Genomic DNA, 72,089 nt, shown 5'->3' with positions numbered 1-72,089 from the left:
ACCTCCCACAGCTGGTGCCTCCTTGACTTGCTGGATTTGGGCCGAGAGGGCAGCCCGATCACCTGCACCATGGTGGGAGGAAACGTAGTAAGCAGAAGCCTCCTCCTGGAAGTCTTCGGCGATGGACGCTTGTTCCCCTGTGTTCCTCGCCTTAGCAGAATCCTGGGGCAGACACATCACATGAAACAGAGGTGTCTAACATTAGCCTGAATGTAGGGTCTTCAATTGAAGCAGCTTATATTTTCTATATACTAATCTAATCAAATATGGGACCTCTCCTACTAATATAGATAAAATCTCACCATTTCTTTTAGGGACGACTGGCAGGGCTCTGAGTAGCTGTCCATGTCAGTGGTGTAGTGGGCAGAGGCCTCATCCTCTATGTCCTCAGCTATAGAGGCCTGCTCCTTGATGTCCTCAACAATGGACGCCTCAGAATCGTCTTCCTGCTCCTTATCAGAGTCCTGGGCATTAGTATGTAGCCAGTGTTTTCAACTAAAGCAGCTTCAGATTATTATTATTTATTTTTTAAATCTGATCTAATACCTCTCTTAGAACATGCACTGTATTAACTAGAGTGGATAATATCTCACCGTTTTTTTTAGGAAGGACTTGTCCTCAGCTCTCTGGCTTGGCTCAGGGTAGCTGTCCATAGTGTATTGGGCAGGTCCTCTATGTCCTCGGCTATAGAGGCCTGTTCCTCGATGTCCTCAACAATGGACGCCTCTTCTCCCTGCTCCTTATCAGAATCCTTGGGCAGAAACAATCAATCACATGTATTGTGCTTTTCAAAACACAATTGTCTCAGTGAATGAATGAATGAATGATGATGATTTACAATAAGAAGAATACAAACAACATAAACAATAAATACAATACAAACAATATGAACTGTTTAAAGTATCTTCGATAGTCTAGTCTAATCTAGTATGGGACATGTAATTCCTGCCAGATTGGGTGAAATCTCACCAGTTTTTGAGGGATGACTTGTCCTCGGCTCTCTGGCTTGGCTCAGAGTAGAAGTCCGTGCTGCAGCATACAGAGGGCTCGTCCTGTATGTCCTCAGCTACAGAGGCCTGCTCTTCCATCTCCTCAGTGATGGACGAGGCCTCAGAATTCAGTTTTTGACCCTTAGCAGAATCCTGGAGTAGAAACATCACACAAAACAGGTATCTCACTTACAAATGAGATGTATACAAATGCATGATTTGACAGAAAATAAAGTGTGTAATCTAATCTGATAACAACCCCATCTTCTCTGAGAGAATCTTTACCCACAACTAAATGAAACAGAGGTCAGTCTAAAATGAACACTTGTAAGATTAAATCTTACCACTTTGCTGAAGGATGGCTTGGAGGACTTGTCACCAGCAGAGTAGTTCACTGTGTCGCTGCTGTAATTATAGGACTTAGATGGCTCGTCCTCAACCTCGGCAGCAACAGAGGGCTGCTCCTCGATGTCCTCAATGATTGAGGAAGCAGACTTGTCCTCCTTCTTCTTATCACAGTCCTGTGGAAGAGGCATCTACATTAGTTTGTCACCTCTGCAAGAGCAGCACACATGGAGGAGTCAGACTTCTGTCTCTTGTCCTGAGAAAGAGGTATCTTATATTTGCATGGGGCCACTAATCTTTAAGTTTCAAAATTGTGAATGCTTTGATGTAACTCAACTATCCCTTTAAGGTTGCATCTTGACAGAATCACTATAAATCCAGAGGACTAGCCAAAATCTCACAATTTTTTTGCGGGAGATCTTTCCACTGTGCAATTCAGAGCGCCGGTCCTCACTGACTTCCGAAATGGCGGACGCTGCAGACCTCTTGATCTCCTCTGAGATGGAGGATGTAGAGGAATATCCCTTATCCTCTGAGGGTGCGTCTTGAATCTCCTCAGCTATTGAGGAGGCAGAGCTCACGTCCTCAATCCTCCTCAGCAATGGAGGAGGCAGAGCTCACATCCTCAAACTCCTCATAGCATTTTTTTATACTGCTCTGCTATCAATATGTTTTATTTTGTTGTTGTGTACTGATCTAGGATGAATAACGATGGATGGATGGCTTTTATTTAACTTTGGATATGCTCTTGTCTCAAAAGAATCGTGAAGGTCATTGCCCAGTTGTTTTACAACTCTGTCCAGCATTGTCCACTGGTCGGGTTGATACTGGATGTAACTGGTTGTTATTCTGACTCATGAGTCACCGCTGTCACACAGACCAATATGGGTCACTATGAGAAAGTTCAGGTAAAAAAATAAACTTTCCTGATGAATCCCAGAAATGTCTGTGACATGATACCGTTATAAATACCGGTACAACAATTTGTTCACATGATGTTATCTTCATCATGCGGGAGGGGGGGGTAGAAAAGTGTCGATAATATAATGTCAGTAATATCATAGGTTACATCATAATGATAAAAAAAAATCATAAAACGTCAACATATCTGGAGTAGAAGGCAGGTTACGTGACGATAAAACAGAAGACAGCAGCGCCACCATGACGCTTCATGTGTGTAGTTACACAGTAAGGTCACATGGTGGCAGCAGTATACTATACATTGTATACCTTTTAATTACGCCATACTTTCTAAGTGTATTTAAGCTGTGATGAGACAACCATAACTACAAGTATGTGCTTATACTGTATAGCATGCTCAAATGTGTTGTCATGTCAATCTCATGTGGGCCTAGAAGATGTGCTTTGTCTGTTCCCTGCTTGACACTCCCTCAGAGGGATGGATCCCGGCAGGAGGCTTGGCCCCTCCTCCCTTTCCCAGCCTGCAGAATGGTGGGAACTTGGTAAGGGACAGCCCATAATTGTGCACTACACGAGCCACTTGCATGAATTACAGTAGGCAGTGCGGCTCACATGCCTGTAATAACTCTGCATAACCAGTAGGTAATGTGCGTACGATCGTTTCCACGGTCAAATTGATTCACGTTGAAATTGTATAAATCACTATGTTGACGTGGTTTTCTACGTACGACACGGGTAGGATCAAATTTGATCCAAGGTAGGCTACTTTCTATAAATGAGGCACCTGGAGTTCATTTTGCAATATTTATAGCAACTTTAATACAATACGTTTTTGAAGGATTGTAAAAGCAATGTGGAGGATTCTATGAAGCAGCACAAGTGTGTTCTGCGCGTTCAGACCATGGGGAAAGACATGGCAGAGTAGTTGAGCTCCGAGGTGATGAGCTCTCTGTAACGAGAATAGATGTCCTCCAGCTTTTGGTCCTCATGCTGTGTGTCGTAGTTGTTGTTGTTGTAGATCCTCACCTGGAACACACGTACACCGTTTATAAACCACCCTGAACTGGTCACATTATTGCACGTATGAATTTTATGAACCACACTGGACTGTTCAACTTCACATTGTTACAAATGCGTTTTATAAACCACACTGAGGTCAGTTTCACAAGTAGTACAAAACCATAATAAGAGAGTAACAATTGCAGGTCAATCTTCTGTGCGTAAACCAACGAAATGGATTAAATTAACAACTCTGGTCTAGGAGAGAAGTGGCTCTGGATTGTCAAAAGAGATAAAGTACTACTTTAGGAAGCTGACTCCTGGGCTGGTTACATTAATACACATGCAGTGTATAAACCATGGCAGACGTTGCTCAATAAAACATATTCCAAACACATCAAATGTCCTCAGTTGTTTTAACCCACAGTGACATTCTGCAATGATTCAGATCACGTTTGAGTTTGCCTGTTTTTACATTAAAGGGGCAATCAGGGATTGGTACAACAAATGTTAGACTTTTAGATTAATTATATATAGCTATTGATTAAGAATATAACTTATAACAGCTTATGATGGCATTCCTGGCTGGGTGTTCAGGGCGGACGCTAGACCACTGACCCTGGTCTCGCCAGACTCATCAAAAATAAGCCTGGATTTTCCTTTAGCGACGTTGGTGGAATACCCCCCAGGCCAAGCTGCGGTCTGACCCACCTTGATGGTTCTGAGTATGGTCTTCTTGTCCAGGCGTTTCTGCAGCAGCTGGTCCAGGAAGCTGATGTCTAGGAAAGCCCAGACCTTGAGGTAGGTGAGCTTGGAGCACATCAGAACCAGCGCCAGCAGCTCCTCGTCCACCGACTCATGGCTGTTGTTCAGGTCCAGGGTCAGCTTCTGAAGGGAGGGAAAACAACCACATCAAGGACACCACTACATTAAATAGATTTCTAGGACCCCTAGGAGCCTGAACAGGAAAGGGACATCAGGGGAGGCTAGTGGAGGTAGAAATCGGGCTCATTGTAATGCAGGGAAGAAAATGAGTAATGGTATCAAACACCAGTCCTCATTCCATTCCATGAATTACAATGAATGGTATACAACCCATGTTCCTCATTACAATGAGCTCACATATTCAATAACACCCCTATAGCATTATCAACACTCCACTGCTGACTGCTACTGTGTATATTGACAGAGCAGAGCATACCATATAGTACAAGAAACATCCTCATTCAAATAAACATTCCATGGTGGGTGTAGTGGCGGCCATCTTGTGGTCATCATTTGGAAGTTTTATCTCACAGCCTTATTAACAACCAACTAAACTCAACTGACATCGGAATGTTCAGTAAAATTACGCTTGCTATTAGTCCCGCCTCTGAATTAACTTCTCTCTGTGTTCTACACCTGCAGCAATAATGGTTACCCTAGCAACTATATATAACAATGCCTTGTCGGTTTGAGGGACCATGTCCATTCTAAGAATAATAATAATGCTTATAATTGATTACATTTATAAAGCGCTTTTAAAAAAAATAAAATAAACAACAACAACAAAAGCAAAACAAATACATAAAACCATGTCATAAAAGCAGCAATCAAAGTCTAACAAAGTCTAGCAGTATTATCATTATGAGTATTCTACTCATTCTATTTCTATGGAGCCCTTCCCAATCCCCTTACCTGTAGACAGTTGCTGTACCAGGGCACCAAGCTGCTCAGAGCTGGCTTAGCGCTCCAGTTCTGTTGACTGAAGTAGCCACTGGTGAGACTCAGTGACCTCAGAGGGATCTCTCTGAGCAGGATCCCACCCAGAGGGCCCAGGTTCAGGATCCGTTCCACAGAGATCTGGACCTGCATGTCTGGGCAGCGCCGGGCCAGGTGAGACCAGGAGTCGCCCCAGATCACCTGGAAGTGCGGCTCGTTGATGTGGCAGCGCAAGGTGAAGGAGCGGAGGGAGCCGCCGCCGCAGAGGCTACGACACGGCCAGGCCGGCGAGGAGCTCGTTGGACAGACAGATGTAGCTGAGGGTGAGGGTGGAGAGGCCCAGGAACCTGGTCAAAATCAAATCAAGGTGCGTTTTAAAGTATGTGTGTGTTTGCAGGCACATATGCACAGTTGCACACACACAAGCCAAAAAAGAGTAGCTTATAAACAAGAGTATGTAGGAGCCACTCAAACAAACACACACACACACACACACACACACACACACACTGAAAAATATAGATATAAAACTTGACTGGTGGATAGTCCAAATCACTGTGGGTAGTCCAGTTAGAACTATGATGTCCCTTTATGCGTAGATACAATAACCAGGCCAGGTTACTATCAAAGGTTTAATGAATGCGTGAACTTGTGGTTCTGCAAAGACAACAGAATACAACTGTAAGAACATTACACAGACTCCACTGAACATACATATATACACATATACTTATGCCACATGCTATCTACCCTATAACACATATACATATATACAGCACATCAAACATACACCTAGCATACGTACAGCATATGGGCAGTAGTGCGCACGCGCCAGTCATAACATCATGCAATTGTTATGACACGGGGGCGAGGGGGCTCAAGGACACGACAACAGAGGCAGGATACTGTGAAGCCCCGTAGGGTATTTATTTACAGTGTAGGGGAGGGGGAAAAAAGGGGATGATGAGTCCGGGGGTTTCAGCCTGGCGGGCTGGGGGTAGTGGCTGGCGTGGGCTGTAGAGGAACAGAGAAAGCGGGTAAGTCTCAATGGTAGGCTAGGACAAAGGTATGTGCACAATAAAAAGGCACAAGGGAATTTGTATACGGGAGAATACAAATTGCAAAAATAGTATTACGAGCAAAGTACACAACTGGAATCAGATAATACTTGCCAGGCCATTCTTAGGGAAGAACTGACGATGAGTGAGTAGAAATCCAGGGTAGATGTAGACAGAGGGTTGATTGGGAGTGGAGACAGGTGTGCAGGTTTGGCTGAAGATCTAATTAGGGGGACAAGCCTCAGCTGCGGCGGAGAGCACGCTGTGCTCGAGCTGTGGGGGCGGGGGAGGGCGTGTGTGAAGGCCCAGCCGTAACAGGACCCCCCCCCCGAGGGGGAGCCTCCTGGCGACCGGCCCGGAGCATCCGGGTGGGCCCGATAGAAGTCCCTGAGGAGGGCTGGGGACATGATCTGGGACCGGGGAATCCAGCTCCGTTCCTCTGGGCCATATCCTTCCCAGTCCACCAGGTACTGGAAACCCCGGCCACAGCGACGAACCCTAAGGAGTTTCCTTACCGCCCACTGGGGGTGGCCATCCACCAACTGAGGAGGGGGCGGTGCAGGGGCTGGTGGCATCAGGTCGCTGGCGACATGGGGCTTAACCCGGGAGACGTGGAACACCGGGTGGATCCGACGGAGGGAGTGAGGGAGGACCAGTCGGATGGCAGCGGGGTTAATGACCCGGTCGATGGCGTAGGGGCCGATGTATCTCGACGCCAACTTCCGGGAGGGGACATTGAGGGGGAGATCCGCCGTGGAGAGCCAGACCCTCTGGCCCACCTGGTACACAGGAGCTGGAGTGCGACGACGGTTGGCGCTTCGGGTGGTTCGGGCGGTGGCCCGAAGCAAGGCCGAGCGTACGGAGGTCCAGACCCGACGACAGCGAAGGAGGTGTGCCTGGACCGATGGTACCGACGCTTCGCCCTCCTGGGTAGAAAGCAGGGGTGGCTGGTACCCCAAGGAGCACTCGAAGGGGGACCGGCCGGTGGCTTCATTTACCATGGCGTTTAGAGAGTACTCCACCCAGGGTAGGTCCTTGCTCCAGGAGGATGGATGGAGGGAGGACATGCACCGGAGTGCCGACTCCAGGCTCTGGTTGGCTCTCTCCGCCTGCCCATTGGTCTGGGGATGGTAGCCGGAGGAGAGGCTGGTCGTGGCCCCAATCCCAGAACAGAAGGCCTGCCACACCTTGGACGTGAACTGGGGACCACGGTCGGAAACCACATCCTGAGGAAGCCCGTAAAGGCGGAAGACGTGGGTGGTGAGTAGCTCCGCCGTCTCCGCCGAGGTCGGTAGCTTTGCCAGAGCTACCAACCGCACGGACTTGGAGAAGCGGTCCACAATGGTAAGGATGACTGTGTTGCCTAGAGACGGGGGAAGGCCGGTCACGAAGTCCATGGCGAGGTGGGACCACGGTCGACCGGGCACGGGTAGAGGCCGCAGCAGTGTAGCCAGTGTAGGCCGCTATACGATGTATAGCGTGGCGTCAACCTCTCTCCTCATCTCCTCAGGGGTCTGGGAGTGCGAGGAGTCTTCCTCTCCTGAAGACGTCACTGGGGAGGGCTCAGGTGAGGATCCAGAGGGCAGTCTGGCTCTGTCAGAACGGAGTTTGACCTGGAAGACGCCGACCAAAGGCCTGTGGTCTGAGGTCTTAATCGCTGTACAACTCTTGTACTAGGTGGCCATGCACTGAGTCCTGAATAATCATATATAGCCTTATAATAGGACTTCCAGGATCAGGCACAGAGGAGGAGTGGGGTGAGGAGGGCTCTTGTGCTTTCAAGACCTCTTCACCCCCACAGCTCACTGGCAATCTGGCAGAGTACATCCACGCTACGCTAGGAATCTCATTACCAAGCGAAATGGCTGCACTTAGTACAGATTCAAGAGTGCTCACCACCACTACTAAGACAAATCAGTACAAAAAAATGAAGGAGAATTATATATTTTTTAAATTAAATGTTAAGATACAAGTACCGAACAGCAAGGTAAAAATAAACATGCTTGAAAGCTCCTAAACACTCTGATCAACTTAAAAAGACATACAAAACGTACATTTTGTTGTACAACTCTTGTACTAGGTGGCCATGCACTGAGTCCTGAATAATCATATATAGCCTTATATAGGACTTCCAGGATCAGGCACAGAGGAGGAGTGGGGTGAGGAGGGCTCTTGTGCTTTCAAGACCTCTTCACCCCCACAGCTCACTGTGTCTGTGTCCACCATACATGCCTGTCTCCACTACATTCTTCTGGGATTCAACAAGGAACGCTGAAATCAGCTTCGGACAGTGAAGGTTTTCCTCAGGCTCCCATGTGTTATCCGTATCTGTAAATCCTTTCCATTTGAGAAAGAATTCAACCTTCCCTGCCCTATTCAGGCCCCCAAAGTTTGTGTTTGTATTATCTGCAGAGAATGCCACCACTTTGTTCTGAAGAGTGTATTTCTCTATGACAACAAAGATCTCACTATCTCACTCCATGTTTTTCCCAGGAAATCAATAGGACACATGCTGTATTTCTCGACTACATCAATATGCTATTATATGTGTCCACATCCGTGCCAGTATTGGGAAACAAGCTTTGATATTTAAGGCTATCTGATATTTTCATTCGTAGGCTAGTGGCCACAATATTATTCAGTGTGTAGCTGGAAAACAAAGTGTCCTGTCCTCCATAAGTATGGGAAAGAGGAACATGTTATCTTCTTTTAGCTCTACACTCCAACAGTTACTATGGAGTCAAAGTAGAGATTCTCAGCCTTAATTCAATGTTGTTGCTTTCAGATTGGTTCCACCATTTAGAAAGACCATTTAAAAAAAAAAAAAAAAACATGCTCCTGTAGTTGTTGGTTTGAGGGATATGAAGAAGGACTAGGAGCACATGGTTAATGTGTAAACAAGAGCTGTGTTTATTGCACACTCTGCATTCACTTCCTCATTCACACTTCCTGGTCGCCTTAAATACACCTCATCACCCTGCTAAGGCACCTGGGTAATGTAGTGAATTCGCCCTGATCACTCAGTGGGTGTCTAGTCACCACACAGGTCCCCCCCAGAATTCACAAACACTGACTTCCCATAACGTGCCGGAGCTCGGAGGACTCGTCCAAAGCGATTACGGGACTCCGGAACTTGGGCTGGACGGAAATCTCTTGGCTGCTGACAGCCTGGCCCGGAACCACTGGGAGGTTTTTTTGTTGTGCTTGTAGGAGGGCGGCCACGACGTGGTGGACGGGCCACCTCCACAGCCCGTTCTCCATCTAGATGAGCTGTCTTCAGGCGGTCCACTGAGATATGCTCCATACTTCCCCCTATGTCAATGATAAAGGTCTTGTCGCCTGTCTCCACAACTCTGTAGGGGCCATCGTAAGGCGGCTGTAGAGGGTTCCTATGTGCGTCGTGGCGGATGAACACATATCTTGCTGATTGGAGATCCAGAGGGACATGGATACGTGGCAGGCTGTGATTTGAAGTAGGGGTCGGCATAAAGGCACTTGCCTTGTCCCATAGATTACGAAGTTGTTCTGGTGCAGACCAGGGAACGTTAACAGAGGGGAAAAAATCACCCGGTACTCTAAGGGCCTGGCCATAAACAAGCTCTGCCGAAGAAGAGAGGAGGTCCTCCTTAGGTACAGTACGAAGTCCCAGCATCACCCAGGGTAGCCTGTCGATCCAGCTATTGCCCTGGAGGTCCACTTTCAGGGCTGCTTTCATGGAACGGTGAAATCGCTCACACAGGCCATTGGCCTGGGGATGATATGCTGCAGTCCGATGGAGTGAAATACCCAACTGTTGGGTGATAGAGGTCCACAATTGTGAGGTGAATTGTGGTCCCCGGTCTGAGGAGAGGTCAGAGGGAACCCCGAACCGGGCGATCCAAGTACCAATGAATCCGCGGGCCACCTCAGCTGTCGTTGTTCCCGACAGTGGAACCACCTCTGGCCACCGTGTCGTTCTGTCCACCATTGTCAAGAGATGGGTGAACCCTCCAGAAGGAGGAAGAGGTCCAACTAAATCCACGTTGATGTGGTCAAAGCGCCTTTCTGGGACTGTGAACTGCTCCAATGGTGCCTTCACATGTCGATGGACTTTTGTGAGCTGGCATGCGATGCATGTTTTGACCCAGTCGCGAATGTCCTTCTTCATGCCATGCCAGACAAATTTTTCTGTCACCAGACGCTGTGATGGCTTCCGGCCTGGGTGTGACAAGCCATGTATGACATCGAAAACCTTCCGTCTCCACATCTTGGGTGCCAGAGGACGGGGCTGGCCAGTAGAGACATCGCATAGCAGTGTCGTACCCTTATCGTCAAAAGGGACATCCACCAACCGAAGCCCTGTAGTCGCCGTCCGAAAGGCCTGAATGTCAGGGTCTGCATCTTGGTCCACAGCCATGCGGGCATAATCGATGCCGAGGTGGACGGTGCTTGTGAAGGTGCGAGAAAGGCAGTCAGCCACGACGTTCTGCTTTCCTGCTACATGTTGTATGTCTGTAGTAAATTCAGAAACGTAGGAGAGATGACGCTGTTGCCTGGCTGACCATGGCTCCGACAGTTTAGACATGACAAAAGTTAAAGGCTTGTGGTCTACAAAAGCAGTGAATGGTCGAGCCTCTAGGAGGAAACGGAAATGTCTGACTGCCAGGTAAAGGGCTAGTAGCTCACGGTCGAACGTGCTGTATTTCTGCTCACTAGCCCGGAGCTGCCGGCTAAAAAAAGCGAGAGGCTGCCAAACCCCGTCAATCTGCTGCTCTAAAACAGCACCAACTGCGCGGTCTGAGGCATCAGATGTCAAGGCAATGGGGGCATCTGGCACTGGATGTGCTAGCATGGTTGCATTTGCAAGAGCTTCCTTGGTGGCAGAGAATGATCCTGACATTTCACTGGACCAGTCAACAATGTGCTTGGGAGGCTTGCCCTTGAGGGCCCCATACAGGGGTCGCATGAGGCAGGCTGCTTGTGGAATAAAGCGATGATAAAAATTCACCATACCCAGGAACTCCTGTAGGGCCTTCACTGTTGTGGGGCGTGGGAACTGCAGCACCGCCTTCACCTTTAAGGGCAGTGGGGTTGCACCGGCAGAAGTGATGTGATGGCCGAGAAAATCAATGGAGGGCACCCCAAACTGGCATTTTGCTGGATTGACAATCAAGCCGTGCTGCTGCAATTGAGCAAAAAGGAGGCGGAGGTGTGACATGTGTTCTGCCTTGGATGTACTGGCCACCAGGATATCATCAAGGTAAACAAAAAGAAAAGGCAGATCACGCAACACTGAGTCCATCAACCGCTGAAAGGTTTGGGCGGCATTCTTCAGGCCGAAAGGCATTCGTAAATATTCAAAGAGGCCAAACGGTGTGATGACTGCCGTTTTGGTGATGTCTTGAGGATGGACTGGCACTTGGTGATATCCTCGAATGAGATCCACCTTTGAAAAAATAACTGCTCCTGCCAGGTGGGCTGAGAAATCCTGAATGTAGGGAACTGGATACCGGTCAGGCGTAGTGGCATCATTAAGCCGCCGGTAATCACCACACGGGCGCCAGCCTCCATTGGCCTTGGGAACCAGGTGCAAAGGCGAGGCCCAGGGACTGTCAGACCTACGAATGATGCCCAGTCTCTCCATGGAGCTGAACTCCTCCTTTGCTATCGCCAACTTTTGTGGGTCCAGCCGGCGGGCTCGAGCATGCACAGGCGGACCACTGGTAGGTATGAAGTGTGTCACATTGTGTTTTATGGAGCCAGCCAAAAACGTTGGCGTTGTGATGTCTGAAAACTCCAGCAGGAGTTGGGCGACATCATCAGCCGGTGAAAGGAGAGCGGCCAGTCTTGTCGATGTAGCGGTGGTGTGCTCACAAGCCAGTGAGCAGAAGGTCTCAGCGTTGACAAGCTGACGGTTACCCACATCCACCAGCAGCCCATTAGCACAAAGAAAATCAGCACCCAGGAGCGGGGTGGACACCTTCGCCAACACAAAGTCCCAAGAGAAACGTTGTCCAGCAAAGCACAGTGTTAAGGGGCGTGTGCCAAACGTGGGGATGGGGGTGCCATTAGCTGCTTCAAGGTTGGGGCCCAGTTTGGCTGCTCGGATATCCAAGGCTGACGCCGGCAGAATGCTGACCTGAGCTCCAGTGTCACAAAGAAATCTGCGGCCCGATATAGAGTCAGTAATGAACAGCAATCCGCTGGAAGGGCCGACACTCAGGGCTGCTAACGAGTGGCGGCCAACGCGTTTCCCGACCAGCTACAAGGTGGCAGGCACTTCTTTGCTTTGTTGCCGAACTTGCCGTGATAGAAGCAGAGACTTGACTTCTCACGGCGGGCCACAGCGCTGGCGGAGACAGAGTGTGTGTGCGGTTGATGCATGCATTCCTCCCAGGCAGTGCTGGTGTTGGTAAGGGGCGTGACTGAAACAGTCTTTCTCCCAGCTGAAAAAAAAACATCATTTTCTTTAGCCAATTCACGAAGGTTTGCCTTTACAGAACTGGCTAAAGGCAAACGAATCTGGTCTGGGAGTTGCTGCAAAAAAAGCTCTTTAAAAAGGAAACATGGTTGATGATTGCCAAGCAGAGCCAGCATATGGTCCATTAACTCAGAGGGCTTTGAGTCTCCAAGCCCAGGGAGAGATAGGAGCTGCCGGGCTCTTTCTGGTTCTGACAATCCAAAAATTCCTTTCAGGTGCCCTTTAAGAGTGGTATATTTGTCCCTGGCTGGTGGGTTTTCTATCAGGTTTATCACCCGTGCGGCAGTTGAACCCTTCAGAGATGCCACCACATAGTAATACTTTGTGTCTTCTGCAGTTATATCCCTGATGGCAAACTGAGCTTCAGCTTGCACAAACCAAGCACTAACATTTTGCTCCCAAAACTCAGGCAATTTGAGAGCAACTGCATTAGCCATGTTCAAAAAAGTTTCAGAAAAACGTCCAAAAAACTCACTTGTCGGGGTCACCAATGTAGTTGTTGGTTTGAGGGATATGAAGAAGGACTAGGAGCACATGGTTAATGTGTAAACAAGAGCTGTGTTTATTGCACACTCTGCATTCACTTCCTCATTCACACTTCCTGGTCGCCTTAAATACACCTCATCACCCTGCTAAGGCACCTGGGTAATGTAGTGAATTCGCCCTGATCACTCAGTGGGTGTCTAGTCACCACACTCCCCCTTTTTCAGGGCTTCAAAAGTACTGAAAAAAGTCTAAATAAAGCTCTCATGTTCAGTATTTTGGTCGTCAGTGATCCTTGTTGTTGGCCAGTTGACGACTGTGGTTACACGTCTTCATCTTGAATATCGTCAAGGCAACCCAGTTGGTCAGCCCTTCAACATGTGTTAGAGTGTTTTTCTAGGGGGTGGGGGGCGTGTGTGTGTGTGTGTGTGGGGGGGGCAAATTAGAACCCATTCTCCAAGTCCCGGACCAAATGGAGCAATTATCTGGCCTAGCGGGTAGATCATTCCCTCCCATTCATCTCTCACTGTCAGGGTACCCCCCCTCCCCCCTGCCGACAATGACCCCCTCCACCATACACTCACGTTCACACTCACGCTCGCACACACACACACACACACCTACACACACACGCAGACACACACACGCACACACACACACAACACACCTACACACACACACCCTCTAACACTCCCCCAACGGTCTCCTATAGCAACGGCCAACACGGTGGGATCACCTGGTTGATAAGTTCTTCCGTGGCTGTCACATACCGATGAGAAAGTCCAGAACAACGGCCGCTCCGTCTCAAAATGCCGCCGCCATTACCGAAACGGCAAAGGAAAAGGACAACTGACAAATGTTAATTTAAAATCATTTGGGCAGCAGAGTACAATTGAGGATATCATATTTGATGGAGAAATTGATAAGAATTTGATAGGTAAAATTTATAGAACTCTACAGAAGACCTATGTAGCTGAAAAACTGTTAGAAAGTAGGATTGAGATGTGGAATCGAGAACTAGGAAGAACAGATATAGGTTTAAAATGGAAAGAGTGTTGGAATACTACAAATGACATGACAGTTAATGAAAATCTACGTTTAATCCAATATAAAATAATGTATAGAGTCTACCACACGCGAGATAAAATCCATAAGTATTATAGTAATGTATCAGATAACTGTTTAAAGTGTGGAAAAAAAGACTCACTAATACACGCATTCTGGGAGTGTCCCAGAGTACAGAAAACCTGGGTTGACATAGAACATTGGCTCTCAGGGGTACATAAGGAAAGATTCAAATTTGATCCTTCAATCTGTCTTTTCCAGGATGTAGCCACAGTAAGATACCCTAGGGTGGATAATTATGTACTCATCAATTATATTTAAAAAGCTAATACTTGGAAGTTGGAAATCAAGTAAACCTCCAACACTACAACAATGGAAAAACGAAATTCTTTATTATACCAATATAGAGAAGAATTTAGCCATAGACAATAATAAGAAAGATCAGTTTGAAAAGATATGGGGAGAGATAGTGAAGGCCTTAGCTAAGACGTAAAGATAGTGCAAGAAACATAGTACTAAGAGATTAATTTGATTATGCATTAGAATTATTAGTATAGGGGGTAAACTGGGATAAACTTTAGACGGTTTAAAAAAAAAAAGTGGGGCTTTGGGATGTTAGGATGTGTTGTGATGTTTGTCAAGGTGTGATGTCCCTGATTTGGAAAGAAGATATATCTCAATCTCACATGAACCATGACTTAGACATTTTAAGTTAGTGATATAACTGTGTGAGATGGTGCCTCTTAGCCTCCTCCATCACGGCCAGGCGCTTCGTCATGGTGTCCATGTATGGCGGGACCGAATAGCCCTTGTCTCTCTATTGGAGCATTCAGTAGGGCCGTCCGGTCCGCCCCGGTCATGGTGGTGAGAGACAGCCACATCTGCACCACCGCGTTTGGCCACCAGGCGACCCCCGCAGACCGCGACGCCCTGGGCCAGGTACATCAGGCGACCCCCGCAGACCGCGACGCCCTGGGCCAGGTACATCAGGAGAGAGAGACGCCTCTCCTGTCTGGCCCTCAGACATCCTACACACACTCTCTAAGATAAAACACTTTAAGATAAAACACTTTAAAACACTTTAAAACTTTAAAACACTTTAAAACACTTTGTGTCTGCTGGTTCAGGCTGGGTCTGTCATCCATCCGCCAGGAATACAAATAAATACAAATCACATACAAAATATGGTACAAAAATATACTACAACAGCTGAGTAGAAACAAAACTTCTTGGTAAAGCACCAAAAATGTCTCCTGGTCGAGACCAACATGGAGGTGTTGTAGGAAATCTGACACAGCATAAGTAGAATGATCTTCCTACAATTCTGTTGTATACCAGTTCCAGATACGTACGCTGACTGCACTCCATCATATACTGTTTGCGAAGAGTTTGATGTTTTGTAAGTCATAGACTGATTACCAAGTCAGGGTGAGAGACAGCCACATCTGCCGCTCGCTGCTGCACCACCGCGTTTGCCAGCTATACAATACAAGTGTCTTTGACAGCAAAGCTCCCTACAAACATGTCATTCTTCGTAAGTAACATTTATTTATATAGCACACATTTACAACCACAAACAGCCGCCCAAAGTGCTGAACAGATAAAAAGAGAAAACACTGGTAAAACAAGCAGTGGTAAAACAACAGTTAAAATAGATAAAATACACTAAAAAACGTTAAAATTATTAACCATTTGTTAAAATCTGCTGATTATTATGCTACCTAGTTCTCCAAGGCCTATGATGCCCATGTGCTCCCTTTTTGCCGCCTCAGAGCGGGGCAGGTTACCGACTGAAAAGTACATTCCGTTAGTGGAATGGTACTTCCTCCTGTACAGCCCAAATCCATCAAAATATAAATGGATGTAGAGTGGCAGAACTGGTACCCCTTTAACGAAACAATTTTATGGCAACCATTACTTCATGCATGTTCTTGTTCAGCTTACTCACAGCAACCTATCATATTTGATAAGCCATGAAACTATGACTTAACAGTGCCAATGAAAAGCAGTAGTGCAATATCATGGTAAGCTTTTTAGCCTACCTGTGGGTAGTTCTCTTTCTGGCTGCCCTTCACTACAATGAGCAGGGAGAGTTGCTACATCTTTGATGTATCTGCTGCTTGGCTCTTCAAATGCAGTGGCAGAGTGGTTGCTGTATATGTAGTAGCCAGTGAACTGTGGAATCTGAGGTATTTTCTGAACCACAGTATCCACTTTGATGGACTTAAATGCATCAGATATAAATAGTTGTTCTCTAACAGGTGTTAGACTGTGGAACTGTTGATGATTCCTCATCTCAAGGCCACGGAAAAGTATTCTGCACCTGAGCACTAGATCCTGGATGGAGCTGTCAAATGCTATGGACTCCACTCTTGCAAGACGCGATCTGCGGTCGATGTTGATTTTGATTATGTCACGGGCAGTTACCTTGAAATATGAAAAATGAATCAAGTTACACAAACTGATGACATGCATCTTTTTGGGTGGGCGCTATTTACCACATTTAAGGGCAGTTACCTTCCCTACATTGGTGCCAATACATTGTATTCCAAAGAGTTTGCTCTCATGAAATAGCCTGGAGTTACAGGCGTCTCTATGGCAGTCGGTCACTGGCACAAAAGTCATTTTTGCCATATGCTTGTTGTTCTCCAAAGTTTTTGCCACTGTTTTCTCCATGTCAAAATAATAAAAAGAAGAATCTTCTCCATGCACACTAATAGTGGGCTTCTCCAGCACGTCAGTGAGCCTAGACTGGTTTCCAGAGTGTATCTGCTTCTTCATGGCGGAGAGGTATGAGTCTTCCACCCCCAGTGAGGTCAGAGTGAAGCACATCATCGTATCTGTCTGTGAATCTCTGAGAACTCTGTCCAGCTCTTCCTGAGATTTCACAATGGGGAGGTTCCGTGTTTTGTAGACATTGACAGCCTTCACCTCTGTCTCTTTGTAGTCAAGCCACTCGTTTAGAGCCTGGGGACTAAATGGGGACTGACTGTAGCCTTTAAGAAGCTCTTTCAGTCCCTCCACGCCTGATTCTCCACTCTCTCGAATGAACTCTGTTGCTGTGGCCAGCTCTTTCAGAAACGCTGTCTGGTACAGTAGCAGCAACTCTGAAAACTGTGTCAGTTTTTCTTTGGTACTCGGGAACCATTTCATCACATAGGCATTGGTGGGGTCCATCATCATGTCCTGACATCTTGTTGTGACCTGTCTCAGTTGTTCTATTACATTCTCAGCCCTAATCAGCAGGTCGAAGCTGACTTCAAATGTAACACAAGACGCTTCAGTGTCCAGATTCTTTAGAGGGTACAGCCAGATGCGCACAGGCACAGCCTTTTCTCCTTGTTGCCCCAGGCGACTCGGGAGGGACTTGTACACTTCCACGGCTGCAGCATAATCCATTGTGTTGGTTTCATCAACATCACTGTAGAGGGTGCAGTGATACGACAGACTGCTGAGTTTCTCTGAGTCTGTTAGACTTGAGGGAATGTCCTCTGAAGGGAAGGTGGTTGTCATCTTCTCGATCACATTTATGAGCATGTTCTTTTGGACTCGCGTACTTCTTTCTTTGATGTTACTAGGTTCGCTATCGAAGACGAAGAATGCCTGAGCTCCATATAGAACAGCCATTACCACGTGCGTTGCCTTCCGACGTTCTCCAACACTCTCCTCCTCGTCAAATATTCTATGGCTAAGCATGTCCAGCCTGGTAGAGGATCTGTACTGTAGGGTGACCCGCTCCAAAAGTTTGGACTGGGCAGGGTGGTTTACATATCCAGCAGCCCCACCGACCTCCACCAACCCAGAGAGGACGCTAGCCCTCAGGGGAAGGGCCACATCCAGAGCTGTGAATCTGTCCTGCAGGGAGTCTCCTTCGATGCACCTGACGTATGTGTGAGGCCGAGGCAGAGACAGACGCATAGAGGAAATGGTGCTGTCATCCCACAGGCACACGTCTGAGCAAAAAGAGTCATTGTGGCAGTCATACAACATCCCAAGATCTAGGGGGCGACCAAGGGCAGCAACCATGACATAATCTGCTGGACAATCTCTGGGGACGTCCTCCTCAAATCCTCTGCAGAAACGTTTTGCTTGACGGGTTAACTCAGTGGTAGCATTTTTCACGGTCTGTTGAATCTGTTCACGATCTCTTTCCTGTTTGACTGATACGACGTCATGGCTTCTGTGCACCTCTAATGCACATTCGAGACAAACCAAAACCTGGTCTGTCTTACAGAAGACCTCCAGAGCTCTGCGGTGCAGCTTGCAGAGTTTCTCCTCCAGGTCTCCAGTCACCTCCACCAGTTTGGGTCTCTGCAGTGCTGATATGGTGTAGTGCTGCCTAACATGGGCCTCACAGTAGGAGGCAGTGCAGGTCAGACAGAGCTTCACAGCTTTGAGCTTTTTCTCAGGCAGGCAGAGGTCACAGGCCACATCTCCGGGTCCAGCGTAGCAGCGATAAGGCAAGGCAGGAACCTTGAAGCCTGCCTGCTGGAGCTTCTGGATCACCCTTTCCAAGGCTGAGTTTGTGTAGAGAGTTGGGCGTGTTCTGAATCTCTTTCTGAATTGGGGACAGGAGTAGTCCTCTGGCTTGTCTGTGTTCTTCCAGTGAGTCCCAATGCACCTCCTGCAGTAACTGTGACCACAGGGGATGGAGACTGGGTCTTTCAGAACCTCAGTGCACAACGAGCATCTGAAGTGATCGTCTGTCAGCAGACTGTCTGTCAGCTCGCTGGGACCTGGAGAGAAGGCTTCTTTTCCAGATGTGACTGGCTTGTCCAGGTCACTCTTCACGGACAGACCAGGCGATAACCTTTCCTGTTTGACACTGAGATCTCCGTTTTTAAATAGTATTGGTTGATCCATGGAGTGGTCACTTTTCATGGAGAGACCGCTAGGAGCAGGAGATGCTGAATTCAGGGGCCTGACATGTCCGTCTGTAAATGTTATTGGTCGATCCAGGGAGTGGTCACTTTTCATGGACAGGCAGCTCGGAGCAGGAGAAGCTCCTTCCGGAGGCCTGACATGTCCGTCTGTAAATGTTATTGGTCGATCCAGGGAGTCGTCACTTTTCATGGACAGGCAGCTCAGAGCAGGAGAAGCTCCTTCCGGAGGCCTGACATGTCCGTCTGTAAATGTTATTGGTCGATCCATGGAGTCGTCACTTTTCATGGACAGGCAGCTCGGAGCAGGAGAAGCTCCTTCCGGAGGCCTGTCGTCACCTTCAGGACTGTCCATATCCCTCCAGTGATCACCGATGCACTAGCTGGCAACCCAGATACGCTAGCTCTCTTCTCTTCTGTTCTTGTCTTCTGTTCAACACCTCATTCACTCTTCACGACAGCTGTCAATCATGTAATGATCCCACTCAGCCAACTTATAGATAATAAACCATATATCTCAAAGTAATTTGTCTTAAATTGAAGTAGTGTCAGTGTCTGTCTTGAGACAAAAACGTTGGAATGTCTCAAGACAGTTTAGATGTTAAAAATAATATAGGCCTACTACTACCTACCAACTGTATGTTCCCTTATTCTTAACAGGGGGGGAGTGTTGTCCGAGCGATCCGAACGAGTCCGACGCATTATATAGGCTACAAAATGTTATATTTAACAAAACTATCTCTATGGTGCTGCACCGAAGCTCGGATAATGTCTGGCTGTACCTGCGGCTACTATGTAACAGAGTTGCGCGTGAGCTAATCTGAGGTAATTCCCGCCTCTCGCTGGTGCGCATGAGCGAGCCTGCACTTCTTCTTCTTCTTCTTTTTTTCAATTGGCGGTTGACAACCACTTGGTGTATTACCGCCACCGCTGGACTGGAGTGTGGCACAGGACTTGCTTCTTAACTTTACTAACTTAAATTCTTTTTAAAAGCCCTGTTTCCCTTAAAAAGAAAAACAACAACTTTAAAATCTTCCCTTCCCTTCTCTGTAAAATATATTTCATCTCAAATACTTCTTTATTTTCCTCCACCTGAGCAATAAACCTACGCCTTTCGTTATGATACTTTTGGCAGTGTATTAAAACATGTTCCACTGTTTCTGGTCTATTCCATAGACACTGCTCACAGTTGCCATCTGCATGCTTGTTTATTAAAACCAGGGTACTATTTAAATTGGTATGTCCAATCCTTAACCTGGCCAGCACCACCTCTTCACGCCTGGACCTGCATGTACTATTATCCACCCTCACTTTTGGTTGAAAATAAAATAGGTGTCTCCCAGAGGTCCCACTGTTCCCAATATACTGCCATTTCTCATACGATTTTGCCTTTATAATACTTTTTACCTCTGCCTTACTGTATTTAATTTCCACCTCCACTCTCTCTTTTTCTACTGCTTTCTTGGCATAGGTGTCAGCCAACTCATTTCCCTCCACCCCTATGTGAGCTGGCACCCACAGGAAAGAAAATTTAAAACCTGCCTTTAACATCCCACTTGCTAATTGTAAAATTTCTAAAATAATATCCATCCTGGATGCTGAGTATGCATTTTGCATACTTAAAAGAGCAGAGCTGGAGTCAGATGCTATTACTGCTTGCCTGTTACACCCAACACTTTCAACCCATAACAGGTTGAAAGTGTAAAACCAGTAAAAACAAAAGGCATAGTCTGTCTCCACATACTTAAGGAGAATCAACTGATTCTAACACACAGCTTCAAAGGTGAAGTACATTCCATTACAGTCTCTGTATAGAACATCTGGACATTTGAATCAGTCAAACTTTAAAAAAAGGTCCAACATAAAAGAGACTGGGGAAAAAGCAGCAGAATCAGTGTGTAGTCGGTAACCAATCAGTAGTCAGCCGCCTCTCTGGATTGGGTAGGCCTGGTGTGATGTCATCCTCAGATATATGCAGCACTTCCTGAAACTGGGAGATGACCCGGCCAAAGTGGGACCCTTCCCAGAAGACTTTGCCACAGCCGGTGCATATAAAGAAGATGGGGATTCTGGGTAGCAGGCCGGGGGGGACCGTGTGGAGCTGCAGGGTGGCCCCCCCAGGGAAGGTGAGGGTTAAAAGTTCTGCTGTGTAAACCGCCAAATTATCCGTCAGCCTCTTTGTTATAGCCAGACCCATTTCCGGTATCACATGAGCTACTCCCACCCTCCCATCACTCCTTTTTGATGCATCTGTAAAGATAATCAACCTCTGATTATACTGTTCCCTAATGTATCCCTGTACATTTATCTACTCCCCCTTCCTGTTTTGCTTCAAGCAGTCCTAAATCTACTGTCACCTCTTCAAATGTCCAGGGGGGGACTGCAGGGAATGCCACCGTGGGGCTGATATTAAAATTGCTTATGCTCATATTTACTACTTTATGTTGGATTGTCCACCCAAAGCTTTTCCCTCCCTCATACAGCCTCTCTTGGCAATCCCTCAGGACTGGCTGTGCAATATGGTCCCCACTGTGTCCCTTGAGGTTAGCCCAATATACCAGAGCAAGCTGGTCTCTTCTCAAATGCAAAGGCATCTCGCCCACCTCTACCTGGATTGCTGCTATCGGAGAAGTTTTAGCTAATCCACTACAAATGCGCAGAGCTTGATTGTGCAACATATCAAGTTTCCTTAATGTGGATTTAGACGCTGACACATAAACCACACAGCCATAATCAAATACTGATCTCATCATGCCAGTGTAGATTGCTCTCAATGCAGACCCAGACGCACCCCACTCAACTCCACACAAGCACCTCATTATATTTAAAACTTTCTTGCATTTAGCCTCCATCTCCTGTATGTGGAAGGCCCAAGTTAACCTCTTATCAAACCACATCCCGAGGTATTTAAAAACCTCAACTCTTTCCAACTCTCTGCCTGCCAACTGAATTTTAAGTCAGTAGTCAAAGAGTCAGTAATCACAGAGGAGGTAATGGTCTCAGTGTCAGTAATCACAGAGTCAGTATTCACAGAGTCAGTAATCACAGAGTCAGTAATCACAGAGGAGGTAATGGTCACAGTGTCAGTAATCACAGAGTCAGGAGTCAGAGAGTCAGTAATCACAGAGTCAGTAGTCACAGAGGAGTCAATATTCACAGTGTCAGTAATCAGAGAGTCAGGAGTCAGAAAGTCAGTTGGGTCGCTGTAGTTCGTTGCCACAATGTCCTCCTGGCTACGATGAGTAGTAGGACGATCGTCGTGGTAACCATCCACTTCTTCAACCGCCTCAGAGGAGTCCATTTGACCTACGTATGACCTCATCACAGGTGCTGCCACTGGGATGATGTAATCGGTCCGATAGCCAATCACATGCGCCGCAACGGGGCGGCGCTCTTCCTGGTTCTCAACATCATCAGCCTCAGCGCTAGCCTCTTCCTCCGCGGGAGAGGAGGTCACGTGACCTGGACCACCTCCACCAATGGCTGACGATGTAGCCTCAACAACCTCGCTGACGACATCACCGCTCAGGTTCTCATTGGTTGGGACAGAGTAACCAGACACATTGTAGCCAATGGCGGGAGAGGGAGAGGGAGAGGGAGAGGAAGAGGGAGGGGGAGAGAGAGAGGGAGAGGTGTGGGGTAAGGTGGTAGCGTCCTCCTGAATACCGTCATAAACAGTCGTGTCTTCAGTCGTAAAGTCTGTCAGCACCATGACAAGGCCGCTCCTAGCGACTGAGGATGAGGATGATGAGGATGAGGGGTCATCGTCTGTCTGCAGGGGCGCTACGTGGGTCACCTGATCCACAGGGCCAATCAGACGGGCTGAAGAAGGCGAAGCATCCTGGGTAATGTAGTCACCGCTGGCCTCCTGCTCTCCGTCTGCTGTCTCGAGTGTGACGAGTGTCACAGGGACAGAAGTGTTAGTGTCGGGGGTCGGACTAGTGTTACCACGGTAACTGCCGGCAGAAGAGACCACAACAGTGTCTGTCTGACTGGTATAGTCAATATCAGGGGCTGAGGTAGCGTCAACATTCATACTCGTGTCTGTCTGACTGGTATAGTCAATACAGGGGGCTGAGGTAGCGTCCACATTCATACTGGCATTCCCATCACTTCCGATGTGACTTGTGTGCCTCTGGACTTCGTGGAGAGAGGTGGTTTGGTAGGTGTAGGGGAAAGTTGTGGTGCTCGCGATGGGGGCCTTAGTGGCGCTCTGACAGGGTCGAGCAGCTGTTAGTACAGCAGTGTCGTTACTGGGGACAGGACTGCTGGCTGGGGCCTGCACAGTGGAGCTGGAGGGGACTTGTTGTGAATCTGAGGAGAGTCCCGTGGTACTGCCTTCACCACTCAGACTGACTTCTACAGAGTTCCCCTCTTCCTCAGTCTCAGTGTTCACAGAGTCAGTAGTCAAAGAGTCAGTAATCACAGAGGAGGTAATGGTCACAGTGTCAGTAATCACAGAGTCAGTATTCACAGAGTCAGTAATCACAGAGTCAGTAATCACAGAGGAGGTAATGGTCACAGTGTCAGTAATCACAGAGTCAGGAGTCAGAGAGTCAGTAATCACAGAGTCAGTAGTCACAGAGGAGTCAATATTCACAGTGTCAGTAATCAGAGAGTCAGGAGTCAGAGAGTCAGTTGGGTCGCTGTAGTTCGTTGCCACAATGTCCTCCTGGCTACGATGAGTAGTAGGACGATCGTCGTGGTAACCATCCACTTCTTCAACCGCCTCAGAGGAGTCCATTTGACCTACGTATGACCTCATCACAGGTGCTGCCACTGGGATGATGTAATCGGTCCGATAGCCAATCACATGCGCCGCAACGGGGCGGCGCTCTTCCTGGTTCTCAACGTCATCAGCCTCAGCGCTAGCCTCTTCCTCCGCGGGAGAGGAGGTCACGTGACCTGGACCACCTCCACCAATGGCTGACGATGTAGCCTCAACAACCTCACTGACGACATCACCGCTCAGGTTCTCATTGGTTGGGACAGAGTAACCAGACACATTGTAGCCAATGGCGGGAGAGGGAGAGGAAGAGGGAGGGGGAGAGAGAGAGGGAGAGGTGTGGGGTAAGGTGGTAGCGTCCTCCTGAATACCGTCATAAACAGTCGTGTCTTCAGTCGTAAAGTCTGTCAGCGCCATGACAAGGCCGCTCCTAGCGACTGAGGATGAGGATGAGGGGTCATCGTCTGTCTGCAGGGGCGCTACGTGGGTCACCTGATCCACAGGGCCAATCAGACGGGCTGAAGAAGGCGAAGCATCCTGGGTAATGTAGTCACCGCTGGCCTTAAATTCAGGACCAAACATAACCTTGGTCTTCTCTACCGAAATCCTAAATCCCCACTGTACAGCCCATTGCTTGATTGATTGATTGAAAACTTTATTAGAAGATTTGCAGAAGTAGGTACATGAAAGTACATATTACATACAAGGTCAACTAACAGGATAAAAACCCAAGAAAGCCATTGGCTTATTTCAATTGGGGTCCTTGATTCTCAATTCATCGTTACATGTAAGACAGACAAAAAAACTAGTACTATCTACAAGATAATACCGGGTATACCGGGTGTTAAAGATTATATCGTTGTGAATGTACATGCAGACACCACCCCCATACCGGTTCCTGTCGTTTCTGATGACTGAGTAGTTTACTATTTCAATCTCTGGGTCTTTGATTGATTCATCAAACTTGGTCTCAGAGAAGCTCAAAATGTGAACCTTGCTGTCATGGAACATTTCTCTGATTTGGTCCAGTTTAGGCACAAGACTGTTCACATTAAGGTGAACAATATGCAGGCCCTTACTGCTGTGTCCAAAAAGAGTGTTTATGTCCTTGACTTGGAAATAGTCTCCATTCAGGTCATCGTCAAGTTGAGGATTGGGGGATGGGGGGGGTTGCCCATTGTTCCACGGTTTCGGTAGAGAGTCTCCGGGTGGAGGAGGGGGGGTCGTCGCCGGGTGGGGGAGGGAGGGGGGGTCGTCGCCGGGTGGGGGAGCCGGGTGGCGTCGCTAGCAACAGTTGCCTGGGAAAGGCACAGCTGTTGTCTGGCCAAACGTGTAGCTTGCCTGGTTGTAACGGGACCGGGATTCAGTTGAATGTCTCCCGAGAGAAGTAGATAGAGACAGATCATGGTCCTTCGGTCCATTCTACCTGTCGGGGGCTTGTTCTTCCGCGTCAGGTTAGCAGTCAGCGTCGTGTGAATAGTTGCCGCTCCGAAGTTTAAATACTTCTTTGCGGCGTGGAGATAAAAGTCGCTATGGGTTTCATTTTTTCCAATAAAGTTTGTCTCCTTCTCCATAAGATGTAAGTTCTGTGGTGATTTAATGTATAAATCCGTAATCCACAGAAGGAATAGAAGAAAGTGTGGAATAATCCTTGTCGTTCCATTGTTGTTGAAGCAGCAGCAGGAGCGTTGAGAAATGCGACTGTTCATGTTGACGACCGTCCGCGCGTGGATGGACCCAACAAACCGTTACACTCGATCTGATGTTTAAAGTAAAAGAGTTTTAAAAGTGTTCTGGTTTTATAGATTCGTAGAGGTTTCTAATTGTATTAAATTATACAAATATCACCTGTTTTTAGACTGTTTTAGTCCTTCTTCAAACACCACAAAGTCAGTGTCACATTTTCTCTACCACAAATGCAAGGGCTTTTCTTTCTAAATGATGTTATAATATTGTAATCATAATTTCAGGTGAAGTACCATATATTTATGTACAGATCCAGTTTGCATATTATGGTGTACAATACATACATAAAATAAAATGTTTAATGAATAAATGAAACTTGTCTACGGTTCTTTTACCTACGGAGTTTCACTTCACACACAAAGCCACTCCGTCTGTCATGGTGATGGTTACAGGAGGTTTAGTTGTGTTGACTTCCAGATGAAAGGACCCCCTTTCCTTCACTCGGCGTCTGCACGTCCGTAACGTAGTTGTAGCCGGTTAGAAAGTTGTACATAAACATAAACGGGCTCACGGTGATGAACGTAAAGTTCGTATCGAATCCGACCAAAGTTGTTTAGCCGTTAAAGACTTTAACTTTCCGTTATCCGTTATTATCCACCCTGCTCCGTGTTGTTGTCGCTCCGCGGTTGCCTGGGAAACCAGCCGATCAGGACTTCATTAACTGCCTTCTGCATTTTCTTAACAATAAAACCTACATTCCTCCCCTTCTTCCACATAGCACCATCATCAGCAAACAAAGCCACTCCGTCAGTTCCCTGTACATTTTTTAAAATATGATCTATCATAATATCGAACAATAAGGGGCTTACAATGCTTCCCTGGGGGGTTCCATTCTCTGCTATATATCTAGCACTGACCTCCCCATCAATTTTAACCCTCAGGCTCCTTTCATACAAAAAATCCTTAATCCACCTGAACATTCTGCCCCCAACCCCCATTTCCTGCAGTTTTATCAACAGGCCCTTTGTCCACATCATATCATATGCTTTCTCAATATCAAAAAAGACTGCTACCACTACCTCTTTGTTTACTTGAGCTCTTCTAATGTCATCCTCCAAGCATATAACAGGGTCCATAGTACCTCTCCCTCTTCTAAATCCACTCTGGTAACTCTGTAGCAGATTTTTTGATTCCACCCAGTAGGTTAACCTGTCATTTATCATTTTCTCCATAGTTTTTCCCACCTGGGATGTTAATGCAATTGGCCTATAGCTGCTTGGATTGTGGGGATCTTTACCTGGTTTTCTAATTGGCACAATTAAGGACTCTTTCCACCCCTGGGGAATCACTCCCTCTACCCAAATGTTGTTGCACAGCATCAACAGAACATCTTTATCACTCAGTTTCTCCAACATGATATAACAGATATCCCTTCCTGGAGCAGATTTCTTTAACTTCCTCAGCACCTTAAGTAGTTCCGCTCTAGTGAATAATGCATCCAAGCTGCCCTCTACTCCATCCACCCTCACATCTACATCAGGATACCTTAACATAGTCTCTTCCCTCCCTTTCTTCTCTTCCAGACTTAAGTTGTCAGAGCTATGTACCCTAACCAATGTTCTAGCAATGACTTCAGCTTTCTCTTTGCTTGTAACAATAACATCATCACCTTCAATAAGCATAGGATACCCATATTTCCTCCCTATCCCTTTCATATTTTTAACCATTCCCCACACCTGCCCTATTGGAGTAGTACGTCCCACAGAGTCACAGAACTTTCTCCAGTGCTCCCTCTTTGCCTTCCTAACAGCTCTCCTTACTAGTGCCTGTGCTCTCTTATATTCAGTCAGTAGCTGAAAGTTATGGAGATTCTTCAATCTCCTAAATGCTCCATTCCTTATTTTAACAGCATCTTTGCATTCTTTTGACCACCACGGTACTCTTCTATTCATTTGCCTTGGCCCTGATTTCGGTATCGCCTCCCCTGCTGCAGCCACTATACCTGCGTTAATTTCCCTGCATACCTCTTCAATACCCCTACTCCCATCTACCAAGGACAACCACTCTTCACTTACTTCTGCAAACTTCCCCCAATCCGCTTTCTCTAGTATCCATCTCCCTCCTCTTATTTGCGAGCCTGCACTGATTATCAACAGCTGCTGACGTTACCAGTTCCCATAACCAACAACCAACATTCTGAGGAGAAGATGCCGCGACGCTACGGAAATTTGAGCAGCAGCGACAGTTATCAAGGTTAGTACAAGCTTACTAACTAGCTTGTTAACAGTCAAGGTTAGTACAAGCTTACTAACTAGCTTGTTAACAGTCAAGGTTAGTATAAGCTTACTAACTAGCTTGTTAACAGTCAAGGTTAGTACAATCTTACTAACTAGCTTGTTAGCTAAATTAGCCTAATCTACAACTATCTAGACAGGCGTCGTTTTGCTGTAATAAATGAAGCATAATACAGAACTAAGCTTTCTCCCTTACCCTTATAATGATAAACTCACCTGTGTCATCCAGAAGCAGATGTTTCTGGAGAGGAGAGGAGAGGAGAGGACGACTCCTTGTTCCAAATTTGAGCAGATTCGGCCAGAGCAGAGGGAGAATCGTCAGAGGTGTGTGATAAAAATATATACAAAGGTGGAGAAGAGCATTTTGTGAACGCAAACCTGGTCCTTTGTGTCGGACTAAATTCTACAATTTCTACTATTGTAGTGTTTACTCCATCTGTGTTAATGTAGTTTGTTGTGTAAAATAAGGTTGTTGAATAAATGTTATAGAAAATCCAGTACATGAGGAGATCCATGTGGGACAGTGCTCCAGATTTATGTATTTAATTTCATACTACAGGGTCATCAGTTGGAGAGAGAGATGGGGCCTGCTGTCGTTGCCAGGCATGTACATGCTCATGCCACCGGCACCAAGGGACATCAAGCAGGATGACAAGTAAAACAAACAATTAAACAATACTATTAGAATACATTTTCTCTTGACTTTGTCTGGGATATGCCATGATGTTTATTAGACTGTCTTGTTTTTTTCTTATTCTAGGCTCCAGCAGTGAAGGGGGCCAGAAGAGGGCTCTTGAAAAGAGCAAAGCTCTTTTCCTGAAGAGACGCTATCCCTCAATTGTAGAAAAGAGCCAGTTGCTTGTGGAGGGAGTGCAGATGAGGACAGTGAACAAATGGTTCATAAATTACAGGTATACTTTTTTTAAAAAATATAATAATATAGTATGTGTTTTGGTTCCCCACAAACTTTGTGGGGAGCCAACACACGTTGATGGCACTTGTTGTATTACTTAATTTACATTTAAAAAATGTATCTGGGGCATCTGAGATACTGTGTGAGTCTTACAAGAACAAAAGAAAAGTACCATACCCCTGGATAGGGATGGGAATCGAGAACCAGTTCCAGTTGAGAACCGATAACAAAATGGAATAGGAAATGTTATCGTATGCCTCTGAGCTTATCAATTCCTATTATCAATGCCACGGCATGTGATGCTGAAGCGAAAAAAAGCAGAACTTAAAGGAGTGTTTCACCGCTGGGAAGATGGTCTTTCACTGAAACTGGCCTGTCTATGGAGTAGAAAGGTGTAAATATACTTGAAATTAGTGCTACCTGACCAGATATCAGAGTAAAAGCGTGGCAAAATGCCCTTTTACAGAAATGGCAGAAAAAATACAACACCCAGAATGCAGTGGGGTTCTCCCCCTTTCCAAGGCCACTCCCCATGCCTCTTATTGGACCAGAGCAGAGCACCCACAGGCCACTCTGATTGGACCAGAGCACAGCTAGTGTGTATAACATTATTATTACCCATTTAAAACCTAAAATGTAATGATAGAAAGCTGGTTGAAAATGGGTGAAGCCGTCTTTTAACTGCGAGGGCAGAGTAGCCTCCGCACTATAGTCTCACCAAACAACAGAAAATCTACTTCAAAGCCCATTGCACACCGTTTCACACCACTTTGAGGAAACATTCAAGTCATTAATATCTGTATTTTTTCGATTGCAGATACAGCATGTTCAATGCTCTCAAGAAATGGGCCGAGAGGAAGATCCTGCCAACCTCCACAGAGGCTGAAGTGAAACATTTGGTTCAGAGAGCCACCAAGCTTGCTTTCAAGCATAGGGGAGGGAACGGGAGGGAACTGAATGAGTCGTGCCACAGCATGACAGAAGTTTTTCTGTTGGCGTGGCACAAGGCAGTGCAAAGAGATAAAGATGCACAGACCGCAGCAGTTAACGCTGTTAAAGACAATGATTTATGATTTTACTTCGATTTTTGTACTGTTTTTTTTTATTATTTGTTACATAAACTGCTGTCATGCTGTGGCATGACTCGTTCAGTTCCCTCCCGTTCTATTCTATTTATTTAATTAATATTTATTATACTATTTACTTGTTTTAATATTTAATGATTTGTTACATATTTAAAAAGATAACAATGAAATTGTATATAAAAATGTAATATATTTAATAATATAATATAGTTGATATATATTTATTCTATTTAATTAATTAATATTTATTATACTATTTACTTGTTTTCATATTTAATACACTGTATTTACTTGTATTAAACTATTTTGTACTTTTCTATTTAATTGCACTTGTATTAAATGTTTTATCAACTTCCCAGAGATGTCACTCGTTGTTTATGCTCATCGTGTTGAAAACACTTAAACTTCACAGTTAATACCTTTTATCCACATGACATGCATTTTTTGTCCTGGGACACACCAATTGAATTATTATTAACTAATTAATAATGTAAAATATATAATAGGATAATTCATTATTATACTTGAATTATTCCAATTGGAACAAGATCGCCTGACTGTCTTAAGACATTGATATTCAGTGTCTTAAGACATCTCAAGATGTTCTGTGTCTTCAAGACACAGAAAATATGGCTCTTATGCTCCATGTCTTAAGTGAGTGAATGAGTGCATGTCTTCAGGTTAGGTCTTAAGACGACTTAAGACATCTTGACAGACAAAATGTCTTATTTTGGTTAATTAAGACATCTTAAGACATCTCAAGACAAGGTGATGGCTGGGTATGGATGTCCTGCTGCAGTATGGTTAGGGTCACCAGTGTCAATTGTGTGAGTTCATGCATGTAAGTAGTTCTGGTCCAGGACATGCTAACACTGAGTGTAAACAAATGCTCTGTTGCGGTCAATACAAAACAGTGGGCTCTATCAGGCCCTTCTTGAGTGACTATGTTCAATATAAGTTTGTTACTCATGAAAGTGCTGCTTTCTCAAGTTCTCATTTTCTCTTTTATTTTATATTTTGGGGAATTGAGACCCTTGCTCAGACGAAGAACAGTTTGTCAGCAGCCTATCAAAATCTATTATTTGGTGAGTAACAAACATGCAGTGTCCTGTGTAAGTAATGGGACAGTGAAATAGGGGGTCTATGTTTCAAAACTGTTATCATTTCTAAATGGTGTAACCAATATTTACACAAATACCATCAAATAAAAGCTGATAATCTCTACTTTAACCTCTTAGAAATTGTTTGATTAAAAAAATGCTTCACTGGGGGCGCTTGGTGGAGTAGCACACTAAGGCGTTGCTGGGTCCCCGGTTCGATTCCAGCTGTCGACATATCCTGCATATCATCCCTCCACTATCTCACCCATCCTTCCTGTCAATCTCCACTGTCTCTGTCCCAATAATACATTTTAAAAATGCTTCACTGACCCATTACTTACACAGGTCACTTAACATGACTGGAACAGGGCGTTTGTATAAGTTCAGCCTTAGCATGCGTTACTATGACCTGGACCAGAAATTGCATTTAAGTATGCATAGGCTTTGCTGCATTTGCTGCATGTACTATCGATCATGTATCTGTGCAATGCTTCTACCCCACCCCCACCCCACCCTTTTTTTCCACATACTTTTGTATTTTATATAGTAGGTTTTGTTGTCCAAGCTACCTTACCTAGTAAATATGGACTCGTCTTGAACAAATATGAGACAAACAACTCATTTCAGATGTAAGTTTGATGTTATATTTTTACGTGAGCTATTTCTCATATTTAGGCTTTTGCAACAACTACAAACGAGGGGTGGATCATCAACATGTTTAAAGTATGATTTGTCTCAATATCAGATTCAGTGCACAGTTGCTTTAAGAAATGTTAATAGAAATCTCACCAGTTATGAATACAGGGAAACGGGCTGATACATTCTGGACCTGCAAGTGGACCAGACAGTCGAGGTAATTGGGTCGATCCTTTGAAATGACATCACATTCATGGTAGGGCAGTATCTCCACCATGCCAGCTTCCTGACAGCAGTCCATGAATTTCTTCTTGTCCTGTGCCTCAGCACTGGACCTGCAGAGGGGGCAACCACACAGTTATAGTGATTAACAAAATTACCTAATCTTAAATGTAGAGATGAATATGTTAATTCATTCAGTATCTTTTGAAGTAATTCAGGCCATTACAAGTCAATCACAAAATTCAGGTCACCATAAATATAAAGTGGCATCATAAGGGTTATTTTAGAAAGCTCATCTTTCACTCTTACACAGACATCTCATCTGTCACTGTAACAATATTCTTACAAATGGTAAGAGTTGTATATATTATATATTTTATAGTACAGAGATAACCAGGGATTTGGGGGAAAATAACGGTATACAATGTTATTACATAGTAATAACCTATGAGTTACTTGTTTTGATCATTCATGATACCATTTGGTACAGTACCGGTCAGGGAATTCGAAGTAAGAAAGTACCAGAAAGTACTCATTGTTACCACTGTATACACTGAATGAAGAGTGTAAGATACAATTCTAACAATGTAAGCATTCTACATTCTACAATTCTAACAATGTAAGCATACCGTGCGTTCTCTTTCAGCAGACGGCTGTCTCTGTAGTGCAGCAGCCACTTCCACTTCCCCTTCTTGCTGAGCTCCTCCAGGAAACCTGCCATTTGTTTCACGTTGCCTGAAAGAGCCAAACACAAAGATCACAAATCCATAATGTGTTGACATCTAGTTGCGATGTATGAGAAATACATTACCAGACTGTTGGTAAAATCATATCGATTGCAAAGCACCATTGCTTCTGCACTAAAGCATGATGTAGTGTGATAGTCTGGTGTAGAGTGTCCGTACAAAGACTGAGTGCATCCAGCGCTGCCCCTTCAAACACGACAAAGCCTCCCCTGCTGAAGAGCTCCTGGTGGGTCAGGTTCACAACGTCATTGGGATGGTCAATACCAGAGGTGTCAAGTAACGAAGTACAAATACTTCGTTACCTTACTTAAGTAGAAATTTTGGGTATCTATACTTTACTGGAGTAATTATTTTTCAGCTGACTTTTTACTTCTACTCCTTACATTTTCACGCAATTATCTGTACTTTCTACTCCTTACATTTTACAAATAGCCTCGTTACTCCTATTGCATTTCAGCTTGTTTTCATTACAGCTTTTCATCGTTAAAAAAAACACACACAAAAAAAACCTATCCAGATAAGTCGCGCCATCCGGATAGAGTGAATTTGATTGTGGTTGGATGAGAAGTGTCACAGCTCCGCCCCTGGCTCATCAGACGTCGATCAGTGAACGATTAAGAGCGCCCCTGGCTCATCAGACGTCGATCACTGAACGATTAAGAGCGCCCCTGGATCATCAGACGTCGATCAGTGGACGATTAAGAGCGCCCCTGGCTCATTCATCAGCCATCAATCAGTGGTGCCAGGTGTGGACGAATAAGACCGCGACTGGCTCCTACTTAAGCTCTGCTCCTGCTTCCAGTCATCGCCAGATCGTAACCACTTAATGGTTGGTTCATATGCTCGTTCCTGCTACTCTTGACGTTATCCGATACCCTAGCCTAACCCTATTATAGCTATTATAACACCTATTATAACACCTATTATATTATTATAACACCTATTATAACACCTATTATAGCTGTGACAAGAAGTATAAACATTATACCATTCCGACACCCTATTGGTTTGTACGAGATGCATTCCATCTGCTGCACATGACACAAATCACACTCCAGCAAGGAAAGCAGATGTATGTAGCCAAAGATGTCCGTGACCGTGCCAGAGACTCAAAATAACAGCGAAATGTCCCAACCAAGCACCAGCATCAACCAGGTTGATAGCCAGGAAGATCAGCCAACCCTTCTCCATCCCTGGCCGTACCTGGAAGAATTTTTTGAAATGGTTGGATGCAAAAACTGCAAGCTCTGCGCACCCAAGTACCACGAGCTAATGGCCTTCAAAAACTCACCGTCTAATTTGAAAAAGCATATTGAGGTAAGCTGAAAGTTTGTTATCATCAGTCGACATTTTGTAGTAACCTAGTAACGTACTAATGGTAAATTTGCAATGTTTGCTATGGCTAAGAACATGCCATGGTTTGCTTGCTAGCAGTAGGCTATGATTCAATGTTTCATTTGTAATCCTTCATGTGTTGAGGTCGGAGTTTTACCGTGTTTGTTGCTGTAAAGAGTTAATTATGTTCCCACGGGAGAAGAAATGTGCGCGGTGTGTGCCATTAACAATAATGTTACTTTTCAGTCATGCCAGCAGCTGCTTGTGGTCCTAAAACAGCTTTAAGTGGCAATATTCTGGTGTGCTCAACATAATTGCATAGACCAGTGAAACTGCTCCCTAACTTGTAGTCTGACCTCCATTCATGAACTTCCAGCGTGACATTTAATACAGCGGAAGTCCTAGATAATCTCAGCTTGTGGTTTGAGAGAAATAATATGAATCTCAATCTGTGCCTGTGCATTCATTTTCTCCACAGAAGAAACACCCCACTCGTCTAGAGAGGTACACGCAACTTTCTTCAACAGCCCTCAAAAGGAAGTCATCCACTGAAGGTTCTTTGACCCCACCCTCCAAACAAACCAAGCTGTGGGAGGCTCGAAGAGTGTCCCAGGCAAGTGTGGATAAAGTAGTCCTCAAATTCATTGTCCAAGGCTTGCACCCACCACACATTGTTCAGCAACAGGGCTTCATTGAGCTTGTGCAACATCTTCAGCCAAATACAAATGTCATGACGCGTAATACTGTTGTTAACAAAGTCACAAAGGCCTCTGTTGAAATGAAAAGAAAACTGAAAGCTGCCCTTAGTGAAATTGAGTTCATAGCAACAACAACAGACTGCTGGACGGCACACCGTCGCGGTTTCATTGGTGTCACTGCGCACTGGTTTAACCCCCAGACCATGCAGAGATCCTGTGCTGCCCTGGCATGCAAGCAACTTAAAGGGTCACATACCTTTTCTGCCCTGGCTGGTGCCCTAAATGATATTCACACAGAATTCAATGTCAGAGAGAAGATTGTTCGCACTACAACTGACAACGGATCAAACTTCCTGAAAGCCTTCAGAGTTTATGGGCAGACTGACGAGAACAACAATGCTGAACCTGTAGGAGAGGGTGATGGAGAAGAGGATGATTGTGGCCAAAATGATGATAACGATGAAGAAGAGGAAAGCCTTGAGGGTGTTGAATTTGTTGATGCCGGAGCCCTGTTGGAAGAAGATGACTACTTAGAATACCAGCTACCCAAGCACCATCGCTGCGCCTGCCACCTCCTCAATTTAGTGTCCACAGTTGATGCTTCAAAAGCAGAGGTCAACCCACTGTACAAGCGCGTGTCAAGGTCCACATTTGCCAAATGCTCTAGCCTGTGGAATAAAAGTTCAAGATCAACCACCGCATCTGAAGACCACTGCAAACTCCAACTCGTAAGGCCTGTTGCTACAAGGTGGAATTCACTCTTCTCAGCCGTAGAAAGAATAGTGAGAATAACACGAGAACAAGGCGAGGGAGCCCTTGCAGCTGTCTGCAGTGAACTAGATACACCCAAGTAAGTGCTTGTTTTTCTGCCTTACAGTTAATGAAGTGATTAACAATAGATTAAGTCACAGTTTTATACTTGGAATACTGTAGAACACGTATGCACTATGCCAATATGCAGTCCCCATATTTACTATGAATGTGATTTGTAGCAACACAACTTCATTTCTAAAAGTCTCAGATGACAATATTTTTCCTTTTTAATGATCAGTTCCTCCAGTTGAAGGTGCTACATCAAGTAGACTTAATGTTCCATGTTGTGTTTTTCTCTTCTTCTTTGTACAGGTTTACTCCAGTGGAACTTGCATTTCTTGCAGAATATGCGAAGACAATGAGCCCAGTTGCAAAGGCACTGGATGTTCTTCAGGGAGAAACCAGTGTGCAGATGGGATGGTTGGTCCCCACCATAACTCTGCTAAGGACCAAGCTACAGCACCTTCAAGTCGCCTCCAAGTTCTGTGAGCCTTTGATTGCTGCACTTCTTTCAGGCCTTGAGAAACGCTTCGGAGAGATGCTTGCAGATCCAGAACTGATAGCCGCAGCCATTCTAGTTCCCAAATTTAAGACCTGTTGGACAAGTGACGAAAATATCCTCAAACTTGGTAAGTGTCTCACTTCCGCTTAATATGTGTAATTTCTATGAAGACAGTGAAATTAGTTTGAAATTACATTTAATGACACACACACACAACACTATCCAATACACAGTTACAATACTGCCATATAGTCTAAATTGTCATGATTTTTGTTTTTTATTCCACAGGCCTTCACTATATCAGAAGCCACTTGGACTGTCAGGCCGAGAAACACTTCAGTGAGGGCTCCCAATCGTCTGAGGAAGAGGACTTCTTTTCCTCCTTGAAGAAGACCGGCCCTCTTGAAACGTCCCAGCAGTTGGATGCGTACCTGGGGTGCCCAGGAGACACAGTAGAGGTACTGAAGACCTTCCCAGCTGTGTGCCAGCTATCACTCAAACTTAATACGGGACTCCCTGCCTCAGCAGCCTGTGAAAGACTGTTTAGTGTCGCAGGGCTGATCTTCAGGCCAAAAAGAGCATGCATTGGCTCAAAGAACTTTGAGAACCTGCTGCTTTTGCGGCTTAACAAAGCTTATTGGTAACTCTGATGCTGATGTAGATTGTGTGTATGTGTGTTTTTTCAGGAAATATTGAATCACTACTTTGTTATGGTTTGTATGGTTTTGCCCTCACAGTTCCAATAAAGGCTATTGACTTTTGACTTTTGACGTTTGACTTTTGACGTTTGACTTTTTGCACCATTACAATACTTAGGCAACTAGTCATCATATCTTCCGTGTTCACATGTTAATGCTCAGTCTTTTTAAACCATAGTATCTATACTTCTACTTGAGTAATGAATGTGAATACTTTTGACACCTCTGGTCAATACCAGCAAACAACACGCTGGGTGACTTCTTCAGCTCAAGCAGATGAGGGATCTGTGGAAAACACAATGTTGAAGCTGATGTGAGCTATAAGATGGCTGGGTTTCAACAATGGTCTCACATTAATTTGCATGAAACTCACTCATTGATGGTGACAAATCTCTTTTTACATCTCGAGATAATGCCCTGGTACATCTCCTACAATTCTCTTGCTGGGTGACATGGTTTTTACTTAGCCTGCCTGGCTCCTGTCTTACCGTACAAATGTGTTCAGCAATATCTTCGTTTCTCAGAATGATGAGTAGGGGGGACGAGGGGCTATCCTCATCCAGGCAAAATTTCGATGGTTCTACCTCAATGTGGCCCTCTGCTTTTAACAGATCCTACAGGAAATTAAGGATCGTGATGTAGGTCACTTTACATTAGGTTGCCCCTACATGTGTAGTATCTCTTTACACTAGCAACGTCTTTGCATTAACATGCTGTTACATAGTACATTGGTAATCTCTTTTATTTTTCATTACATTTCATTTATGTTCTTCCACTAGTGGAATAAGGACGGTTTCCGCTCCATATGCTGTGTAATAAACTAATGACTATGAAACAAGATGTTGACTATGAAACAAGATACAATGTAGGGGAAACAATATAAAGTGCAACCCATTGTTGTAAACATGGACAAATAATGTTGTTTTCTATAGTTGAATCAAGATGTTCCCCCCCCCACTGTAATTACCTTAGTCTTTTTGAAGAAGGCGTCAGCTGATGTCACTAATATGTAGAACCTGAACTTGATCTTACATGACTGTCTCACAACAGAATTTAGATTATCATGAAGACTGTCAGACATTTCTCTCTTCATCTGACCACAGAAGTCTGTGTGTTTGCTTGCTCTAGACTTGGGGAATGTGTTGTCACTCTTGTGACCCCCAGTTTTGGATGAGAGCTTTTTGCCGGCACAAACGTCATTCATCATGGCTTGGTATGACTTGGCACATTCCACAGCCATGTCAGAAATCCTTGCATGTGTCATCTCTTTTCCCTTTGCATAAAACAGTTTCTGAAGATGCAGGGGCATCTCTCCGTTGGTTGCCTCAGCCATATCCTTTCTTTCAGGCATGTCTACTTTTATCTTTTGCCCTGCAAGTGACGGTAGTGCCTCCCAGTGCTCTTCTGAGCTGTCTTGTTCCTGCAGACTGGAAAAGTGCACTGTCACTGGGCTACAGAAATTAGACTTTACATTTGACCTACAATGTGTTTCGATCTGTTGAATAGGGCAGTCTTGTTGTGGCTCATACCCTTTCTGCTACCTTTTAGAATCTGGTTCATTTTTTCTGAGTAAATGAGACACTCTTGGTCCATAGAGGATTGGGTGGGGTCAGATTTAATCAACTTTTCAGAGAATTCTTCCAGAGAACTGTTTGAGCCCTTTCTCTTTAAATTATGAACTGTCCGGGTGTGCATATTTGTTGTCGGTTTTACAATGGGATAATTTTCATAAGTCCTTCTGTTTCCTTTATGATCCAAAACCGTAACTATAGATGACATTGCAACTGCGGAGTCTTCCTCAGGCATATCCATCCATCTGTTGACTGACTTCCCACTTGTCTTAGCCTGACAATACTTGAACCAGTTCTGCTGGTGCTGTTCTGACTGTAAGGAGACTGAAGAGGAAGTGCTCGTCTTGCTGAATGCCAAATCCTCATCACATTCCTCTTTGTCCCATTCCTGATACTTATATAAAGAGTTAATGTAGTCAAGTTTTGTTTTATTGAAATGAGATTTACGAACTTTGTGTTGGTCATCATATATCAAATTTGCCTTAAAACTAGATTCAATGTTGTCTAGATCTCCAGCAGACTCCTTACTATCTCTAACATCCTCAGAGACTCTTGTGGGGCTCTCATTCGGTTTCCTCATCATCACTGGGGCCAATGGAGTGCTGTTAGATTGAACTGTAGTGTTTGAGCAGGCAGGGCTATCAGTTTCTTCATCTATGAGCACATCCAAAGTCACCTTTAATGTATTATATGTTGTATTAATGTATTAGGTGTTTGTCTGTTGATTATATGTGGACCCCAGGAAGATTAGCAAACTGCTACGGCATAAGCTAATGGGGATCCTTTTAAATAAACAAATAAACAAATAAGGGTCATCTGTTTGTCCTTCATTGCAGATGTATTCTCCTCTGCTGTCATCACTCTTACAAGGTTTCACTGCCATGATAGGGCGTTGGCTGGATGGACGGGGTTCATTTGAGTCGAGAGCTAAAAGGTCCTGTGAAGGTGCTGTAGCCCTGACTAATGCAATCATTTGATGAATAAACTCCACTGAGTCACATTCTAAAATAGCATCTCTTTCCAAAGAAATGTCATTTGAGTCACATGTTCTTTTTGAGTGGTATTCAATACATGTAGTTTCTGTTTCAGTGGAATGGGATTCAGGATTGCTTGATTGCTCAGAAAATGCTTTCTCTGTCAATGTGCATTTGCTTTTGGGAGATGAGTCCTGTGACTTTGTTCTTGAATGAGTATGCAGTCCTTGTTCAGCAGAGGTATGGTCCATAATTGAATCGGCACCAAAATCATTTGCATTCATGGAAGAAGTTGAGTGAAGCTTGGGAGGTTGGCAGGTGGACAGTGACTTACTGCTGGGGTCAGAAGTTTGTACCTGAGAGACGACTGGATTGGTTTTGAGATGATTGGATTCAGGATTGTTGTTGCTGGATTTATGCAGCTCATTGTCCACAGAGCTAAGACTGCTTCTACAATGGAGTTCATGGTTACCTTGAACCTGTTCCTTTTCAAGACCAAGACCACTACTGAGATTATGGACCTTAGTGTCTTTAGAATTGGGCAATAAAACAGTCTTCAGTGTTTGACTGTCATAACAAAGTTCCTGATCAAATGGTAACTCATCCTGTGTGGGTGTTGAACATCTGCTTTGACCTTTCCCAGTCTTGGCTTTACTGACTCCATCACCATTGCAAATAGCCACGCCCTCAGAATTGTCAGGACATGGAATGTAATCGTATGGCACCTCATCCACAGTTGGGGTTGGGCATCTTTTTTGAGCGTCACTTTCCTTTGAAACAATTTTTTGGTTGGAGTCATTCAAATCTAATATTGGTGGCATCTCACCTGCAAACAAAATAGCCCTATCGCAAATCTTTGAGTGGAAATGTACTTTAGCTTGGTTCTCTTTTAAAATGTCATTCATGGGCTGATGAATGGCGGAGTTTAACTCATCTACAGAAAGGGTGTTCCCATCACTTACTGTTAAAGTGACATTTTTGGCGGGTGCCTCATCTCTAGAATCTCTCTCATCATGCATCTCTAATGGTGTCTCATCAACAGAAACATCCTCACCATGCACCATTGGTAGTGCCTCACCTATGGAACCATTTCCATCTTGCACTGCAGTGGGTTCTACATTGATGGCAGAATTGCCACAACAATGCACAGGCAGTGGAGTATCTCCTGAATCATTATCACATTGCACTGCTGATAGCTGATTACTTCTGGAATCATCTTCATTATACACTATTAACGGTGCCTCAGCAACTGAAATATTGCCATCACGCACTGCAATGATGTCATCCTCTCTAGAAGTGTTCCCTTCACAGAGCACAGGTGTTTTATCTCTGGAATCTGCCTCATGCCTCATCTGCCTCATCTTTAGAACCAATCCCATCCTGAAATCCCATCCAATTTGGACCTCATCTTTGGAGACGTTTCCATCATGCATTGTAAAGTGATCCTCGTCTTTGTTATGCACTACTTGAAGTGCCTCGTCAATGGAATCATTCGCTAGTTGTGCCTCATATTTAGAAAGATTATCATCATGGGCTGCATTGATTTCCTCATTTATGTTATGCACCTCTGGTGGTGCTGCCTCTGCAGAATCATTCTCATTGAGAATTCTCACTGCTTTGTGGGTCTCCTTTGATACATTGCCGTCATGGCTGGCAACATGATCCCCATCTCTGGATTCATTTTCATGACGCTCCACCGTGTGAGACATACAGCTAGCATCACTGTTCCTCTGCACTTCTGTGCATGCCTTTGATTTGACTGAATCATCATCAACTTGTTCCACCATCTTAGTGTTTTGTTCTCCATCACACCTCTCATTCTTTTGATGGCCAATGTCCTTGCCCATTAATTGTGATATTCTTTGACTCTCCAGAACATTTTCTTGCTGAATGTACACATTTGCTGTCTGTTCACACAAGAGAATGTATGATCCTTCACTTTCCAAAGACTTTAAGTTTGAATGTCTCAGGTTGCCATCCTTTTGTAAGGGACTCTTGGTGTCATTCTCCTGGCTGCTTCTTCCATCATTAACATTATCATCATCATCTACCTCACTTGTTTTGTCTGACATGCTATCCACACGGTCTCTGTAACCCTGTGGAGAAATGGAACAATAAAGGAAAGATAAATACTTTGCACATAAAAAAATAAGACATGTATTCTGTGATAAAAATAAGCAGTTTAAGACAACTCATATGTATGTTAACATCATGCTTGCAAACCTTCAACTCAACCTCTGTACTTCGATGTGGATTTAAGGAGGTTTCGTTGTGTACCCTTGCTGGTTTGTGTTCTGGGAGATCTTTAACAGTGTCACTCTCATGAGACACAGGGGTGTCTTTTCTGCTGCATTTTCTGTCTGAAGTGAGATCTGTGCTAGAGTTTTTCATGGAACGGTCCAATACCTCAGATTGTAGGTTTGAGAGATGAGCATCTATTTTACCCCCATTGCTAAGGTCCAAAACCTCAGATTCTGGTATCTTGGAGGAGGGTACAAAAGCAGAAGAGCTGGTCTTTATCTCAGAGGAATCCTTGGCAGGTAACATTCCATTAGCCAATTCTGTACCATCATCTTCCATATATGGAAGACTTGGGTCTGTGTGGAAGAACCTAGCAGTTGACCGGCTGTAAAACAGACCTATCCACATGTGGATGATCAAGTGAACTTCCTCATTTGTGTCCTCAATGTTGAAATCCCATGGGCTATCCAAAGTGAGAGTGCAGGGAGGGGTTAGAGAAAAGTTTAGAGGTGGGGTCCATTTTAAACAATCACAAATTACATCTTTCACTGTGAAAAATACTTTCTGATGTAATGCTTGTTGTATTAAGTTCATACGGCATCTAGAATTTGGGATTGTGGCTTTAACTGAATGCATGTATATTGTAATTCACAACAGTAGAAATAAGAAAATAAAAGTACATACCCATGTAAGGCTCTAGTCACCGTTTTGTCTTTAGGGTCATTGGTAAACTTGCTGTCTAGATTAAAGTTGTAATTTTCCTTCCATAGCCTTGTCACTTGAATTGAGCCTTCTTTTTCAACCAAGGTGCATGAGCGTCGGAACTTGTGTCTGCGCAAGACACCTTTCTGTAGGGATTCTGAAGCCCCAACCTCTTCGCTGCTCTTATCCTCCTGACACAGGAAGGCACGTAGTGCTTGTGTTCCATCACCATAGATATCCTTGCGATGCCGCTGAAGTCCCTCAGAACTTGATAAAGGGGAGACCTGGAGGAGTGCACCTGACAAACCCAATGGTAGAGAGGAGGATGGGGGCGATGAGTAAGAATGCTCATTTGAGATTAAGACAGCCACCTCCACACTACCCACAAGACCCTTAGGTAACGGAGACTTAGGGGGGTGTTTAAGGCTAGCGGATGGGCGCCTCAGCAGAGCATGAAGAATTGACTCAGGAGACCCACCATCTTTAACACCATCACTAATTTCCAAACATGGCTCAAGTTTTCTCTCAGGAGCCGGGTCTGGCTGTTGCAGTACTTGGTCAATACTGGTACTAAGGGCCAAATCAGCAAGTAAGGTCAGACCATCTGCAGGGGGGCATGCACCACTTGGCCCTCCCTTCAGACTGTGCCACTTCCTGACTGAATGATTTCTACAAACTTTGAGTTGTAGGGATTTAGGATGGGGTACTTTTTCATAAGAAGCTGGTGTGTAAAAATGCAACCACCCTGTAAAGACAAAACAGGAGAGAAAGAGACAGACACAGCATGAAAACAAACAAAAAACATATGATAATGATACTTTTTAAAATAAAATAGTTCCAAAGCAATGAAAAAACGGTTATTTTATTTTTTAAACGACCAACAATGTAAAATAAATGATTTCCTTACCTTTCTCTTAGGCATCTTGATGATACTTGAGGAAATTGAGAGGAATATAAAATGCTATTTAGCTTGTGAGCCGAGTTGTCTTGTCTTTCTGTCAGAGCTGCTGGAGACGCCGTAGGTGAATGTATAGAAGAAGTCACCACACAATGTTTTATTAAGTTTTTTGTATTGAAATTTAAAGATAGAAACTGGTTTGAACCAGTTCTTATATTTTGCTGTCAGGCATTGGATGCAAACATGTGTTAGGTGATTGCCAGAGTGAAAGATCTCTTTGATCTCTCTGCTTGTTTTAATCTGATCTCTAATTAAGTATAAGGGATTGTTGGGACCAAAGGAATGGAATATTAATTTGTGAAGATGCCACTGTGCAACAGGGAGACTACAGCAATATGGGTTAACCTAAGCTTAGTCAACAACACACAGCAAGAGCAGATGCAGAGGAGGTGAGGCAGGAGCATTTTCCTTTACAGTGGAGATGGAGAAATAGATAGGGAAAATTAATCATCAGCAGTGTTTCCCCTAGGTTTGCTGCCTTGGGGGGGTGGCATGGACCGTGGCATGGACCCCCTCCCCCCAGGGGGTAAGACCCTGCCTCATACCAGCGTCATGTCCAGGGGTGTACTTGTACATTAAGCCGCCTCACGCTACGGAAACAGGAGATAGGCTCCTGCCCTATGGGCCATTAGGCTCCAGAACCATCGGTTCTCAAGGCTACTTACTTATGTGGTCTTGACTACCTGTCCACTTTCTCACCTGGTTCTTGCTCTCTCTCTCTCTGGTGTGCCGAGCCGACACCATCCTGCTCTCTCTCCTTCTCTCCCTCCCTATCCTCCTCTCTCCCTTTTGCTGTCAAACAAAAGGTAAACAAAACAGCCAGAGTATTTATAATCTAATATCCATATCAATTTATAACATAATTATAATTGAATATTGGATTGCTGTGGGCAATCCAGTCAGATAATGTCATTTTGACTTTACTGTCTCACCTGAAAAAAAAATCTTGTGTCCAACTATAAAAAACTGACATTTCCAATGCTTCAATCAACTGTCCATGTACTGTAAATATGCCATTATGGTATTACCATGAAGCCCAACACTAGCAGAATAAGAAAGATAGTATATCTACTTTAAGTAAAATAATAAAGTGCCTCCAGTTAGCTCTTTAGCTGGCAAGTGTGCAAGGAGACTAGCTCATCTCATCACCTCTGAGCTAGCTAGCTTGCTAGTTCTTTGACACTATTTACACTATGGAACTATAGTCAGTCACTTTCTAGTCACGATAATAACTACCAATTTTAACCAACTTTCTCTGTCAGAACACTCAGCAATTATATTTGCTAACGTTTCAACTTGCTTACTTTCAATCTCCAGACATCACAGCCGGCAAAAACTCTCGCGTCTCGCGCGCACACTAGCGCAAAATCTTGTATTATTCTCCAGCGCTGGCACAGCGCGAAATGTGGAGATAGGTCTGGCTATGCGAGACTACGGCAGACTAACGTTACCAACGAGCCTATGGGCTTGCCACTCGCCAGATTCGGGTTGGGTGCGTTTAAAAAACATGCATATTTTAGCCTGCTTGTCAGATGTTTGGTGTATCCGTCAGTAATAATTCCTCTTTCTTGGGGGGGCGGGGGGTTCCGTTGGGAGGGCGGCCCGCCCCCCCAAGGCAATGGTAGGGGAAACACTGATCAGGGACCAATTGTAATCAGGTGACGTCACTCATCTGTGACGGCAACTATCACACTATCGCTATGAACAAGATGAAGAATCTCATATGGCTTACACATTTGTTAATAAATGAAAATAACGTAAATAATCTATTGATTGTAACATGTGAGGACTTACATTTCTTCTTTATGGACTCAGCAGATTTGCGTCGTAGTTTCTTGAGTGGTTTTAGCTGACCTGTCCTGACCTGGGTTATTGAAGGTGTGCTAGGCAAAGCCTGAGACATTTCGTCTGACATGGCTTGAGTTCTGTCCTGGTCCAGTGTGCTTGGAGTCTCTTTCCTTAATTGAAAAACAATTTCAGGATTTTTTTGGGCCTCATTTTGCAACCCCTTAGGAACCAGGCCTAACACTTTTGCAAGATATGGATCTAATGGCATTGTCTCTGCAACTCCATCAGTGCCATTGTTCATGTCCGTGCTGGTTATGCTGAAGTTACTCAATTGAACACTTTCCAACTTCTCCAGGCCTGTATCAGCCTTGCCTATTTTGTGTGGCGGCTCTGGGGTTGCTGTAGCTAATGGTAACATCTGATCTTCCGAAACTGTAGGCGATGGTTTCCTCTTTCCCCCTCTTGAAAGAACTGTCTTTAATTTACTAAGGGATATTGCAACATATTTACTCTTTTTTGTGTGTTTTTCTTTGGAAGGATAATCACTGTCTGTTTTCTGCCCATGCTCTGATGCATGAGAAGCCTTCCTGTCTGCTGGAGCCATGTTGACCTCTGGTGAATGGTTCTTAGTGTCTGACATCTCGATGGGTGAATCATTATTGCCATCTGACTTTTTCAACATAGCCTGTTTGGAAATATCCTCTATGAATTGTATGTTTTGGGGGTGGTTTAATCCATCCATTGTCTTTGTGAGTGTTCCATTTCTTTTTTCCATCTCTATGGTAGAGTCAGGTCCATTTCCCATGTCCATGGGCTGGGGGACTTGTAAAGAAGCTTCAACCATCATTTCTTCAGCACACTGTTCATGATCTATGGCTCTGGCCATATCTTTCAAAGACTCTATATCCTTAGCAATGACATCAGAACCATGCGGGACAAAGATCCTACCACATTTGGTGATGATTGCCTTCAAGTCCCACCGTTCTGTCTTCTTCTTCTGAGGGTGGACCTGAGTTACAAGCACACTTTCCTTCTCGTCTGGTTCATTCTCTTTGACCAGGACCTGAGTTAAAAGCACACTTTCCTTCTCATCTGGTTCATTCTCTTTGACCACTGCAGACCATTAGAGCAAACGTCTTTTAATAGACACCCATCAATTCTGTGTAAAACTGATTGTAATTTCGTAAGAGTAAAGCTTGTTTATTAATATTTTATACCTTGAAAGTAAAAAATAGAGAAAGAAATTGACGTTGCCTCATTGTTTTTTTTAAATCTGCCATTCTCATCCAAGTGTGAGTTTTTATTTTTTTATTTAGACATTACTTTTATTTGTGTTGAGAGAAGAGATGGGAGAGAGTAGCACTCGTTGGATGTGTACATCCTTGATTGTGCATATCTTTATGAAATGAGAAAATAAAACAAGACATCAATATGCCTTCGAGGTCTCTAAAGATCTGTGCTGACTGCAGTCTTTCTCAATAGGAATGGCAGCTAAATGGTTAATGTGACGTAAAGGAAGGCACATTTTCCAACCTATCGTTATTAGGGAAAATATCTGCATTATCAGTTGTCTATCCAATAAAATCCAGATTTGGACTACAGCCTAAAAGCCTACTTCGAATGACAACTGCTTAAGACCAAAATAAAACCAGTAACATCTCACCAAATGAACACTCATTGCAAGCAACATATTTTTTTTCATATATCTGACTAATAAACTACCTGTAAAAATCATTGAAATCTTTTATAGAAAAAAACAAACTTTCAATCGCATGCATTTTCAATATCACATCACGCGGTAGGCCTACGTGTCCCATTGCATCAACTTGAGAATCCTTGGTAGAAAATACACGTCTTTCGTCTACCTATTTTTCTGTATCTTTCTTTTTTGGGAATAATTAGTTTAGTCCATTTACACCTTTTTCCATCCTCCGCCGTAGTAGTTTCTGTTGACTCCGTCTTCCACAGATGTTTGGTTGAAGCTGCAAAAGAGGGTCCCGGGTCTGGTCCATCAACAGCGGCTGAGACTGCCCTCAATGTGACATCATCTGTCATCGCCCACAGCATCCATTAGGGCTCACTGAGGTCATCTGCTCATTACTTGCTTTGTTGACTATATGGAGAGGAATTGTTGGACGAATCCACCTGCTGCTGCGTGCCGTTTTCAGCAGCAGCCTGCATGTGGGAATACTGGGGGATGTAGGCTCCTTGCATGGCTGTGTTAGCAGGAATGTACGCGCCGCTGTTCCCCAGTGAGAGATGGACCATCTGCTGTGTCATCATGGCGGTAGGCTGCATTGACATGGTGTGGTCCACAGAGGGCGACATCACAGCTGCCGTGTGTTGCATAATGTAAGGCTGATGGGCCATCCAAGAATGATTCTGCACCTGGTAGGTGGAGACAGGAGACATATAAGGAGACATGGCCGTCTGAGCCATCATCCTGTTAGTCAGGGTGTACGGAGACGCGTAATACCCATTCTGCATAGCGGCTGAGGATGGATCATAGGCCAGAGTCATCCCACCCAGTCGCAGCTCCGCCTCCCTGGGCCATGTCCGTCCGTTGGGGACAAACGGACTGTGACTGTGCCTCTTCCTCTGACCATCAGCAAACTTACAGAGCAGGGGCTCAGGGGGCGCCAAAGTTCCTGGCACCATCTTGATAAACTTCCCATTGAAGTGGGAGATCACTGCGTTGCACTTCTCTGTGGACTCCATCCTGGCGAAGCCCACCCCTCTGCTGTTCCCACTGTAGTCCCTGAGGACGCGGGTGGAGATGACCTGGCCGAAGGGCCTCAGCAGGCTCTCCAGCTCCTGCTCGTCCACTGACAGGGGCAGGTTGGAGATGTAGAGGTTGGTAGGGTCCTGCTCCTGCTGCTTAGCCATCTGAGCTTGTATTCCACTCGTCTTCAGGGCATGGACTGCCTTCAGGGCTGCTGCTGGACTGTCAAAGTCCACAAACCCATAGCCTTTACATTTATTTGTTGTCTTATCAAGGATGGCCTTAGCCGATACGATCTTGCCATACGGCTGGCAGAGTTTGACTAGATCCAGGTCGGTGGTTGCCGGGGGCAACCCGCGGATGTACAGGTTGGTTGCTTAAGACCAAAATAAAACCAGTAACATCTCACCAAATGAACACTCATTGCAAGCAACATATTTTTTTTCATATATCTGACTAATAAACTACCTGTAAAAATCATTGAAATCTTTTATAGAAAAAAACTAACTTTCAATCGCATGCATTTTCAATATCACATCACGCGGTAGGCCTACGTGTCCCATTGCATCAACTTGAGAATCCTTGGTAGAAAATACACGTCTTTCGTCTACCTATTTTTCTGTATCTTTCTTTTTTGGGAATAATTAGTTTAGTCCATTTACACCTTTTTCCATCCTCCGCCGTAGTAGTTTCTGTTGACTCCGTCTTCCACAGATGTTTGGTTGAAGCTGCAAAAGAGGGTCCCGGGTCTGGTCCATCAACAGCGGCTGAGACTGCCCTCAATCTGACATCTGTCATCGCCCACAGCATCCATTAGGGCTCTGTTACGTTCTACATTCGCTAGGGAGAATAAGAAGTAACAAAATACAGGTGTTATGAGTAAAGTAAAGATATTTATTACTGTAAGGGTAAATTAAAGTCATAATGGTACAAATAAAACAGAATTAGAACTAACAAATGCCTCATACTCAAATAAACAATAAACTCATCCCGTGGATGGTTAAATAAACAATAATAATAAAAAGGTTTCAAACACAACGTATCACTAACAATATCAACTGAACAAAGTCTCAACACAATTATAACCAAATGAAGTATCAACTAAATCATAACAAAAAGATCTCTAATAAAGTATCACTGAACAAGATCACTAACACAGAACACAACTAACAAACTAAACCACCAGCAAGGCAACACAAAATGGTGGGAACTGTGTGAATGGATCACACAGCTCCTGCTGGTTCACTCTCAAGGTCTTTTGTAGGGTGTGGCATCTGATGATTGGTTGGGGTTTGATTATTGGCTGGTGATGATTGGCTGGAGATGATTGACCACTGCTGGGGATGATTGGTAATTATCACGGGGGGGGGGGGGGGTGGATCCCCTGGACTGGACTTATGGCTGTTAAAAAGACATACACACAAATACACAGACACAGACAACCAGGCTACTCATATCCGTCACACTCCCCCCCTTAAGACACAAACCCAAGGATTCGGACATGTAACAAATGTTATTACCACTACAAACCAACCTGTCCGCCTATTTTTATGCTTTCTCTAATCTGTAATTTTGCACTATGAAAACCCATCTCATCAAACGTTGATTGTGATTACACATGCGAGATAGGAAAACAATGGTTATTATCGGTGAACACCACCACCGGCAACAACTGGACCCTACATACACCTCTAACTTAACTGGTCTACCAAGATCAGGAGCCGTGAGTACGGGAGCATGACTTAGTAGCTTGACTCGGCATATCACCAAATATACACAGAAAACGCTCGATCAACTTCATCACCTCAACTTGCTGTTCATCTGACAAATTAGTTAACTGAGTGGGCAACACTTTCAAGTATTTCGAGTATTCTGATTAGAGGAATGACGTGTCCTCAACTCCTCATCGGTCACGCACAGCGTCTCTGTCACAATGAATGCACCGCGGCCAGTGACTACCGGCTTAGGGACAGTTTTACAAGTCTCTTGACTAATTTTAGATTCCTCACTGGAGCAATAGCGTTTTAACATGTTCACATGACACACTCTAGTACTTCTCCGTCTCTCGGGAGTACTGATCACATACTCAGTGTCACTAAGACACTCACGAATCTCATACGGACCACAGAATTTCGCCAACCGCGCAGCGCCTGGAATAGGCAATAGAGCTAAAACTTTATCCCCTACATGAAACTTTCTAAAAACAGCAGTGCGATCATAATGACGCTTCATCACTGTTTGCGAACTAACAAGAGACTCTTTTGCAATGGTATTAGCCTGATGCAAGAGCTCACGAAAATGACTAATGTAATCTAACACATTCCGCTCCGCACTAAACTCAACTGAGAGGGACTTATCCTGCAGTGATTTGAGCGGACCGCGAGGCGTAGGTCCAAAGACAAGTGCCGCGGGACTGAATCCTAAAGATTCCTGAACAGCTTCACGATCTGCAAACAACATGAATGGCACTCCTTCATCCCAACTCTTCCCACTCTCTAGACAGTATTTACGAAGCATCGCCTTTAACGTCTGATGCCATCGTTCTAATGCACCCTGACTCTCAGGATGATAGGCACTGGAAACAACATGTCGTATCCCTAACGTTCTTAGGGCTTGTTTGAAACGCTTAGACTGAAAGTTAGTGCCCTGGTCAGATTGTATAACAAGAGGAAGACCGAATGTGGAAAAGAACTTTGTTAAAGCTTCCACCACTGAGCTGGCTGATATGTTACGCAACGGCACAGCTTCGGTAAAACGAGTAGCAGCGCACATAATAGTGAGCAAATACTGACTTCCACTTTTAGTCCTAGGCAAAGGTCCAACACAATCAATTATTACACGTTCAAATGGCTCCCCTATTTCAGATTTTTCACTTGCTGCATTTACAAAACATTTGTTTAATGACTGATCATCTACCTGAGCGACACGCAATCTCTCGCCGGTTACAGGGAGAGATAGGCTGTCAGCGGATGGTATGGTAGGACTCGGGGAGGATGGTAACTCTACCACTTTCTCCCTGGGAGAAACTAAAACAATCGGGTTTTCATTCCTTTCAGACAAGGCTTGCATAATCACACTATCGCAGAGAGAAACATCGCTATCCTCCTCTCTGCCTCGACTCGATTGTGCACGAGTTACGGCGCACACCGGAAACAAATCAACATTTGTTGAATCTTTTGTCTCAGATTCCCTGCATTGAGGCGAATCCAGTACCTCCAACGTAGGAGTCACCTTACCCCCAGCAATATCATTGCCCAACAAAAATGTCACTCCTTTAATGGGTAACGCTGGACATACAGCAACCGAATAAAAACCAGTAACCAACTCAGATTGTATGTGAATGCGGTGTACAGCCCGCGAGACATAACCCATTTCAATACCACACAACACAGCTTCATTTCCGCACGCAGACTGATCGGAGAATGGCAGGACACTACATAGAATTACCGACTGTGACCCCCCGGTGTCTCGTAAAATACGTACTGGACACTGATCTTTTTGTTCGCCCGTCAATGACACTAAGCCAGTAAATATGAATGGATCAAAACATTTATCCCTTTCAGTGCCGGTGGTGGTGGTCATCTCAATGTCAGAACATGATACCGCCCTAATCAATCCAATACCCTGCACTTGTGGTTCCTTCTTAGACAACTGCTGATCTTTGTTTTTAAGAATTAAACAATCGGCAATGACATGTCCTGGTTTGTGGCAGTAATAACATTCCCTATCTTCCTTCCTCGAGCTCTGCGTCCTAAAGGAAGAAGTGTTCACGGAATGAAACTGAGTAGCCGGCACATTACGAGGCTTCTCAGCAGGAACAGAAGGGAAATGTGTTTTGTGCAGGAGCATATACTCGTCTGCGCGCACAGCAGCAAGGGAGAGGGACTATGTTTCGTTCATTTAAATATACAACAATGCTATCAGGCAAATTTTGCTTAAATTCTTCTAGAAGAATTAACTCTTTCAAGGTTTCGTAATCATTTGCTTTACACGCATTGCTCCATTTATCAAATAAAATTCCCTTCTCCCTAGCGAACTCCGCAAACGTTTGGGTGGGGGTCTTCTTAAGATTTCTGAACTTTTGTCTATATGCCTCAGGAACCAACTCAGGCGCGAAAAATGGCGGCCTTAATCTTAGTGTAATCTAAACTATCAGCAACGGGAAGCGCAGTTACTGCCTCCCGAGCTTTTCCCTGCAACTTGCAGTTTAGCAGTAATACCCAAACATTGTCGGGCCAGTGTAAGGCGGGAGCGGCGCGTTCAAACGCAATAAAATAGGAATCCACCTCAGTCTCTTTAAAAGGAGGCACCAAAGAAATATGCTTACTGACATCAAAAGGTTTTGGGGTGGTACTGGGAGATGGGGCTTGATTGAGAGCTTGACTCTCGAGCTCTAGCTGTCGTAACTTGATCACTTTAGCAGACTCTATCTCACACATCCTCAGCTCATGCTGTCGGGCCTCAGACTGGGCTTCAGCCTCTCGGGCCTCAGTCCTCTCCTGAGCCTTCTCTTCTCTGATGGCTGCCCTTTCCTGGGCCTCCATTTGGAGACAGGCTAACTGAAACTGCTGTTTCGCCTCCTCTCCAAGAGCCCCAGTACTGGCACTACCAATAGGAGATGGTCAAACTGCTCCAAAGTGATATCCACTTTTTTCAGTGGTGTCTTAAAGGATGGGACGGGCGTCTGAAGAAGCTCCTCTCCCCCTGAAGGTAGAGAGCCCCCAGACTCCTCCTCCCCATAATTTTCATCCTTAGCCTGTTCAATCACACCCTTCTCAACCAGTTCCCCCACCAGAAGAAGTTTCAGCTCCTTCTTTGTTATCCTTTTCTCATATGTAAGACCAACGTGAGTAGCTATTTCTATCAACTCTGCCTTTTTGCATTCCTCCAGTTGTTCTATAGAGGGCTGGGTCATAAATTGTTCCAATTCAAACTTTCTCGTTGCCATGATGGTTATTAACTATTAATTACCCCAGCCAAATACCTTTTGTTAGATCCGGACCCTTTAACGGCGTTAGATCCCGGACGAGCCCCCACTTGTTACGTTCTACATTCGCTAGGGAGAATAAGAAGTAACAAAATACAGGTGTTATGAGTAAAGTAAAGATATTTATTACTGTAAGGGTAAATTAAAGTCATAATGGTACAAATAAAACAGAATTAGAACTAACAAATGCCTCATACTCAAATAAACAATAAACTCATCCCGTGGATGGTTAAATAAACAATAATAATAAAAAGGTTTCAAACACAACGTATCACTAACAATATCAACTGAACAAAGTCTCAACACAATTATAACCAAATGAAGTATCAACTAAATCATAACAAAAAGATCTCTAATAAAGTATCACTGAACAAGATCACTAACACAGAACACAACTAACAAACTAAACCACCAGCAAGGCAACACAAAATGGTGGGAACTGTGTGAATGGATCACACAGCTCCTGCTGGTTCACTCTCAAGGTCTTTTGTAGGGTGTGGCATCTGATGATTGGCTGGAGATGATTGACCACTGCTGGGGATGATTGGTAATTATCACGGGGGGGGGGGGGGTGGATCCCCTGGACTGGACTTATGGCTGTTAAAAAGACATACACACAAATACACAGACACAGACAACCAGGCTACTCATATCCGTCACAGGCTCACTGAGGTCATCTGCTCATTACTTGCTTTGTTGACTATATGGAGAGGAATTGTTGGACGAATCCACCTGCTGCTGCGTGCCGTTTTCAGCAGCAGCCTGCATGTGGGAATACTGGGGGATGTAGGCTCCTTGCATGGCTGTGTTAGCAGGAATGTACGCGCCGCTGTTCCCCAGTGAGAGATGGCCCATCTGCTGTGTCATCATGGCGGTAGGCTGCATTGACATGGTGTGGTCCACAGAGGGCGACATCACAGCTGCCGGGTGTTGCATAATGTAAGGCTGATGGGCCATCCAAGAATGATTCTGCACCTGGTAGGTGGAGACAGGAGACATATAAGGAGACATGGCCGTCTGAGCCATCATCCTGTTAGTCGGGGTGTACGGAGACGCGTAATACCCATTCTGCATAGCGGCTGAGGATGGATCATAGGCCAGAGTCATCCCACCCAGTCGCAGCTCCGCCTCCCTGGGCCATGTCCGTCCGTTGGGGACAAACGGACTGTGACTGTGCCTCTTCCTCTGACCATCAGCAAACTTACAGAGCAGGGGCTCAGGGGGCGCCAAAGTTCCTGGCACCATCTTGATAAACTTTCCATTGAAGTGGGAGATCACTGCGTTGCACTTCTCTGTGGACTCCATCCTGGCGAAGCCCGCCCCTCTGCTGTTCCCACTGTAGTCCCTGAGGACGCGGGTGGAGACGACCTGGCCGAAGGGCCTCAGCAGGCTCTCCAGCTCCTGCTCGTCCACTGACAGGGGCAGGTTGGAGATGTAGAGGTTGGTAGGGTCCTGCTCCTGCTGCTTAGCCATCTGAGCTTGTATTCCACTCGTCTTCAGGGCATGGACTGCCTTCAGGGCTGCTGCTGGACTGTCAAAGTCCACAAACCCATAGCCTTTACATTTATTTGTTGTCTTATCAAGGATGGCCTTAGCCGATACGATCTTGCCATACGGCTGGCAGAGTTTGACTAGATCCAGGTCGGTGGTTGCCGGGGGCAATCTTTCTCCTCCACTTCCTCTTCTATTTCTTCTTTTACCATCATAGCTTTTTCCTCCTCTTCCTCTCTTCCAGCCACCATCATTTCTTCTTCTTCCTCTTTCACTAACACATTATGTTCCAGTGGTTGACTGCAGTCCTCCAACTTCACTGCCACCATCTCTGGACCCTGCTGTGAACCCAGGGACTCTGTGGACTTGGCTTCAGACATGGTAGCTGGGCTGTGAGATGGATATTGCTGCGTTTTCACCAATGTGGAGATACCGGCGCTGCTCAAAATGGCCCTGTCGGAAGTCTTCTGTCCTTATAATATAATATTATGGTCATAGAGACGTTACCTTGCTGTCTGTCCTTATATGGTCATAGAGACGTTACCTTACAAGCTGGCGACCTCGACGGACTCACTATTCCACTCGTCTTCAGGGCATGGACTGCCTTCAGGGCTGCTGCTGGACTGTCAAAGTCCACAAACCCATAGCCTTTACATTTATTTGTTGTCTTATCAAGGATGGCCTTAGCCGATACGATCTTGCCATACGGCTGGCAGAGTTTGACTAGATCCAGGTCGGTGGTTGCCGGGGGCAACCCGCGGATGTACAGGTTGGTTGCTTAAGACCAAAATAAAACCAGTAACATCTCACCAAATGAACACTCATTGCAAGCAACATATTTTTTTTCATATATCTGACTAATAAACTACCTGTAAAAATCATTGAAATCTTTTATAGAAAAAAACAAACTTTCAATCGCATGCATTTTCAATATCACATCACGCGGTAGGCCTACGTGTCCCATTGCATCAACTTGAGAATCCTTGGTAGAAAATACACGTCTTTCGTCTACCTATTTTTCTGTATCTTTCTTTTTTGGGAATAATTAGTTTAGTCCATTTACACCTTTTTCCATCCTCCGCCGTAGTAGTTTCTGTTGACTCCGTCTTCCACAGATGTTTGGTTGAAGCTGCAAAAGAGGGTCCCGGGTCTGGTCCATCAACAGCGGCTGAGACTGCCCTCAATGTGACATCATCTGTCATCGCCCACAGCATCCATTAGGGCTCACTGAGGTCATCTGCTCATTACTTGCTTTGTTGACTATATGGAGAGGAATTGTTGGACGAATCCACCTGCTGCTGCGTGCCGTTTTCAGCAGCAGCCTGCATGTGGGAATACTGGGGGATGTAGGCTCCTTGCATGGCTGTGTTAGCAGGAATGTACGCGCCGCTGTTCCCCAGTGAGAGATGGCCCATCTGCTGTGTCATCATGGCGGTAGGCTGCATTGACATGGTGTGGTCCACAGAGGGCGACATCACAGCTGCCGTGTGTTGCATAATGTAAGGCTGATGGGCCATCCAAGAATGATTCTGCACCTGGTAGGTGGAGACAGGAGACATATAAGGAGACATGGCCGTCTGAGCCATCATCCTGTTAGTCAGGGTGTACGGAGACGCGTAATACCCATTCTGCATAGCGGCTGAGGATGGATCATAGGCCAGAGTCATCCCACCCAGTCGCAGCTCCGCCTCCCTGGGCCATGTCCGTCCGTTGGGGACAAACGGACTGTGACTGTGCCTCTTCCTCTGACCATCAGCAAACTTACAGAGCAGGGGCTCAGGGGGCGCCAAAGTTCCTGGCACCATCTTGATAAACTTCCCATTGAAGTGGGAGATCACTGCGTTGCACTTCTCTGTGGACTCCATCCTGGCGAAGCCCGCCCCTCTGCTGTTCCCACTGTAGTCCCTGAGGACGCGGGTGGAGATGACCTGGCCGAAGGGCCTCAGCAGGCTCTCCAGCTCCTGCTCGTCCACTGACAGGGGCAGGTTGGAGATGTAGAGGTTGGTAGGGTCCTGCTCCTGCTGCTTAGCCATCTGAGCTTGTATTCCACTCGTCTTCAGGGCATGGACTGCCTTCAGGGCTGCTGCTGGACTGTCAAAGTCCACAAACCCATAGCCTTTACATTTATTTGTTGTCTTATCAAGGATGGCCTTAGCCGATACGATCTTGCCATACGGCTGGCAGAGTTTGACTAGATCCAGGTCGGTGGTTGCCGGGGGCAATCTTTCTCCTCCACTTCCTCTTCTATTTCTTCTTTTACCATCATAGCTTTTTCCTCCTCTTCCTCTCTTCCAGCCACCATCATTTCTTCTTCTTCCTCTTTCACTAACACATTATGTTCCAGTGGTTGACTGCAGTCCTCCAACTTCACTGCCACCATCTCTGGACCCTGCTGTGAACCCAGGGACTCTGTGGACTTGGCTTCAGACATGGTAGCTGGGCTGTGAGATGGATATTGCTGCGTTTTCACCAATGTGGAGATACCGGCGCTGCTCAAAATGGCCCTGTCGGAAGTCTTCTGTCCTCATAATATAATATTATGGTCATAGAGACGTTACCTTGCTGTCTGTCCTTATATGGTCATAGAGGCGTTACCTTACAAGCTGGCGACCTCGACGGACTCACTATTCCACTCGTCTTCAGGGCATGGACTGCCTTCAGGGCTGCTGCTGGACTGTCAAAGTCCACAAACCCATAGCCTTTACATTTATTTGTTGTCTTATCAAGGATGGCCTTAGCCGATACGATCTTGCCATACGGCTGGCAGAGTTTGACTAGATCCAGGTCGGTGGTTGCCGGGGGCAACCCGCGGATGTACAGGTTGGTTGCTTAAGACCAAAATAAAACCAGTAACATCTCACCAAATGAACACTCATTGCAAGCAACATATTTTTTTTCATATATCTGACTAATAAACTACCTGTAAAAATCATTGAAATCTTTTATAGAAAAAAACAAACTTTCAATCGCATGCATTTTCAATATCACATCACGCGGTAGGCCTACGTGTCCCATTGCATCAACTTGAGAATCCTTGGTAGAAAATACACGTCTTTCGTCTACCTATTTTTCTGTATCTTTCTTCTTTGGGAATAATTCGTTTAGTCCATTTACACCTTTTTCCATCCTCCGCCGTAGTAGTTTCTGTTGACTCCGTCTTCCACAGATGTTTGGTTGAAGCTGCAAAAGAGGGTCCCGGGTCTGGTCCATCAACAGCGGCTGAGACTGCCCTCAATGTGACATCATCTGTCATCGCCCACAGCATCCATTAGGGCTCACTGAGGTCATCTGCTCATTACTTGCTTTGTTGACTATATGGAGAGGAATTGTTGGACGAATCCACCTGCTGCTGCGTGCCGTTTTCAGCAGCAGCCTGCATGTGGGAATACTGGGGGATGTAGGCTCCTTGCATGGCTGTGTTAGCAGGAATGTACGCGCCGCTGTTCCCCAGTGAGAGATGGCCCATCTGCTGTGTCATCATGGCGGTAGGCTGCATTGACATGGTGTGGTCCACAGAGGGCGACATCACAGCTGCCGGGTGTTGCATAATGTAAGGCTGATGGGCCATCCAAGAATGATTCTGCACCTGGTAGGTGGAGACAGGAGACATATAAGGAGACATGGCCGTCTGAGCCATCATCCTGTTAGTCAGGGTGTACGGAGACGCGTAATACCCATTCTGCATAGCGGCTGAGGATGGATCATAGGCCAGAGTCATCCCACCCAGTCGCAGCTCCGCCTCCCTGGGCCATGTCCGTCCGTTGGGGACAAACGGACTGTGACTGTGCCTCTTCCTCTGACCATCAGCAAACTTACAGAGCAGGGGCTCAGGGGGCGCCAAAGTTCCTGGCACCATCTTGATAAACTTCCCATTGAAGTGGGAGATCACTGCGTTGCACTTCTCTGTGGACTCCATCCTGGCGAAGCCCACCCCTCTGCTGTTCCCACTGTAGTCCCTGAGGACGCGGGTGGAGATGACCTGGCCGAAGGGCCTCAGCAGGCTCTCCAGCTCCTGCTCGTCCACTGACAGGGGCAGGTTGGAGATGTAGAGGTTGGTAGGGTCCTGCTCCTGCTGCTTAGCCATCTGAGCTTGTATTCCACTCGTCTTCAGGGCATGGACTGCCTTCAGGGCTGCTGCTGGACTGTCAAAGTCCACAAACCCATAGCCTTTACATTTATTTGTTGTCTTATCAAGGATGGCCTTAGCCGATACGATCTTGCCATACGGCTGGCAGAGTTTGACTAGATCCAGGTCGGTGGTTGCCGGGGGCAACCCGCGGATGTACAGGTTGGTTGCTTAAGACCAAAATAAAACCAGTAACATCTCACCAAATGAACACTCATTGCAAGCAACATATTTTTTTTCATATATCTGACTAATAAACTACCTGTAAAAATCATTGAAATCTTTTATAGAAAAAAACAAACTTTCAATCGCATGCATTTTCAATATCACATCACGCGGTAGGCCTACGTGTCCCATTGCATCAACTTGAGAATCCTTGGTAGAAAATACACGTCTTTCGTCTACCTATTTTTCTGTATCTTTCTTTTTTGGGAATAATTCGTTTAGTCCATTTACACCTTTTTCCATCCTCCGCCGTAGTAGTTTCTGTTGACTCCGTCTTCCACAGATGTTTGGTTGAAGCTGCAAAAGAGGGTCCCGGGTCTGGTCCATCAACAGCGGCTGAGACTGCCCTCAATCTGACATCTGTCATCGCCCACAGCATCCATTAGGGCTCTGTTACGTTCTACATTCGCTAGGGAGAATAAGAAGTAACAAAATACAGGTGTTATGAGTAAAGTAAAGATATTTATTACTGTAAGGGTAAATTAAAGTCATAATGGTACAAATAAAACAGAATTAGAACTAACAAATGCCTCATACTCAAATAAACAATAAACTCATCCCGTGGATGGTTAAATAAACAATAATAATAAAAAGGTTTCAAACACAACGTATCACTAACAATATCAACTGAACAAAGTCTCAACACAATTATAACCAAATGAAGTATCAACTAAATCATAACAAAAAGATCTCTAATAAAGTATCACTGAACAAGATCACTAACACAGAACACAACTAACAAACTAAACCACCAGCAAGGCAACACAAAATGGTGGGAACTGTGTGAATGGATCACACAGCTCCTGCTGGTTCACTCTCAAGGTCTTTTGTAGGGTGTGGCATCTGATGATTGGTTGGGGTTTGATTATTGGCTGGTGATGATTGGCTGGAGATGATTGACCACTGCTGGGGATGATTGGTAATTATCACGGGGGGGGGGGGGGGGGTGGATCCCCTGGACTGGACTTATGGCTGTTAAAAAGACATACACACAAATACACAGACACAGACAACCAGGCTACTCATATCCGTCACACTCCCCCCCTTAAGACACAAACCCAAGGATTCGGACATGTAACAAATGTTATTACCACTACAAACCAACCTGTCCGCCTATTTTTATGCTTTCTCTAATCTGTAATTTTGCACTATGAAAACCCATCTCATCAAACGTTGATTGTGATTACACATGCGAGATAGGAAAACAATGGTTATTATCGGTGAACACCACCACCGGCAACAACTGGTCCCTACATACACCTCTAACTTAACTGGTCTACCAAGATCAGGAGCCGTGAGTACGGGAGCATGACTTAGTAGCTTGACTCGGCATATCACCAAATATACACAGAAAACGCTCCATCAACTTCATCACCTCAACTTGCTGTTCATCTGACAAATTAGTTAACTGAGTGGGCAACACTTTCAACATTTTCGAGTTGCCCATTCGAGTATTCTGATTAGAGGAATGACGTGTCCTCAACTCCTCATCGGTCACGCACAGCGTCTCTGTCACAATGAATGCACCGCGGCCAGTGACTACCGGCTTAGGGACAGTTTTACAAGTCTCTTGACTAATTTTAGATTCCTCACTGGAGCAATAGCGTTTTAACATGTTCACATGACACACTCTAGTACTTCTCCGTCTCTCGGGAGTACTGATCACATACTCAGTGTCACTAAGACACTCACGAATCTCATACGGACCACAGAATTTCGGCAATAGAGCTAAAACTTTATCCCCTACATGAAACTTTCTAAAAACAGCAGTGCGATCATAATGACGCTTCATCACTGTTTGCGAACTAACAAGAGACTCTTTTGCAATGGTATTAGCCTGATGCAAACGCTCACGAAAATGACTAATGTAATCTAACACATTCCGCTCCGCACTAAACTCAACTGAGAGGGACTTATCCTGCAGTGATTTGAGCGGACCGCGAGGCGTAGGTCCAAAGACAAGTGCCGCGGGACTGAATCCTAAAGATTCCTGAACAGCTTCACGATCTGCAAACAACATGAATGGCACTCCTTCATCCCAACTCTTCCCACTCTCTAGACAGTATTTACGAAGCATCGCCTTTAACGTCTGATGCCATCGTTCTAATGCACCCTGACTCTCAGGATGATAGGCACTGGAAACAACATGTCGTATCCCTAACGTTCTTAGGGCTTGTTTGAAACGCTTAGACTGAAAGTTAGTGCCCTGGTCAGATTGTATAACAAGAGGAAGACCGAATGTGGAAAAGAACTTTGTTAAAGCTTCCACCACTGAGCTGGCTGATATGTTACGCAACGGCACAGCTTCGGTAAAACGAGTAGCAGCGCACATAATAGTGAGCAAATACTGACTTCCACTTTTAGTCCTAGGCAAAGGTCCAACACAATCAATTATTACACGTTCAAATGGCTCCCCTATTTCAGATTTTTCACTTGCTGCATTTACAAAACATTTGTTTAATGACTGATCATCTACCTGAGCGACACGCAATCTCTCGCCGGTTACAGGGAGAGATAGGCTGTCAGCGGATGGTATGGTAGGACTCGGGGAGGATGGTAACTCTACCACTTTCTCCCTGGGAGAAACTAAAACAATCGGGTTTTCATTCCTTTCAGACAAGGCTTGCATAATCACACTATCGCAGAGAGAAACATCGCTATCCTCCTCTCTGCCTCGACTCGATTGTGCACGAGTTACGGCGCACACCGGAAACAAATCAACATTTGTTGAATCTTTTGTCTCAGATTCCCTGCATTGAGGCGAATCCAGTACCTCCAACGTAGGAGTCACCTTACCCCCAGCAATATCATTGCCCAACAAAAATGTCACTCCTTTAATGGGTAACGCTGGACATACAGCAACCGAATAAAAACCAGTAACCAACTCAGATTGTATGTGAATGCGGTGTACAGCCCGCGAGACATAACCCATTTCAATACCACACAACACAGCTTCATTTCCGCACGCAGACTGATCGGAGAATGGCAGGACACTACATAGAATTACCGACTGTGACCCCCCGGTGTCTCGTAAAATACGTACTGGACACTGATCTTTTTGTTCGCCCGTCAATGACACTAAGCCAGTAAATATGAATGGATCAAAACATTTATCCCTTTCAGTGCCGGTGGTGGTGGTCATCTCAATGTCAGAACATGATACCGCCCTAATCAATCCAATACCCTGCACTTGTGGTTCCTTCTTAGACAACTGCTGATCTTTGTTTTTAAGAATTAAACAATCGGCAATGACATGTCCTGGTTTGTGGCAGTAATAACATTCCCTATCTTCCTTCCTCGAGCTCTGCGTCCTAAAGGAAGAAGTGTTCACGGAATGAAACTGAGTAGCCGGCACATTACGAGGCTTCTCAGCAGGAACAGAAGGGAAATGTGTTTTGTGCAGGAGCATATACTCGTCTGCGCGCACAGCAGCAAGGGAGAGGGACTATGTTTCGTTCATTTAAATATACAACAATGCTATCAGGCAAATTTTGCTTAAATTCTTCTAGAAGAATTAACTCTTTCAAGGTTTCGTAATCATTTGCTTTACACGCATTGCTCCATTTATCAAATAAAATTCTCTTCTCCCTAGCGAACTCCGCAAACGTTTGGGTGGGGGTCTTCTTAAGATTTCTGAACTTTTGTCTATATGCCTCAGGAACCAACTCAGGCGCGAAAAATGGCGGCCTTAACCTTAGTGTAATCTAAACTATCAGCAACGGGAAGCGCAGTTACTGCCTCCCGAGCTTTTCCCTGCAACTTGCAGTTTAGCAGTAATACCCAAACATTGTCGGGCCAGTGTAAGGCGGCAGCGGCGCGTTCAAACGCAATAAAATAGGAATCCACCTCAGTCTCTTTAAAAGGAGGCACCAAAGAAATATGCTTACTGACATCAAAAGGTTTTGGGGTGGTACTGGGAGATGGGGCTTGATTGAGAGCTTGACTCTCGAGCTCTAGCTGTCGTAACTTGATCACTTTAGCAGACTCTATCTCACACATCCTCAGCTCATGCTGTCGGGCCTCAGACTGGGCTTCAGCCTCTCGGGCCTCAGTCCTCTCCTGAGCCTCTCTGGCCTCAGTCCTCTCCTGAGCCTTCTCTTCTCTGATGGCTGCCCTTTCCTGGGCCTCCATTTGGAGACAGGCTAACTGAAACTGCTGTTTCGCCTCCTCTCCAAGAGCCCCAGTACTGGCACTACCAATAGGAGATGGGGCAAACTGCTCCAAAGTGATATCCACTTTTTTCAGTGGTGTCTTAAAGGATGGGACGGGCGTCTGAAGAAGCTCCTCTCCCCCTGAAGGTAGAGAGCCCCCAGACTCCTCCTCCCCATAATTTTCATCCTTAGCCTGTTCAATCACACCCTTCTCAACCAGTTCCCCCACCAGAAGAAGTTTCAGCTCCTTCTTTGTTATCCTTTTCTCATATGTAAGACCAACGTGAGTAGCTATTTCTATCAACTCTGCCTTTTTGCATTCCTCCAGTTGTTCTATAGAGGGCTGGGTCATAAATTGTTCCAATTCAAACTTTCTCGTTGCCATGATGGTTATTAACTATTAATTACCCCAGCCAAATACCTTTTGTTAGATCCGGACCCTTTAACGGCGTTAGATCCCGGACGAGCCCCCACTTGTTACGTTCTACATTCGCTAGGGAGAATAAGAAGTAACAAAATACAGGTATGAGTAAAGTAAAGATATTTATTACTGTAAGGGTAAATTAAAGTCATAATGGTACAAATAAAACAGAATTAGAACTAACAAATGCCTCATACTCAAATAAACAATAAACTCATCCCGTGGATGGTTAAATAAACAATAATAATAAAAAGGTTTCAAACACAACGTATCACTAACAATATCAACTGAACAAAGTCTCAACACAATTATAACCAAATGAAGTATCAACTAAATCATAACAAAAAGATCTCTAATAAAGTATCACTGAACAAGATCACTAACACAGAACACAACTAACAAACTAAACCACCAGCAAGGCAACACAAAATGGTGGGAACTGTGTGAATGGATCACACAGCTCCTGTTGGTTTACTCTCAAGGTCTTTTGTAGGGTGTGGCATCTGATGATTGGCTGGAGATGATTGACCACTGCTGGGGATGATTGGTAATTATCACGGGGGGGGGGGGTGGATCCCCTGGACTGGACTTATGGCTGTTAAAAAGACATACACACAAATACACAGACACAGACAACCAGGCTACTCATATCCGTCACAGGCTCACTGAGGTCATCTGCTCATTACTTGCTTTGTTGACTATATGGAGAGGAATTGTTGGACGAATCCACCTGCTGCTGCGTGCCGTTTTCAGCAGCAGCCTGCATGTGGGAATACTGGGGGATGTAGGCTCCTTGCATGGCTGTGTTAGCAGGAATGTACGCGCCGCTGTTCCCCAGTGAGAGATGGCCCATCTGCTGTGTCATCATGGCGGTAGGCTGCATTGACATGGTGTGGTCCACAGAGGGCGACATCACAGCTGCCGGGTGTTGCATAATGTAAGGCTGATGGGCCATCCAAGAATGATTCTGCACCTGGTAGGTGGAGACAGGAGACAGGAGACATATAAGGAGACATGGCCGTCTGAGCCATCATCCTGTTAGTCAGGGTGTACGGAGACGCGTAATACCCATTCTGCATAGCGGCTGAGGATGGATCATAGGCCAGAGTCATCCCACCCAGTCGCAGCTCCGCCTCCCTGGGCCATGTCCGTCCGTTGGGGACAAACGGACTGTGACTGTGCCTCTTCCTCTGACCATCAGCAAACTTACAGAGCAGGGGCTCAGGGGGCGCCAAAGTTCCTGGCACCATCTTGATAAACTTCCCATTGAAGTGGGAGATCACTGTGTTGCACTTCTCTGTGGACTCCATCCTGGCGAAGCCCGCCCCTCTGCTGTTCCCACTGTAGTCCCTGAGGACGCGGGTGGAGACGACCTGGCCGAAGGGCCTCAGCAGGCTCTCCAGCTCCTGCTCGTCCACTGACAGGGGCAGGTTGGAGATGTAGAGGTTGGTAGGGTCCTGCTCCTGCTGCTTAGCCATCTGAGCTTGTATTCCACTCGTCTTCAGGGCATGGACTGCCTTCAGGGCTGCTGCTGGACTGTCAAAGTCCACAAACCCATAGCCTTTACATTTATTTGTTGTCTTATCAAGGATGGCCTTAGCCGATACGGTCTTGCCATACGGCTGGCAGAGTTTGACTAGATCCAGGTCGGTGGTTGCCGGGGGCAACCCGCGGATGTACAGGTTGGTTGCTTAAGACCAAAATAAAACCAGTAACATCTCACCAAATGAACACTCATTGCAAGCAACATATTTTTTTTTCATATATCTGACTAATAAACTACCTGTAAAAATCATTGAAATCTTTTATAGAAAAAAACAAACTTTCAATCGCATGCATTATCACATCACGCGGTAGGCCTACGTGTCCCATTGCATCAACTTGAGAATCCTTGGTAGAAAATACACGTCTTTCGTCTACCTATTTTTCTGTATCTTTCTTTTTTGGGAATAATTAGTTTAGTCCATTTACACCTTTTTCCATCCTCCGCCGTAGTAGTTTCTGTTGACTCCGTCTTCCACAGATGTTTGGTTGAAGCTGCAAAAGAGGGTCCCGGGTCTGGTCCATCAACAGCGGCTGAGACTGCCCTCAATCTGACATCTGTCATCGCCCACAGCATCCATTAGGGCTCTGTTACGTTCTACATTCGCTAGGGAGAATAAGAAGTAACAAAATACAGGTGTTATGAGTAAAGTAAAGATATTTATTACTGTAAGGGTAAATTAAAGTCATAATGGTACAAATAAAACAGAATTAGAACTAACAAATGCCTCATACTCAAATAAACAATAAACTCATCCCGTGGATGGTTAAATAAACAATAATAATAAAAAGGTTTCAAACACAACGTATCACTAACAATATCAACTGAACAAAGTCTCAACACAATTATAACCAAATGAAGTATCAACTAAATCATAACAAAAAGATCTCTAATAAAGTATCACTGAACAAGATCACTAACACAGAACACAACTAACAAACTAAACCACCAGCAAGGCAACACAAAATGGTGGGAACTGTGTGAATGGATCACACAGCTCCTGCTGGTTCACTCTCAAGGTCTTTTGTAGGGTGTGGCATCTGATGATTGGTTGGGGTTTGATTATTGGCTGGTGATGATTGGCTGGAGATGATTGACCACTGCTGGGGATGATTGGTAATTATCACGGGGGGGGGGGGGGGTGGATCCCCTGGACTGGACTTATGGCTGTTAAAAAGACATACACACAAATACACAGACACAGACAACCAGGCTACTCATATCCGTCACACTCCCCCACTTAAGACACAAACCCAAGGATTCGGACATGTAACAAATGTTATTACCACTACAAACCAACCTGTCCGCCTATTTTTATGCTTTCTCTAATCTGTAATTTTGCACTATGAAAACCCATCTCATCAAACGTTGATTGTGATTACACATGCGAGATAGGAAAACAATGGTTATTATCGGTGAACACCACCACCGGCAACAACTGGACCCTACATACACCTCTAACTTAACTGGTCTACCAAGATCAGGAGCCGTGAGTACGGGAGCATGACTTAGTAGCTTGACTCGGTATATCACCAAATATACACAGAAAACGCTCGATCAACTTCATCACCTCAACTTGCTGTTCATCTGACAAATTAGTTAACTGAGTGGGCAACACTTTCAACATTTTCGAGTTGCCCATTCGAGTATTCTGATTAGAGGAATGACGTGTCCTCAACTCCTCATCGGTCACGCACAGCGTCTCTGTCACAATGAATGCACCGCGGCCAGTGACTACCGGCTTAGGGACAGTTTTACAAGTCTCTTGACTAATTTTAGATTCCTCACTGGAGCAATAGCGTTTTAACATGTTCACATGACACACTCTAGTACTTCTCCGTCTCTCGGGAGTACTGATCACATACTCAGTGTCACTAAGACACTCACGAATCTCATACGGACCACAGAATTTCGCCAACCGCGCAGCGCCTGGAATAGGCAATAGAGCTAAAACTTTATCCCCTACATGAAACTTTCTAAAAACAGCAGTGCGATCATAATGACGCTTCATCACTGTTTGCGAACTAACAAGAGACTCTTTTGCAATGGTATTAGCCTGATGCAAGAGCTCACGAAAATGACTAATGTAATCTAACACATTCCGCTCCGCACTAAACTCAACTGAGAGGGACTTATCCTGCAGTGATTTGAGCGGACCGCGAGGCGTAGGTCCAAAGACAAGTGCCGCGGGACTGAATCCTAAAGATTCCTGAACAGCTTCACGATCTGCAAACAACATGAATGGCACTCCTTCATCCCAACTCTTCCCACTCTCTAGACAGTATTTACGAAGCATCGCCTTTAACGTCTGATGCCATCGTTCTAATGCACCCTGACTCTCAGGATGATAGGCACTGGAAACAACATGTCGTATCCCTAACGTTCTTAGGGCTTGTTTGAAACGCTTAGACTGAAAGTTAGTGCCCTGGTCAGATTGTATAACAAGAGGAAGACCGAATGTGGAAAAGAACTTTGTTAAAGCTTCCACCACTGAGCTGGCTGATATGTTACGCAACGGCACAGCTTCGGTAAAACGAGTAGCAGCGCACATAATAGTGAGCAAATACTGACTTCCACTTTTAGTCCTAGGCAAAGGTCCAACACAATCAATTATTACACGTTCAAATGGCTCCCCTATTTCAGATTTTTCACTTGCTGCATTTACAAAACATTTGTTTAATGACTGATCATCTACCTGAGCGACACGCAATCTCTCGCCGGTTACAGGGAGAGATAGGCTGTCAGCGGATGGTATGGTAGGACTCGGGGAGGATGGTAACTCTACCACTTTCTCCCTGGGAGAAACTAAAACAATCGGGTTTTCATTCCTTTCAGACAAGGCTTGCATAATCACACTATCGCAGAGAGAAACATCGCTATCCTCCTCTCTGCCTCGACTCGATTGTGCACGAGTTACGGCGCACACCGGAAACAAATCAACATTTGTTGAATCTTTTGTCTCAGATTCCCTGCATTGAGGCGAATCCAGTACCTCCAACGTAGGAGTCACCTTACCCCCAGCAATATCATTGCCCAACAAAAATGTCACTCCTTTAATGGGTAACGCTGGACATACAGCAACCGAATAAAAACCAGTAACCAACTCAGATTGTATGTGAATGCGGTGTACAGCCCGCGAGACATAACCCATTTCAATACCACACAACACAGCTTCATTTCCGCACGCAGACTGATCGGAGAATGGCAGGACACTACATAGAATTACCGACTGTGACCCCCCGGTGTCTCGTAAAATACGTACTGGACACTGATCTTTTTGTTCGCCCGTCAATGACACTAAGCCAGTAAATATGAATGGATCAAAACATTTATCCCTTTCAGTGCCGGTGGTGGTGGTCATCTCAATGTCAGAACATGATACCGCCCTAATCAATCCAATACCCTGCACTTGTGGTTCCTTCTTAGACAACTGCTGATCTTTGTTTTTAAGAATTAAACAATCGGCAATGACATGTCCTGGTTTGTGGCAGTAATAACATTCCCTATCTTCCTTCCTCGAGCTCTGCGTCCTAAAGGAAGAAGTGTTCACGGAATGAAACTGAGTAGCCGGCACATTACGAGGCTTCTCAGCAGGAACAGAAGGGAAATGTGTTTTGTGCAGGAGCATATACTCGTCTGCGCGCACAGCAGCAAGGGAGAGGGACTATGTTTCGTTCATTTAAATATACAACAATGCTATCAGGCAAATTTTGCTTAAATTCTTCTAGAAGAATTAACTCTTTCAAGGTTTCGTAATCATTTGCTTTACACGCATTGCTCCATTTATCAAATAAAATTCCCTTCTCCCTAGCGAACTCCGCAAACGTTTGGGTGGGGGTCTTCTTAAGATTTCTGAACTTTTGTCTATATGCCTCAGGAACCAACTCAGGCGCGAAAAATGGCGGCCTTAATCTTAGTGTAATCTAAACTATCAGCAACGGGAAGCGCAGTTACTGCCTCCCGAGCTTTTCCCTGCAACTTGCAGTTTAGCAGTAATACCCAAACATTGTCGGGCCAGTGTAAGGCGGCAGCGGCGCGTTCAAACGCAATAAAATAGGAATCCACCTCAGTCTCTTTAAAAGGAGGCACCAAAGAAATATGCTTACTGACATCAAAAGGTTTTGGGGTGGTACTGGGAGATGGGGCTTGATTGAGAGCTTGACTCTCGAGCTCTAGCTGTCGTAACTTGATCACTTTAGCAGACTCTATCTCACACATCCTCAGCTCATGCTGTCGGGCCTCAGACTGGGCTTCAGCCTCTCGGGCCTCAGTCCTCTCCTGAGCCTTCTCTTCTCTGATGGCTGCCCTTTCCTGGGCCTCCATTTGGAGACAGGCTAACTGAAACTGCTGTTTCGCCTCCTCTCCAAGAGCCCCAGTACTGGCACTACCAATAGGAGATGGGGCAAACTGCTCCAAAGTGATATCCACTTTTTTCAGTGGTGTCTTAAAGGATGGGACGGGCGTCTGAAGAAGCTCCTCTCCCCCTGAAGGTAGAGAGCCCCCAGACTCCTCCTCCCCATAATTTTCATCCTAGCCTGTTCAATCACACCCTTCTCAACCAGTTCCCCCACCAGAAGAAGTTTCAGCTCCTTCTTTGTTATCCTTTTCTCATATGTAAGACCAACGTGAGTAGCTATTTCTATCAACTCTGCCTTTTTGCATTCCTCCAGTTGTTCTATAGAGGGCTGGGTCATAAATTGTTCCAATTCAAACTTTCTCGTTGCCATGATGGTTATTAACTATTAATTACCCCAGCCAAATACCTTTTGTTAGATCCGGACCCTTTAACGGCGTTAGATCCCGGACGAGCCCCCACTTGTTACGTTCTACATTCGCTAGGGAGAATAAGAAGTAACAAAATACAGGTGTTATGAGTAAAGTAAAGATATTTATTACTGTAAGGGTAAATTAAAGTCATAATGGTACAAATAAAACAGAATTAGAACTAACAAATGCCTCATACTCAAATAAACAATAAACTCATCCCGTGGATGGTTAAATAAACAATAATAATAAAAAGGTTTCAAACACAACGTATCACTAACAATATCAACTGAACAAAGTCTCAACACAATTATAACCAAATGAAGTATCAACTAAATCATAACAAAAAGATCTCTAATAAAGTATCACTGAACAAGATCACTAACACAGAACACAACTAACAAACTAAACCACCAGCAAGGCAACACAAAATGGTGGGAACTGTGTGAATGGATCACACAGCTCCTGCTGGTTTACTCTCAAGGTCTTTTGTAGGGTGTGGCATCTGATGATTGGCTGGAGATGATTGACCACTGCTGGGGATGATTGGTAATTATCACGGGGGGGGGGGGGGGGTGGATCCCCTGGACTGGACTTATGGCTGTTAAAAAGACATACACACAAATACACAGACACAGACAACCAGGCTACTCATATCCGTCACAGGCTCACTGAGGTCATCTGCTCATTACTTGCTTTGTTGACTATATGGAGAGGAATTGTTGGACGAATCCACCTGCTGCTGCGTGCCGTTTTCAGCAGCAGCCTGCATGTGGGAATACTGGGGGATGTAGGCTCCTTGCATGGCTGTGTTAGCAGGAATGTACGCGCCGCTGTTCCCCAGTGAGAGATGGCCCATCTGCTGTGTCATCATGGCGGTAGGCTGCATTGACATGGTGTGGTCCACAGAGGGCGACATCACAGCTGCCGGGTGTTGCATAATGTAAGGCTGATGGGCCATCCAAGAATGATTCTGCACCTGGTAGGTGGAGACAGGAGACATATAAGGAGACATGGCCGTCTGAGCCATCATCCTGTTAGTCAGGGTGTACGGAGACGCGTAATACCCATTCTGCATAGCGGCTGAGGATGGATCATAGGCCAGAGTCATCCCACCCAGTCGCAGCTCCGCCTCCCTGGGCCATGTCCGTCCGTTGGGGACAAACGGACTGTGACTGTGCCTCTTCCTCTGACCATCAGCAAACTTACAGAGCAGGGGCTCAGGGGGCGCCAAAGTTCCTGGCACCATCTTGATAAACTTCCCATTGAAGTGGGAGATCACTGCGTTGCACTTCTCTGTGGACTCCATCCTGGCGAAGCCCGCCCCTCTGCTGTTCCCACTGTAGTCCCTGAGGACGCGGGTGGAGATGACCTGGCCGAAGGGCCTCAGCAGGCTCTCCAGCTCCTGCTCGTCCACTGACAGGGGCAGGTTGGAGATGTAGAGGTTGGTAGGGTCCTGCTCCTGCTGCTTAGCCATCTGAGCTTGTATTCCACTCGTCTTCAGGGCATGGACTGCCTTCAGGGCTGCTGCTGGACTGTCAAAGTCCACAAACCCATAGCCTTTACATTTATTTGTTGTCTTATCAAGGATGGCCTTAGCCGATACGATCTTGCCATACGGCTGGCAGAGTTTGACTAGATCCAGGTCGGTGGTTGCCGGGGGCAACCCGCGGATGTACAGGTTGGTTTTGCTGAGCTGGTCCCAGCCCGTGGTGCTGCTGTTGCTGCTGCTGCTCACCGTGCTGGGGCTGAAATCTGTTTGCTTGCTGTGACTCTAATCAATGCATTCTCTCAGCTTCAGAGATGGCAGAGTCCAGATTATCACCTGAACTCGAGCCTTCTCTTGGGATCTGGCGTTTCTTTTTGGGGCACTTGGAGTGGTGCTATGGCTACTTTATGCTGTTCTTCAGATCTCCAGCAAGTGGCATATTTTCTCATAAGCACCATTCCCATGGTTATAATTAAAGTGTTAGAACAGAAGGCTTTTTTCAACAACCATATCCTCCAACACCAGTGGAGGCTGCAATTGAGGACAGTAATTAATCTAAAGGAGTGAGGAATGGTCCTCTGAATTCTGCCTCCACCAGCCTCCTCTGGTCAACACTGCCACTTCAATAGTCACCTCTCTATATTCACCTTGCTTTTACGGACATTCCTTTTTCCAAAGACACTCTCTTAACTACAGTGTGTATGATAGATTATTTGGCCAGAATAACCCTATGTATACTGGTTACAACAACCAAACAATCTCACCTACATGCACAATTCATTTCTCCAGACTCTCAGCAAACTATTGAGGGAGAAGGGAATGTATAAAACTGATATTCAGTGTGTTGCTTTGAGTTGCATTTCATGTACGAAAGGCGCTATATAAATAAAGCTTTACTTACTTACTTACTTACTTGTTGTACATGCACTGCATGACGCAATTACATCACCAACATTGATTGAGGACACAAGTGGTTTTCGTGCATTTCTCTGTTAGCATAGTGCTGTATCTTATCCCAAATAGGTATAACATTACCCTCACTTGTTCATGAAATCAATGATTTGTGTTAAAATTGTTAATTTCTGTCTCCCTCTCTGCAGCTGATGTCCAGGCCATAGCTAGCATGATAGAGAAACAAGCCAAGATTGTGGTGAAACAGGAGGTGGTGTCTGAGGAGTCCAAGAAGAGAAAAGAAGCCCTCCTGGCTCAATATGCCAACATCTCAGCTGATGAGGAATATCCTTGGCTCAAGGCTTTACTGTCCTTGTTCGGTGTTTTGCCATTGTTTTGGTTGTTTGTGTACAGTGTTTTGCCCCTTCTTAATCATGTAAATGCCATATGGTGGTCTGTTAATGATGCCTGCAGTGTTCTTATGGGACCGCAATGAGTTGCACCATGTCCATTTCCTTGACATCAACACTGAAGCTGAAGAAGAGGAGCCATCAGGCGGAGCTGGTCTGCCAAATGAGAAATGTTTCCTTTCTATCCCAACTATTTTACTATGCTCACAAGGTTAGAAGTTAGGCTACCATTTTAGTGGTGCGTAGTGATATGGCTGTAATACAATTATTACTAGGATAA

The 72,089-nt window shown here is 45.3% G+C and overlaps 5 protein-coding genes, 1 long non-coding RNA gene and 1 pseudogene across 7 annotated transcripts; all 7 read right to left on the bottom strand.

Annotated features, from left to right (window-relative positions):
* Positions 1 to 31,563: 31,563 nt before the first annotated feature.
* Positions 31,564 to 32,545, bottom strand: LOC308149631. The gene is made up of 3 exons (XR_013937258.1): positions 32,469 to 32,545; positions 32,193 to 32,298; positions 31,564 to 31,676 (listed from the first exon to the last, which is right to left on the bottom strand). It is a non-coding gene; the product is annotated as an uncharacterized lncRNA (long non-coding RNA).
* A 14,141-nt stretch (positions 32,546 to 46,686) lies between these two features.
* On the bottom strand, positions 46,687 to 51,855 carry LOC308149875 (RNA-binding motif, single-stranded-interacting protein 1-like; the record flags this gene model as incomplete). Its single annotated transcript, XM_080522756.1, has 2 exons — positions 46,687 to 47,687; positions 51,666 to 51,855. 2 exons carry the CDS (start codon positions 51,853 to 51,855, stop codon positions 46,687 to 46,689), a joined length of 1,191 nt encoding a protein of 396 aa, XP_080378882.1.
* A 1,127-nt stretch (positions 51,856 to 52,982) lies between these two features.
* On the bottom strand, positions 52,983 to 53,960 carry LOC308149874 (RNA-binding motif, single-stranded-interacting protein 1-like; the record flags this gene model as incomplete). The annotated part of the gene is made up of 1 exon (XM_080522755.1): positions 52,983 to 53,960. A coding segment is annotated over one exon (978 nt), but the record flags the coding sequence as incomplete, so codon positions are not given.
* A 1,073-nt stretch (positions 53,961 to 55,033) lies between these two features.
* Positions 55,034 to 57,077, bottom strand: LOC308149872 (RNA-binding motif, single-stranded-interacting protein 1-like; the record flags this gene model as incomplete). The annotated part of the gene is made up of 3 exons (XM_080522753.1): positions 55,034 to 55,843; positions 56,385 to 56,617; positions 57,050 to 57,077. 3 exons carry the CDS (start codon positions 57,075 to 57,077, stop codon positions 55,034 to 55,036), a joined length of 1,071 nt encoding a protein of 356 aa, XP_080378879.1.
* LOC308149871 (RNA-binding motif, single-stranded-interacting protein 1-like) lies at positions 56,991 to 62,271 on the bottom strand (the record flags this gene model as incomplete). The annotated part of the gene is made up of 2 exons (XM_080522752.1): positions 56,991 to 58,085; positions 62,055 to 62,271. 2 exons carry the CDS (start codon positions 62,269 to 62,271, stop codon positions 57,085 to 57,087), a joined length of 1,218 nt encoding a protein of 405 aa, XP_080378878.1. The 3' UTR covers positions 56,991 to 57,084.
* A 1,123-nt stretch (positions 62,272 to 63,394) lies between these two features.
* LOC308149870 (RNA-binding motif, single-stranded-interacting protein 1-like) lies at positions 63,395 to 68,578 on the bottom strand (annotated as a pseudogene). Its single transcript has 2 exons — positions 68,389 to 68,578; positions 63,395 to 64,402 (listed from the first exon to the last, which is right to left on the bottom strand). The product of its transcript is annotated as an RNA-binding motif, single-stranded-interacting protein 1-like (transcript).
* Positions 68,579 to 69,707: 1,129 nt separating this feature from the next.
* LOC308149869 (RNA-binding motif, single-stranded-interacting protein 1-like) lies at positions 69,708 to 71,441 on the bottom strand (the record flags this gene model as incomplete). The annotated part of the gene is made up of 2 exons (XM_080522751.1): positions 69,708 to 70,767; positions 71,422 to 71,441. The coding sequence occupies 2 exons, from the start codon at positions 71,439 to 71,441 to the stop codon at positions 69,708 to 69,710; spliced, it is 1,080 nt and encodes a 359-aa protein (XP_080378877.1).
* Positions 71,442 to 72,089: the final 648 nt, after the last annotated feature.

The sequence above is a fragment of the Nansenia antarctica genome, assembly GCF_963989245.1.
Source record: "Nansenia antarctica genome assembly, chromosome: 2".
NCBI lineage: Eukaryota > Metazoa > Chordata > Actinopteri > Argentiniformes > Microstomatidae > Nansenia > Nansenia antarctica.
Note: the sequence above shows the minus strand (reverse complement) of the source record. Positions and strands in the feature narration are given on the sequence as shown.